This window comes from Callithrix jacchus, chromosome 11 (assembly GCF_049354715.1).
Source record: "Callithrix jacchus isolate 240 chromosome 11, calJac240_pri, whole genome shotgun sequence".
Taxonomy (NCBI): Eukaryota; Metazoa; Chordata; class Mammalia; order Primates; family Cebidae; genus Callithrix; species Callithrix jacchus.
Window position 1 is genome coordinate 23556349 of NC_133512.1, and position 60948 is coordinate 23617296.

The 60948-nt window shown below is 41.6% G+C and overlaps 1 long non-coding RNA gene and 1 pseudogene across 1 annotated transcript; one reads left to right on the forward strand and one right to left on the reverse strand.

Annotated features, from left to right (window-relative positions):
- Nucleotides 1–45654: 45654 nt before the first annotated feature.
- LOC118143853 (ADP-ribosylation factor-like protein 5A pseudogene) lies at nucleotides 45655–46428 on the reverse strand (annotated as a pseudogene).
- Nucleotides 46429–46578: 150 nt separating this feature from the next.
- LOC144578253 (uncharacterized) lies at nucleotides 46579–59981 on the forward strand. Its single transcript, XR_013523695.1, has 4 exons — nucleotides 46579–46645; nucleotides 47677–47967; nucleotides 58883–59062; nucleotides 59723–59981. It is a non-coding gene; the product is annotated as an uncharacterized LOC144578253 (long non-coding RNA).
- Nucleotides 59982–60948: the final 967 nt, after the last annotated feature.

A 60948-nucleotide genomic window follows, 5' to 3' on the forward strand; every position in this document is an offset into this window, starting at 1 on the left:
TCACCGCCATGCCCGCCTGCTCCCTGGGTTGACACCTCAGACACCCACATCTCCATTCCTGGCCACCTTTCAAGTCCCAGCCCAAAAACTCAGCTGCCTTCCAAAATGTTTTCTGAGTGTCCCCCTGACTCCTCAAGTATCCACATGACCATTCCTGTCCTCATCAACTCTCTGCCCCCAGAAGTCCTCATGCCATGTTCTTGGTCCCTGGGTCCAACAGGCCGTGTTCATATCCCAGTTCTGCCATGTGCAGTTATAAATTTGGGAAAACTGCATACCTTCTCTGTGTCTCAGTTTCTTCATCTGTCAAATGGGGGTAAGTCTTCACAGGTGTGTGATGAGGGTTAAGGGTGGAATAGACACATGAGTACTTTAGCATAAGGTCTGCCTGATGCATAAGGATTCCCTCCGCAGATTAAAATGTTAAATTTAAATAAACCATATATATATATTCTCCTTGTTTCCTGTATTTCTGCTCTGGGGGTTCATGCCATTCCTTACATCTGTATAGTAAACCTGCCTGACTCACTTGGAGCTTGCCAGACTAGGGTGCTGCTCTATGTGATCAAGGGAACCCCACCCAGAACAGGCATCCTTTCTTTGTCCATCCCACACTCAGGCCAAACAGGACTTGGCTCTTCCTCAGCCTTGTGCCTTCAGTCCATGCTCCTGCCCATGCCAGCAATGGCACAGAGCTTCCCACCTCTCCTCTCAGCCTCCTCCAGCATCAGTCCCTCACTTTGCAGAATGCTCATTCTCCACCTCTCTGAAGTTCTCTCCAGTCCACCTAGCCAAAGAAACTTCTGGCCACTCGGAAGTGCCTCGGCTGCCCATTCATGCCCCTCCTATGGAGGGTCTAATCCAGGCTCCATCATTTAGCAGTTCCAGCCCCGGCAAAGCCCTCAGCCCCTCTCAAAGAAAACTTTTGAGAGATCGGAAGCACATGCCAGAAAATGTACACAATGACTGAAAACCTCAAAGTGTTCTTCACACTGAAGGCCCTTCCCAAGAATCTGTAATGAGCAAACTGCAATTTGAAGATAAACACATAGGCTCTTCATTCTGTGTCACTCTGCCTGCTTTACAATCCTCTGGGAGCTCTGAAGAGTGAGAAATTCCAGAGGTCCCCACAGACCTGCCAGTCACAGTCTCCAAGTGTACCCGATGGGCTGGTGGAGCCAGCGTCCCAAAGGAATTCTGGCAGCACCATCACTCTCTCTGCCTCTTAGAGCATTCAGCTCTAAGACTTAGAAAACAAGTCTCTCCAAGTCTGCCCATAACTTTGCATTTTAAATGTTCTCTGGGCCATAATACAAATGGCCAGTAGGATGGAGCACAGCAGAACACAACAGGAGAAAACACAATGCAGTCATGTAGATTTTATTTGACCAGCTAGAGTGCTCAGAGAAATTGTCAGACCACACTAAAAGGAATGGAGTCATCTTTACACAAGTCCCTTCACACTCTCTGAAAAGCCACGGTGAAGAGGGATGTAAATTATGGCATCTTTGGCTAATTTTACATGACACAGACACAAATGATTTTATTTTTTCCTAATTGTGGGAAATAATGAAATCTTCTCTCCCTCCTTCTATCTGTGTCCTCTATCCAAAGGTTCTGCTAATTAAAAACATTTGGTGGGAAAATAATACTAGGACATTGTTCTTATGAAAAAAATCTAATCTGCTTGAGTTTAATTCTAATACGCAGAGAAGAATATGAACCTGTTATGTATGATGGCACAATGACAAAATGAGTTAATTACCATCTCATCCTAAGATGAATCTACTTGCCATAGAAACAGGAGCCATTATTTCACACAAAATAATGACCTAGATATAAAGTAATGACTGCAAGTGGAGGAAGCCAATGACACAGCTTCATCTTAACCTAACTGAATGGCAATTAACAACTGTCACCACTACATATATATAAACAGGGCCAAAGCTACTCATTAAATATTTGCAATGAACAAAAAAAAACACAAATGGTTTTTAGAATTCTTCTTCCTGGGAAGCACCTGTGGTCTTCTACCTAGTGTTATGACAGAAAAATTTACATGTGTAGAATTCAGCCATCACTTGGAATAGCCACAGGCCCTGGAGAGGTTCCCGGAGTTGTCCTCTGCTCTTTGCACACACAGGTGGTATTTTTGCTAGAAATCGGCCAGCAACAGAGAAGAGGAGCAGGGGGAAGGGGATCCAAACCCATTATTTTGTCCCACTTCTTGTTGTCATGGCAACTGGACTAGAAACTAAAGCCACAGCTGGCAACAACAGTGAGAAATGCTGGGGCTTTCCAAGTCCAGCCCTGTCCACTGACAGACAACATGGGGCAAATAGTGGGGCACCCTCAACACACCTGGTTCCTCCAAGGTGGGAATGAGTATAAGCCACATTTCTATTTAGAAAGCAGAGATTGGACTCTGGGATAGACATCTGGAGATGCTCCAGGTCAGAAATCTCACCACTGCCCTAGTGTGCAGGCTGCCCAGTCTGTGTTATTTAAAAACCACATGCATGACAGGAGCAGGATATGGTGGGCTTTAAAGCATATTATTTTCAAAGCGTTAGGAACAGGATTCTCATACTGTAAGTCTTCACTTAATGGTGTCAATAGGTTCTTGGAAACAGACTTTGAGTGAAATAACAACAAAACCAATTTTTTTCTCAAGGTTAAAGCTAAACAACACTGAATGACATTGAGGACCTGCTGCATGTTGTTTCACTGAAAGTTGGTTTTCAAGAACCTATTGACAGTGTTTAGTAAAGGACTTGTTATGCAAATATAGAATGAGCAGGTGTCATTTACTTAAGAAATTAATGAATCATTAGATACTGATGTGTAGACACACACATATAATCAGTGGGGAAAAAAGAATGCTGGTATAAAAGTTAAAATAAAAACTGGCTAACGTCCTTCAGGACATAAAAACCCTAACTTTGAGGGTATTTTCCTTTGGACAGATGAACCTCTCCACTTGGGTACTACCGAAACAACACCCCAGGAGCCCGCAAATTGAACTGTTTCCTGAAGAAATGAGATAGGACCACTGCAATTGGTCAGTCACAAAATGATCTAATTTGATTAAAACAAAGGCACTGACTTGTATCAACTCATATGTTTTCTTTTCTTTTCTTTCTTTGTTTCTTTTTTTTTGAGATGGAGTTTCACTCTTGTTACCCAGGCTGGAGTGCAATGGTGAAATCTCAGCTCACCACAACCTCTGCCTCCTGGGTTCAGGCAATTCTCCTGCCTCAGCCTCCTGAGTAGCTGGGATTACAGGCACACATCACATGCCCAGCTAATTTTTTGTATTTTTAGTAGAGATGGGGTTTCACCATGTGGACCAGGATGGTCTTGATCTCTTGATCTTGTGATCCACCCGCCTTGGCCTCCCAAAGTGCTGGGATTACAGGCATGAGCCACCATGCCCGGCCTCTTTCTTTTTTAAAGAGACAGGGTCTCACTCTATCACTCAGGTTGGAGTGCAGGGGTACAATCAGAGTTCACTGCGGTCTCAAACTCCTCGGCTCAAGCAATTCTCCCACCTCAGCCTCTTGAGTAGCTAGGACAATAGTCAAGTAGCACCATGCTCGGCTTTTTTTAAAGACTTTTTTTTTTTGCAGAAACGGGAGTCTTGCTATGTTGCCCAGTCTAATCTTGAACTCCTGGGCTCAAGCAATCCTCTTGCCTCAGCCTCCCAAAGTGTTGGGATTACATGCTGAGCCACCATGCCCAGCTTCAAATCACACATTTTTAAAGAGCATATTTGATAGAGTGGGCACCTCATGCCTTCCTTTTACTCACTTATCCCTCAAATATCCCGAGCATCTCAGTCTTAATTACAAAACCATTTCTAAAATGATTTTTTTCTTGGCATTCAGATCATAGGGTAAATTCCACCTCTAGGACATTCCTATAGAAGTGGATTATTTGCAGCAATCCAAAGATGGCTCTATTCTATAGAAAGCAACAGAAGTTATTAAAACACTTGTATTCTCAGGCTTACATGTACGTAAAGAAAAGCTACTTTCCCCCCATTTCTTATATAAAAATCTGAATTCTACCAGAGTAGAAAGAGACTCTTACATCCTAATACAATTTCCAGACATGCTGACCTCACAGATCATCTGGCTCCTGGTCTGTGGACCTTAGATCTATCACACAGGAGCAGCTACTCCCAGAGCCCCTGGAGCCTGAAAACTTAATATATGTTGAAGGGAGGGTGGCAGGAAGGAAACAAATCTTCTTTAAAGGGACAACCTAATCATTTCACTATTCTATAGAATTCCACTCAATGGCTTCCCACCACTTTTACAGCCCAGTCCCAGCTTTTTCTGGCCCCTTTTCCCAACCCTCACTCTCCCTCTGATGTCCTTTTGATTCCCCTCACTCCCTCCTGCCTCAGGCCCTAAGGTCCACTGTTCCCTGTTTGGAGGGCTCCCCAACCTGCCCAAGCACAGCCGCATCCCCAAAGATACCCCTTCATCCTTCCCATCTCAGCTCCAGGTACCTGCCCGATCCCCTCGCTCCTCAGCCTCGGCCACTTCCCGCTGGTAACACTCACTAGTTTGGCTTTTTTGATCTCTGTATCCAAGCTCTTAGTACTAGCTCTGGCCCAAAGATGACAGCTGACAATATTTATTAATGAATTCCCTAATTGGCTGATTGAACCTCAAATCACAATCACCTGTATGGGGTGGGAAATTGTCAGTTACTAGGGAACACTTGGGTAAGAAAGAACAAGATAAGCATTAAGCAATGAATTCAGCCCCAGTTTGGGCCTAGAACTGTCTTTCTGCAGTAAATGTCATATTAAAACTCAAGTATACCCTACAGTTAGGCACCAAACCTCATATGGCATGAAGAAAGGTTCAAACCCAGACACATTCCTGGGCAGATGTGAATTCCCTGCAACTAGGCAGTTTTCCCTGGTATGACTGCATGCCAGTGACCACAGGACTCTGGCACACTCCCACACTAGGAAGGGAAGGGGGTTCACAGCAATGAAGACCCATAGATAAGAGGAAGGGGGGATTTGGGAAGTCACATGACCTTAAGGGTTTGAAAGGAGCTGCAGCATGGGCCTGCAGGTCTGTCAGCTGTTCACCCCATTCCAGCTTGAAAAGACAGGACCCAGGGTCCTACATGCCTGTGGAGGAGGGGCTAGCCACCTGTTCCACAGTTAGCTCTGGATGGGCTTCTCCCCTGGTGGGCTGCCAAAGGTTTAGGGCACAGCTCTTGCATGGCCTCTTGAGTGTGGCTGATCTGCCCTAAGCTAGCTCCCTGCCTGTTCAGTCAGGTGAATGCTCACAAACCTGTTCAATGGTATTCCGACAACAGTGTGCACCTTCTTAATGAACTCTGGGGGGAGTTTCTGGTCTGTCAGGTGTTCTAAGAAGGAACAATAATCTAATGCCAAGATGTAGCCTTCATTGTGAAGATCCGTTTTCTGAGATCTGAAGAGAGAGAAAAGCGTGTACACACACAGATTATTTTGCATAATTTTGAAACAGAGTCTTGCTCTTATCGCCCAGGTTGGAATGTAATGATGTGATCTCAGTTCACTGCAACCTCTGCCTCCCAGGTTCAAGCAATTCTCTTGCCTCAGCCTCCTGAACAGCTAGGATTACAGGCGCCCACTACCATGCCTGGATAATTTTTGCATTTTTAGTAGAGGTGGGGTTTCACCATGTTGGACAGGCTGGTCTTGAACTCCTGACCTCAGGTGATCCACCCGCCTTGGCCTCCCAAAGTGCTGGAATTACACGTGTGAGCCAATGTGCCTGGCCATCATATTTTTTAAAAAAGAATCACTGAGTCTTTAATGAAGCCCCAAATTCTTTCTTGAAACTATTGCCAAAAAGCCACGGATGAAAAGCAGTTTATGGAAACAACTCAAGTAATACATACAGATCTACATCACAGAAAGACCTCCAAGATGTAGCTTCGTGTAAAACACATCATTATACAATGATGGGTTGGTACAATATAGCTTATATGTCACACACACACACACACACACACACACACCAGAATGTACATCTCCCATTGGTTTATATCTACCAGGGCACAGAAAAAGAACTAGCAAGATATACACCAAACCAATAATAGCAGGTACCCCTGGAGAATGGGGAGGGCTTATGTGGGAACTGGAGCTGGGTGGTGATGGTAGGGGTGTGGGGTGGTGATCAAAAGTTACTTTAGCCATAATCTCTAATTATTTTCATTTTTAAATGAAAAAGGATATATTCCTATATCACTTAGAAAATTAAAAATTAATTTTTTAAAGACTTTAAAAGGGTTCAGCTGCTTCAGAGGGCAATCTGGTGAAATCTATCAAAATTAAAGATGCATTGAAGAAAGACTACCAATCAACTAAAAGAAATTCTGAGAAAACAGCGTGGGTGTACAGGGCTGTCTGAGGTGAAGGCCTGCAGTCTTGCTGTCAATGGAGAAGCTTCCCAGCACACTCTGCCATCTCTGCACACCAGGGTTGCTTTCCAAAGCACCACCACATAGACATCCCTGTGAAACAGCACTGCTCAAAACTGTGCCCATTTAGGAGAGCCAGAGCAAGTGGTCACTAGGAGGAAATTCCACCACCTCACAGCCATTCACAAGCAGGGCTCCTGTATGACACAAGAGTGGAAGCCATGTGGTTGTCAGAAATGGAAGGGGATTCCTTGGCCCAGCCAGGCATAAGGCAACAACAGTGGTCCTACAGCTCCTGGGTGGCTGCTGGTATTGGGGAGTGGGAATTAGAGACCAAGGGTCCCACCTCCTTGTCCAGGGCTCATGAACACAGCTAATCTGCACTGGTGGAGGAGGGAGCAGAGCCTTCCTGGCTCCCTTATGAGGCTGTTCTACTAAGAGGGGCCCCAAACACCCCGGTGAGAGCAGGACAGTCCAGAAAATCCGTAAAGCAGCATTTCCACACTGAACTCCTGAGATACATGCATCTCACCCGTTTCCAATGGTATATTTGCTGTAATGCTTTTAAATGAATTTCTAAGATTCTTAAATAGCATTAAAAGCAATTTATGCTACCATTAACCATCTGTATATTATTTACATTAAATTTAAAAGTGAAAAAAATTAAAGAGGATTTGGTTTTCCCCAGGTGGGCAACTGTGATTTGGTAAGCAGACTTCAATAGCTTATTTATATTTTATGTTTCCTTCTGACATACCCTTCCAATGGTAGGATACTGTGGTGCACACATTCAAAATGTAAAAGAATACACTGATTTCCACCTGGAACAAACTAATTCCAAAAGAATAAACCAATCCTGAACCCTAACCTTTTTGCCTTAATACTTGGTCAGAGACTAGACTCATGTTCTCATTTCTTCCCCAAACAAAAGTTATATTAAGAGGAACTAAGGCAAGATGATTCCAGAACTTTAAAAAAAAAAAAAAAGACTTGGTCAAAACACACTGCCATACGTTGTCATTGAGGTCTCAAACAACAAAAATCAGGATGAGGGAGGGCAGTTCTAAAATCTAAAATCCAGCTGCTCTGTTACTTGGAAACTAATGTCAGACTACATGAGGTTATTTAGAAATACCCATTGAGATTTCAAATGATAGGCTAAAAAACTGTAATAATTTAAAATAAGTCAACGCTGTAGCCATTAAGCACAACATTAATAGGATGAACAAAAGGAAGACAAGTCTGACTGTAAGCAACTCAGAGCCCAGATCGATTCTGGGGAATGATCTTTGGCACAGGATCTAGTAAGTACCATCTCTGGTTCTAGAACAAGAAGTTCTATAACAAGAAAGGAAGCTCTGGTTCATTTTACCAAATATTTAACTCAGTTATATCTGAACTGGAAGGAGCATAAAAGATCAAGAAAAATAGGCATTACAAATTTTTTAGATGAACCACGGAAAATTACATCTCAGCCTGTGGTTTCTTGGAAAAGCAAATCTAATGCATATTGGGGGAATACATGAGCAAATAATAGGCATTTCCCTGCCTTTGGGAATTAGCTCCTCAATTTGAAATGAAAGGATTATAACACTGAAGAATGGCTGAAAGGGAGAGGATTGGAGAAGGATCCCTAAACCCCTTGAAGAGAGATGCTGGCTGCTGAGCCTTGAAGTCAGAACTCAGCAATGGTGCAGCAGTGGCCTCATAGACGAAGAGCTGAAGGCAGAAGGCACAGTCACACAGAAACTCTCTCCTTGCCACTAACACTGTGAAAAGCAGCATTAAATCCACTAGCAAAGCCCTATAGGGCTGCCAGAGGGAGTTTCCGGACTTCTCAAGCACCGGAGGAGGGGTGTGAGGTGCTGGTCAGGGGGACCATGGTTGCTGTGGCAAACACACCCTAAGATGACTCCCCAATAATACCCACCTCCTGGTGTTCACAGTATTGTGTAATCCAGCCCCTTGAGTGGCAGCAGGGCCTGTGACTTGTGCCTACTCAATAAACCATGGTAAAGGTGATGGATGTCACTCCTTGGATGACATTATGTGATATGACTCCCTGTGAGCTAGAGACTCACTTATTGGCTTTGAAGAAAGCTGTCAAGAAGAAGGAGAGAGCCACATGGCAAGGAACTATGGGTAGCCCCTGGCCAACAGCTATAAGAAAACAGAGATCCCAGTCCTACAACTCCGATTAGATGAATCCTGCCAACAAACTGAGGGAGGTTGGAAGTAAGCTTTTCCTCAGCTGAGCCTCTGATGCGACTGCAGCCCGAACCAACATTGATATTATAGCCTAATAAAATCCTGAAGCAAAGAACCCTGATAAGCTACAGAAACTGTATGATAAATACATATTGTTTTGAACCATGAAATTTGTTATAATTTATTACAGGGCAGAGAAAACTAATACAAAACAAAAACAAAAATAAACCTAATACAGTTCCTGAGGAGAAAGACATGGCAGTCTCATGCTCAGAACAGGCCACTCACTGGTGACCAAGCCTAGGCCCAAACCCACAAAATCCAGCCAGACATCGGAGAGCAGCCTCCATCAGGTGAGGAGTGTCTGTGTCCCTGAGGGCAAGGACCACCCTGAGAGACACAAGTGGACATGTCCCAGAAGTGACCTCCAGGGGCCATGGCCTGGTTGTCCAAGCTACCACAGGACAAAGGAATAAATATTCCGCTATCAATCTAGTTTCTATAGAAGAAGTATTAACCTGAAACTCCCAGCTAAGCAGGCATTGCTGGCTTCCTGTGGGGGAAGGGAAATACCAGCTATGCTCCCCAAAGGGCCATGTCATCGTATCCTCCTGGAAAAGAATATGGGAAACCACCAAACTTCCCCTGGACAGAAGTCCAGATGGCTTCCACTTTTGGAAAGAATAGTGAGATCTAGGTTGAAATAGTAAGAAACGAAAACACAGAATGCATTTCTGGAGATGCTTGCAGAGTTAACTATCAGCAAAAGCCCCCCAGCCTCCTTTATCTGGAAATTAACACCAAGCACTCTCCAAATAAATAAAGGCTCTCTGAGAAAAGCATGGCTAATAATAAAATATGCTTCTCCACACTCTCCATCCCCAACTTGGTAAATTCCAATAGATTTATTAGTTAGAGGCTGCTGGTGTTAGAGCTAACTAGAGGTGGGTCATAGGCCAGCTGTGAGTCTTTGTATTTCCATGCAAACAGGTTGTGGGATGTGGAAGGGGGAAAGTGGATGAAGATGACTCCAAGGATCTTCACCCTAGCAACTAGGAGAATGGATAAATTTGCCAGAACTATGATGGGGAAGGGTTGGGTGGTGCAGGCTTAGGTGGAAAGATAAATAATTCAAGTTTCAGATATGTTGAATATGACATATCCAGAACATCCAAGTTGAGATGTCTGGTAGACAGTTGAGTATATACTTGAATATATATATATACTCAAGTCTGGACTTCTGGAGAGACAGTTGTGTTCACACACACACACACATATTCAAGTCTGGACTTCAAAAGAGGCAGCTAGAGATATAAATTTGGGAGTCATCAGCCTCCAGGTATTATTTAAAGCATGAGGCTAGATGAGATCTCCATTAATGTAGAAAGAGAAGAGTTAAGAATTTAATTTGGGGACCCTGCACCATGAAGAGGGTGGGGACAAAAGAGGAGAAAGCAGCCAAGAGCTAAAGAAAGAATAACCAGGGAAGAAGGAAGAAAACCTAGAGAACATATCTGTTTCCCTGGAAGTCAAATCAAGGGAGCAAGTCAAGGAGAAGGGTATGAGACACCCTGTCAATTTCTTCAGTTAACAAACTTATAATCTCCTCTTCAATTTACTTATCCTCTTGAAATCCCAAGAGGAAAACTGTATTTAATCCACCCTATGCAAATAGGTGTAAAGAAATCTGTAATCAGTTTATATTATATGATTATCTGGCAGATAAAGAAATATAAATTTGGCAGATTGTCATATCTAAATGTTGATTTGGGTTCAAAATAGTTTGACTCTTGAAAAAAATCATCCTTATGTGGTATCTGTGGTGATTTCCCCTTTATTGTTTTTTATTGCATCTATTTGGTTATTTTCTCTTTTCTTTTTTATCAGTCTGGCTTGTGGTCTGTCTATTATGTTGATCTTTTCAAAAAACCAGCTCTGAGTTCAATGATTTTTTGAAGGGTTTTTCGTGTTTCTATATCCTTCAGTTCTGCTCTGATCTTAGTTATTTCTTGTCTTCTGCTAGGTTTTGAGTTTTTTTGATCTTGCTCCTCTAGCTCTTTCAATTTTGACGTTAGGGTGTCAATTTTGGATCTCTCCACTCTTCTCATGTGGGCACTTATTGCTATATATTTTCCTCTAGAGACTGCTTTAAATGTGTCCCAGAGATTCTGGTATGTTGTGTCTTCGTTCTCGTTGGTTTCAAAGAACTTCATTATTTCTGCCTTCATTTCATTGTTTATCCAGTTAACATTCAAGAGCCAGTTGTTCAGTTTCCATGAAGCTGTGCGGTTCTGAGTTCGTTTCTGAATTCTGAGTTCTAACTTGATTGCAGTATGGTCTGAGAGACTGTTTGTTATGATTTCAGTTGTTTTTCATTTGCTGAGGAGTGATTTACTTCCAATTATGTGGTCAATTTTAGAGTAGGTGTGATGTGGTGCTGAGAAGAATGTATATTCAGTGGATTTGGGGTGGAGAGTTCTGTAAATGTCTATCAGGTCTGCTTGCTCCAGGTCTGAGTTCAAGCCCTGGATATCCTTGTTGATTTTCTGCCTGGTTGATCTGTCTAATATTGACAGTGGAGTGTTAAAGTCTCCCACTATTATTGTGTGTGAGTCTAAGTCTGTTTGTAAGTCATTAAGAACTTGCCTTATATATATGGGTGCTCCTGTATTGGGTCCATATATATTTAGAATTGTTCGCTCTTCTTGTTGTATCAATCCTCTGACCATTATGTACTATCCTTCTTTGTCTCTTTTGATCTTTGTTACTTTAAAGTCTATTTTATCAGATGTGACACTTGCAACTCCTACTTTTTTTTTTTTGCTCTCCATTTGCTTGGTAAATCTTCCTCTGGATACAGCACACTGATGGATTTTGGCTTTTTATCCAATTTGCCAGTCTGTGTCTTTTGATTGGTGCATTTCACCCATTTACATTTAGGGTTAATATTTTTATGTGTGAATTTGATACTGCCATTTTGATGCTAGCTGACTGTTTTTCTCATTAGCTGATGCCGATTTTTCATTTTGTTGATTCTCTTTAGCATTTGGTGTGTTTTAAGAATGGCTGGTACTGGTTGTTCCTTTCTATGTGTAGTGCCTCTTTCAGGAGCTCTTGTAAAGCAGGCCTGGTGGTGACAAAATCTCTGAGTACTTGCTTGTTCGCAAAGGATTTAATTTTTCCTTCACTTATGAAGCTCAGTTTGGCTGGATATGAAATTCTGGGTTGAAAGTTCTTTTCTTTAAGGATATTGAATATTGGCCCCCACTCTCTTCTGGCTTGTAGGGTTTTTGCCAAGAGATCTGCTGTGAGTCTGATGGGCTTCCCTTTGTGGGTTACCCGACCTTTCTCTCTGGCTGCCCTTAGCATTTTCTCCTTCATTTCAACCCTAGTGAATCTGACGATTATGTGCCTTGGGGTTGCTTTACTTGCGGAATATTTTTGTGGTGTTCTCTGTATTTCCTGGACTTGAATATTGGCCTGCCTTGCTAGGTTGGGGAAATTTTCCTGGATAATATCTTGAAGAGTATTTTCCAGCTTGGATTCTTTCTCTTCATCACATTCAGGTGCACCTATCAAACGTAGATTATGTCTCATCACATAGTTTCATATTTCTTGGAGACTTTGTTCATTCCTTTTTGTGCTTTCTTCTCTAATCTTGGCTTCTCATTTTATTTCATTGAGTTGATCTTCAACTTCTGATATCCTTTCTTCTGCTTGGTCAATTTGGCTGTTGAAACTTGTGCATGATTCACAAAGTTCTCGTGTTGTGTTTTTCAGCTCCATTCATTCATATTCCTCTCTAAGTTGTCCATTATTGTTATCATTTCCTCAAATCTTTTTTCAAGGTTCTTAGTTTCCTTGCATTGAGTTAGAATGTGTTCTTTTAGGAGGAGGACTCAAGATGGCGCTGTGAGAACAACCCAGGATTGAAGCTCTCGCTGGACGCACAGAGAGGGTGAGTCAGGGAAGCATTTCCAGAGGAATCTTAGTTGCCCACAGAACAGGGAAATTCCCAGATATAAAAGAGACGCGGGACACCAGGCAGAGGTCTCCGCTGGCGTAGTCGGCAGCCGGTGCGGCTCCGGCCCATGCCGGAGCACAGAGGCGCTCCACAGTGCTCCATACAAAAGTGCACTTTTACAGGTGCCCTGTTGAACCGGCAAACTAAGACCCGAGAAAGCTGAACTTGAGAATGAACGGGTCTTGAACTGTGACCCAGCCCAGGAAATCCCAGGGACTCAGCGTTTGGGGGAGTGCAGTGCGACAAACAAAACGGTGATTCCAAACGCTCCTGGTGAAAACGTTTTTTTAAAGCGCAGCTCTGCGGGGGAGGGGCGTCAGCTGATGCAGCCTGCCATTGCCGAGGCAACCAGGTACAATAGAGACACTCCACCGCAGGGCGTAGCCCGTGGCAACAGGGCGGAGACCACAGCAGAAGGGCAGAGCCTGCAGCAAAAGGGTGAACCTCACACCAGCAGGGCGGAGCCTCGGCAGGCAAAAAGTGACTAGACTGCCTCCTAGCTGGGCAGGAAAGTGAGGCTGACACTCACAAGGAAAGCCCCAACCACCCCAGACAGAGCATCTGAAGAAAAAAGGGGGTTTTCTTACGAGTTAGGTTGCAGCAGAATTAAACATAGCAGCCTAGCAGCCCTGAATGACCAACAGAGCTCACAGCTCAGCACTTGGGCTCCTACAAAGTACAGACTGTTTCCTCAAGCAACTCCCTGACCCCTCTATATCCATAAGACTGACATTTGGCAGACATCATCCTGAAACAAAGATAGCAGAAAAAGAAACTGGTAGCATCCCTCACGGTTCCGCAGCCGCTACAGGTGCACCCCAGACAAGCAGGGCCTGGAGTGGACCTCAGCAGTCGTACAGCGAAGGGGCTAGACTGGTAGAAGGAAAACAAAGTAACAGAAATACTCCATCATCAACAATCTGGGTGTCCACTCAGAGATCCAATCAAAAAGTCAGCAACTACACAGACGACAGGTGGAAAAATCCACAAAGATGGGAAGAAACCAGCGAAAAAAGGAGGAAAACACCCGAAACCAGAACACCTCACCACCTAGAAAGGACCAAAACTCCTCACCAGCAAGGGAACAAAGCTGGACGGAGAATGACTGTGATGAAATGACGGAATTAGACTTCAGAAGGTGGATAATGAGAAACTTTTGTGAGCTAAAAGAACATGTTTTAAATCAATGCAAAGAAACTAAGAACCTTGAAAAAAGATTTGAGGAAATGATAACAAGAATGGATACCTTAGAGAGGAATATGAATGAATTAAAGGAGCTGAAAAACACAATACGAGAACTTCGTGAAACATGCACAAGTTTCAATAGCCGAATTGACCAAGCAGAAGAAAGAATATCAGAAGTCGAGGATCCTACAAACGACACGAACTCATCATTTCTGATTGCTGCATAATATTCCATGGTGTATATGTGCCACATTTTTCCAATCCAGTCTATTATCAATGGGCATTTGGGTTGATTCCAGGTCTTTGCTATTGTAAACAGTGCTGCAATGAACATTCGTGTACATGTGTCCTTATAGTAGAACGATTTATAGTCTTTTGGATATATACCCAGTAATGGGATTGCTGGGTCAAATGGAATTTCTATTTCTAAGGCCTTGAGGAATCGCCACACTGTCTTCCACAATGGATGAATCTGGAAAACATCATCCTCAGCAAACTGACACAAGAACAGAAAATGAAACACCGCATATTCTCACTCATAGGTGGGTGATGAAAAATGAGAACACATGGACACAGAAAGGGGAGTACTAAACACTGGGGTCTATTGGGGGGAAAAGGGGAGGGCCAGTGGGAGGGGGAGGTGGGGAGGGATAGCCTGGGGAGAAATGCCAAATGTGGGTGAAGGGGAGAAGAAAAGCAAAGCACACTGCCATGTGTGTACCTACGCAACTGTCTTGCATGCTCTGCTCATGTACCCCAAAACCTATAATCCAATAAAAAATTTAAAAAAAAAAAAAGAAGTCGAGGATCAACTCAATGAAATAAAATGAGAAACCAAGATCAGAGAAAAAATCGCAAAAAGGAATGAACAAAGTCTCCGAGAAATGTGGGACTATGTGAAGAGACCTAACCTACGTTTGATAGGCATACAAGAATGTGATGAAGAGAATGAATCCAAGCTGGAAAATACTTTTCAGGACATTATCCAAGAAAATATCCCCCACCTAGCAAGACAGGCCAACACTCTATTGCAGGAAATACAGAGAACACCACAGAGATATTCCAAAAGAAGAGCAACCCCAAGGCACATAATCGTCAAATTAACAAGGTTGAAATAAAGGAGAAAATACTAAGAACAGCCAGAGAGAAAGGTCAAGTCACCCACAAAGGGAAGCCCATCAGACTCACAGCAGATCTCTTGGCAGAAACTCTACAAGCCAGAAAAGAGTGAGGGCCAATATTCAACATCCTTAAAGAAAAGAACTTTCAACCCAGAATTTCATATCCAGCCAAACTGAGCTTCCGAAGTGAAGGAAAAATAAAATCCTTTGCGAACAAGCAAGTATTCAGAGATTTTGTCACCACCAGCCCTGCTTTACAAGAGCTCCTGAAAAGGGCACTACACATAGAAAGGAACAACCAGTACCAGCCATTCCAAAATCACACTAAATGCTAAAGAGCATCAACATAATGAAGAATCTACAACAACTAACAGGCAAAACAGCCAGCTAGCAACAAAATGGCAGTGTCAAATTCACACATAACAATATTAACCCTAAATGTAAATGGACTAAGTGCACCAATCAAAAGACACAGACTGGCAAATTGGATAAAAAGCCAAAACCCATCAGTGTGCTGTATCCAGAAAACCCATCTCACATGCAAGGATACACAAAGACTCAAAATAAAGGGATGGAGAAAGATTTACCAAGCAAATGGAGAGCAAAAAAAAGCAGGAGTTGCAATTCTCATCTCTGATAAAATAGACTTTAAAGCAACAAAGATCAAAAGAGACAAGGAAGGCCATTACATAATGGTAAAAGGACCTATACAACAAGAAGAGCTAACGATCCTAAACATATATGGACCCAATACAGGAGCACCCAGATACATAAGGCAAGTTCTTAACGACTTACAAAGAGACTTAGACTCCCACACAATAATAGTGGGAGACTTTAACACTCCACTGTCAATATTAGACAGATCAACCAGGCAGAAAATCAACAAGGATATCCAGGGCTTGAACTCAGACCTGGAGCAAGCAAACCTGATAGACATTTACAGAACTCTCCACCCCAAATCCACAGAACATACATTCTTCTCAGCACCACATCACACCTACTCTAAAATTGACCACACAATTGGAAGTAAAGCACTGCTCAGCAAATGCAAAACAACCGAAATCATAACAAACAGCCTCTCAGACCATAGTGCAATCAAGTTAGAACTCAGAATTCAGAAACCGACCCAGAACCGCAAAGCTTCATGGAAAATGAACAACTGGCTCCTGAATGCTGACTGGATAAACAACGAAATGAAGGCAGAAATAAAGAAGTTCTTCGAAACCAATGAGAACGAAGACACAACATGCCAGAATCTCTGGGCCACATTTAAAGCAGTCTCTAGAGGAAAGTATATAGCAATAAGTGCCCATATGAGGAGAATGGAGAGATCCAAAATTGGCACTCTATCATCAAAATTGAAAGAGCTAGAGGAGCAAGATCAAAAAAACTCAAAACCCAGCAGAAGAGAAGAAATAACTAAGATCAGAGCTGAACTGAAGGAGATTGAGACAAGAAAAACCCTCCAAAACATCAATAAATCCAAGAGCTGGTTTTTTGAAAAGATCAACAAAATAAACAGACCGCTAGCCAGACTGATTAAAAATGAAAGAGAGAACTACCAAATAGATGCAATAAAAAATGATAAAGGGGAAATCACCACAGATTCCACAGAAATTCAAACCATCATCAGAGAATATTACAAACAACTCTATGCACATAAACTAGTAAACCTGGAAAAAATGGATAAATTCCTGGACTCCTGTGCCCTCCAAGCCTAAACCAGGAGGAAGCTGAAACTATGAATAGACCAATAACAAGGGCAGAAGTTGAGGCAGGAATTAAGAGCCTACCACACAAAAAAAGCCCAGGTCCAGACAAGTTCACAGCCGAATTCTACCAGACACACAAGGAGGAGCTGGTACCATTTCTTCTGAAACTATTCCAAATAATCTAAAAAGAAGGAATCCTACCCAAATCATTCTACGAGACCAATATCATCCTGATACCAAAACCTGGCAGAGACCCAACAAGAAAAGAAAACTTCAGGCCAATATCCATGATGAACATAGATGCAAAAATCTTCAATAAAATATTGGCAAGCCGATTGCAACAGCAAATCAAAAAACTTATTCATCATGATCAAGTAGGATTCATCCCGGGGATGCAAGGCTGGTTCAACATACGCAAGCCTATCAACGTAATTCACCACATAAACAGAACCAAAAACAAAAACCACATGATTATCTCAATTGATGCAGAGAAGGCATTTGACAAAATTCAACAGCCCTTTATGCTAAAAACCCTCAATAAACTCGGTATCGATGGAACGTATCTCAAAGTAATAAAAGCTATTTATGACAAACCAACAGCCAGTATCATACTGAATGGGCAAAAACTGGAAGCATTCCCTTTGAAATCCGGCACTAGAGAAGGATGCCCTCTGTCACCACTCCTATTCAATATAGTACTGGAAATTCTAGCCAGAGCAATCAGGCAAGAAAAAGAAATAAATGGTATTCAAATAGAAAAGGTGGAAGCCAAATTGTCTCTATTTGCAGACGACATGATAGTATACCTAGAAGACCCCATCGCCTCAGCCCAAAAACTCCTGAAACTGATAAGCAACTTCAGCAAAGTCTCAGGATATAAAATCAATGTGAAAAAATCACAAGCTTTCCTCTACACCAATAACAGATTTAAAGAGAGCCAAGTCAAGAACGAACTGTCATTCACAATTGCTACAAAAAGAATAAAATACCTTGGAATACAACTCACAAGGAATGTAAGGGACCTCTTCAGGGAAAACTATAAACCACTGCTCAACGAAATCATAGAGGACACAAGCAGATGGAGAAACATTCCATGTTCATGGTTAGGAAGAATTAATATCATGAAAACGGCTATACTGCCCAAAGCTATCCCCATCAAGCTACCATTGACTTTCTTCACAGAACTGGAAAAAACCACCATGAACTTCATATGGAACCAAAAGAGAGCCCGCATAGCCAAGTCAATTCTAAGCAAAAAGAACACAGCAGGGGGCATCACACTACTGGATTTCGAACTATACTATAAGGCTACAGTAATCAAAACAGCATGGTACTGGTACCAAAACAGAGATATAGACCAATGGAACAGAACAGAGGCATCAGAGGCAACACAACATAGCTACAACCATACAATCTTTGATAAACCTGACAAAAACAAGGAATGGGTAAAGGATTCCCTGTTCAACAAATGGTTCTGCGAAAACTGGCTAGCCATGTGCAGAAAGCAGAAACTGGACCCCTTCCTGACACCTTACACTAAAATTAACTCCAGATGGATTAAAGACTTAAACATAAGACCCGGCACCATTAAAACCCTAGAAGGAAATCTAGGCAAATCCATCCAGGACATAGGAGTAGTCAAGGACTTCATGAACAAAACACCAAAAGCATTGGCAACAAAAGCCAAAATAGACAAATGGGACCTAATGAAACTCCACAGCTTCTGCACAGCAAAAGAAACAGTCTCTAGTGTGAATTGGCAATCAACAGAATGGGAAAAAAGGTTTGCAGTTTACCCATCTGACAAAAGGCTGATATCCAGAATTTACAAAGAACTCAAACAGATTTACAGGAAAAAAACAAACAAGCCCATTCAAAAGTGGACAAGGATATGAACAGACACTTTATGAAAGAAGACATATATGAAGCCAACAATCATATGAAAAAATGCTCATCGTCACTGGTCATCAGAGAGATGCAAATCAAAACCACATTGAGATACCATCTCATGCCAGTTAGAATGGCGATCATTAAAAAATATGGAGACAACAGATGCTGGAGAGGATGTGGAGAAAAAGGAACACTTTTACACTGTTGGTGGGAGTGTAAATTAGTCCAACCATTGTGGAAGACGGTGTGGCGATTCCTCAAGGCCTTAGAAATAGAAATTCCATTTGACCCAGCAATCCCATTACTGGGTATATATTTAAAGGACTATAAATCGTTCTACTACAAGGACACATGCACACGAATGTTCATTGCAACACTGTTTACAATAGCAAAGACCGGGAATCAACCCAAATGCCCATCGATGATAGACTGGATTGGGAAAATGGAATATTATGCAACAATCAGTAATGATGAGTTCGTGTCATTTGTAGGGACATGGATGAATCTGGAGAAGATCATCCTCAGCAAACTGACACAAGAACAGAAAATGAAACACCGCATATTCTCACTCATAGGCGGGTGATGAAAAGTGAGAACACATGGACACAGACGGGGAGTGCTAAGCACTGGGGTCTATAGGGGGGAAAGGGGAGGGCCAGTGGGAGGGGGAGGTGGGGAGGGATTGCCAGGGGAGAAATACCAAATATGGGTGAAGGGGAGAAAGGAAACAAAACGCACTGCCATGTGTGTACCTATGCAACTGTATTGCATGCTCTGCACATGTACCCCAAAACCTAAAATGCAATAAAAAAAAAAGAATGTGTTCTTTTAGCTCACGGAAGTTTCTCATTACTCACCTTCTGAAGTCTGATTCTGTCATTTCATCACACTCATTCTCCGTCCAGCTTTGGTCCCTTGTAGGAGGCGAGGTGTTTTGGTTTCGGGTGTTTTCCTTTTGTTTGCGCTGGTTTCTTCCCATCTTTGTGGATTTATGCACCTGGCATCTGAGTAGTTGCTGATTTTCTGATTGGGTCTTTGAGTGGATGTCCAGATTGTTGATGAGGAAGTATTTCTGTTTCTTAGTTTTCTTTCCAACAGTCTGGCCCCTCTGCTGTAGGACTACTGAGGTCCACTCCAGGCCCTGCTTGCCTGCGGTACACCTGTAGCAGCTGTGGAACTGTGCCCTCACAGGATGAGGGTTGCTACTTATTTCTTTTTCTGCTATCTTTGTCCCTGAATGATGCCCGCCAAATGTCACTCTCATCAGTTCTTTGTGACATTACTCTTTGGATATACGGGGTCAGGGATCTGCTTGAGGAGACTGTCTGTACTTTATACTTGAGTACTTTATGAGAGCTCACGTTCTGAGCTTTGAGCTCCATTGTTCATTCAGGGCTGCTAGGCACGTACGTTTAAGTCTGCTGCAGCAGAACTCATAAGTCCCCTTTTTTTCCTCAGGTTCTCTGTCCTGGGGAGTTAGGGCTTTATTTATGAGTATCCATTGCACTGTCCTGCCCAGCAAGGAGACAGTCTAATCACTGCTTGCCTGTAGTGGCTATGCTGAGCTGCCTTGGGCTCTGCCCCGTTGCTGTGGACTTTACCCTGCTGTCATGGGCTCTGCCCTGTTGCTGTGGGCTCCACCCTGCTGCCATGTGTAATTCCTTGTAGTCCCATTTATATGGGTGTGGTTAGAGCTGCCGTGGTGATGATGGCCTGCCTCTGTAGTGACGGATTCTCCGCAATGGCAGGCTGTGTCAGCAATGGCAGTGTACCTTCATAGGGGTAGAGTGCCTCATTAATGGCGGTCGCCCCTCCCCCTCTGAGCTGCACCATCCTGGGTTCAGCTGTGCTTGCTGTGAAACTCTCAACCCCCAGCATTTCCAATTGCTGTTTTGTTTGTTTTTGTAGGGGTGGGACCTGCCGAGCCTGATACCTGGCTCCCTGCCTCAGAGCACCCCCCCTTTTTTTTTAATTGAACAGTTGACTCTCTTTCAGGTGTTCCAGTCGCCTGCTGAAAGGGTGCCAGGATCTGTATTATTTTCCATGCAGCGACCCACTGCGTGGGCTGGAATCACTTTGCTGCCCAGGAATCTCCTGGCCTGGCTTTCTGTTTAAGTTCCATTTAATCAGATGAATGTGCTTATCTGCCTTCTGAAATCTCCAATTGCCAGTTTAACAGGGCAATTAAACCAGTGTACTTTTAACGGAGTGCCGCTGCACTGCGACCCCGGCCCAAACAGCCGGGCTGGCAGCCCATGTGGCTCCTACACCTGGGAATCTCCTTGTCTTTGGGCAATAAAGATCCGTCTGGAAATGCGGCGACCACTCACAGTCTGCGGATTTACTGGGAGCTGCAATCCTGAGTTGATCCTACAGCACCATCTTCCCTGGATATGGAAAAAAATTATCTTGCTGCTGGGTAATTTTTCAGAAACAGCCTGGGGAAAAATTAATTAAAAAGCGCTCTGACCCATCTCACATCTTGAGACCCCCGCCTTACACACAGCACTGGAGGGTTGAGAGGCTCTATCTCACCATTCCGATGGAATTTTCTGAAAGAAGTGAGAATAAAAGGGTACTATTGGCAGAGACATGATTTCCTGAAAATTCAGAATGAATAGGACAAAACAAACTCAAATCCTTAGAGTACAGAACATAGTTTTAACAATGTACATACACAGAGTGGTTCTGGTTGCTGGAGGCAACAGAGAAGCAACTAAGACATCTGAGCCCTGTTAAGTTTTAAAAAGCCATCACGAGATGGCAACTAAATGCGGTGTAGTACCCTGGATTGGATCCTGGAACTGAAAAAGGACATGAATAGAAAAATGGTAAAATCCAAATAAAATCTACAGTTTAATTAATAGTGAAGTACCAATGTTAATTTCTTAGTTTGACAAATATCATATGGTATTAATAGACCATAGAGGTTAAGAATAACAATGAGGGAACTAGTTAGGAAGTTACCGCATGTAATCTAGAGGAGAGGGGGTGGTTTCAACCAGGGAGGTAGACTAGAAGTAATAGGGTAGCAGATGTATTTTGTAGGAGGTATCAGTAGGATTTGTTGTTGAACTGGCTTTGGTGAGAGAGTAAAAGGAATTAAGAATGAGCCAAGGTTTTTGGCCTGAGCCCCTGGAAGAATGGAGTTGCCATTAGTTGGTGTTTGTGGGGTGTCTATGGGAAGAGCAGGTTTGGGAGGAAATATCAGGAGCTCAGTCTTGGACATGTTGCTTCTGAAAAGATGATTAGACATTCAAGTGGAGATGTTGAGTAAGCATATTCCAGCCTGAGCAAAAAATAAAAATAAATAAATAAATAAAGTCAGGAGGCATCAGAATTGAGTTGGTATTTAAAGCCATGGGACTGGCTGAGAATACCAAGGGAGTGAGTGCATTAGAGGAGAGGTCAAGGACTGAGTCCTGGGGCACTGCCATGTCTGGGGACTGGGGAGATGGGAAAGAGGCAGCAATGCTAACAGTGAAAGAGCAGCCAGGGAGACAGAGGAAAATCAGGAGAGTGATGCCCTGGAAGACAAATGTCATCAGTGTTCAGGGGACATGATAAATCATGGCAGACATTTCTGAGAGGACCATTAAGGGGAGCATGGAGAACTGATTGTTGGAGTGAACTGAAGTGGAAGCCCACTTTGAAGGCTTTGACAAGAGCTGGAATGGTAGGGGAAGAGCTGGACTGGAGTGACTGTAAGAAAGTAAAAGGAGTGTAATGGAGGGAGCCTATTTAAACATTCTTTTGAGGAGGGTTATTCTAAAGAAGAGCAGAGACAGGATTTGGCTGGAGGATACAGGTCAAGAAATGGTCTTTGTTTTTTGCTTATTTTTTTAAGATGGGAGAAATAACAGCATATTTTTATGCAGATGGGAATTATCCAAAAGATATTGAAGAACCAATGGTGCAAGACTGAGAGGGGAGAAATCTTGGCAGAGTGTCCAAGCAGGTTAGAGTAGATTATAGATACCGGGTCAAGTCAAAATGGAGGAGTTGGCTTTGCCTGGAGGCACCAACAATTCATTCATATGTAGGAGAAAAGTAGAGAATATGGAGTTACATACAGGTAGGTGGATTGAAGTGGTGGGAGCATGGAGAAATTCCCTTCTGAGAGCTTCTATTTCCTCAGTGAAATAGGGAGAAAGGTCATCCTTGCAGAATGAGGATGAGGTTGGGAGGAGACAATGGGATTTAAGCAGAGACAGATCCTAAGTGATGTGGGTAGAGGCATTTCTCTAAGGCCTCTGGCATTAGTTCCAGTGAGAGAACTCTTCCATACTCACTGATGCTGCAAAATGCTAGGTGGCCCTATCCCTCCTTCAAGCCTTCTTGGTCAGGTTTGTGTTAATTTTTAGGTATAAGTTTTGTCTGAAACTCACTTGTCCGTCACCCCAAATGATTTCAGGCTGTGGAAGCTATCAGAACTGTCATGATATTTTTAGAAATTGACTTCATATAAAGTAAAAAGAAAAAAATGTTTTGCTCTGACCCAAGCTGAACTTCAAAATATTCCAAATCCGTGCAGCATCACATGGTTGAATTGCACCGTCACATCATTAATTAGGGAGTCCATTCTGGCCTGAAAGAGGAATTACTTGTTTCTTTCATTTTAGACAAATGTGCTATACTTTACATTTCTCTCTGGCAAAAACGACTTTGGTTTATCTCACCAGGCATCTAATGCATGAGTTATTTTGTGTTTTTTCAATTGTAAGTGTTCCTTTGAATCACTACCTTGTAAACACCAGTCAAGAGTCTTCGATTTGGGTTTTAAGAATAATTTGTATAACTACCATCAGAATCAAGTAGCCAACAAGTATCTGTGAGGCAATTATGATGTACTCGCCTGGGAATCATAATGTGTGGTGATAGCATACTTGGCGTTAACAAAGTGCTGATGAAGACAGGATGGGATGGCTCCTCAGGCTCAGCTCCATTATAATAAGCACACTGAGGACTGAGGGAGTGGAGACAAGATTAGAGTGTAAAGGTAACTTTGACTGTTGACATTTTATCACTGTAAGCACTAAGTGAACACTTAATTCATTAAGATCTGTGTGTCTCATTTTCCAAGGCTGACTGGTACCATGGACATTTTTGAGTAGCTGCTTTAACACTGATGTTCATGCAGCTCACCATATTTAGTAATTTTTGACATATAAACACATAGAGAAAACAGCAACGTTCCCTTACCACTGCTGCCCACAGGAACTGCCCTGTGTAGTTTATGCCTTCCAAACCCCTGGTACCCCAGAAATAATGTTCTAAATGGTGACGAGTTTCTATTGTCCTGTAAAACCTTTGGTACATGGGTCCTTTTAGATAGTTGAGAGTTTCAGAACAAAGAGAGAACAAACATCTTTTCTTTTCTTTCTCTCTTTCTCTTTCTTTCTTTTTCTTTTCTCTCTTACGCTCTCCATTTCTCTCTTTCTCTCTCTCCTTCCTTTCTTCCTTCTCTTTCTTTTTCTTTCTCTCTCTCTCCCCCTTTCTCTTTCTTTTTTTCCTTTCTCTCTCTCCCTTTTTTCTTTATTTTTGTCTTGCTTTCTTTTTCTCTCTCTCTTTCTTTCTGACAGGGTATCACTCTGTTGCCCATGCTGGAGTGCAATGGCATAATCTCAGCTCACTGCAGCCTCAACCTCCTGGGCTCAAGTGATCCTCCCACCTCAGCCTCCCAAGTAACTGGAACTACAGGCATGTGTCCCCATGCCCAGCTAATCAAACATCTTTAATACGTACTTTGCACAAGGTGCTTTTGCCTGTTTTGTCCCATTTAATTCTCAAAATAGCCCTGTCACATTGGTTTTTACCCCCACATTTATGTGATAAGAAGACTTAGGTAGTAAGAGGTTATGTAATTTGGCTGAGATAAAGCAACTACAAAATCACAAAGCTTGGATTCAAATTCAATTCTTGGTATGTGACAGAAAAAAACAAAAATATTTTTAAAAGAGAAAATCATTTTTAATTTCCATGCTTCCTCCTAAGGAGGATGGATCCAAAGGGAATGTGTCCTTTGCTCAACAGAGATGACAGGTGGGAGAAGGTAAACTGGAGACTTTATATTGCTCAGCAGAATACTAAGGGGGATATAGAGATTCAGGAGCAATGTCAGCTGGGAACCTGCAGTGCTGGAGGGGTGACACTGTGGGAGGGTGGAGGGATGGCCAGCTGGCAGGTGAGGAGGTGGCTGGGGACAGAGATGCCTGATGGAGATTCAGGGAAGAGCAAAGTGCTGTGCTCTGCGTGAGGCTTATGCTCTCCTCCATTCCCTAACTCCCTCCTGAAATTGCCAGCAAAACCCTTTCTTTTCCTAGTGCTCTGTGTTTGCTTTGAGGGTAATGGAATAATGTTGGTACACTTACTCAAGTTTGGCTGGCCAGAGCAAAGGCTGACCACAAGGGTTTTGTGAGCATCTTCAAAGCCCATTCTTTTTCAAATATCCACCTCATGAATATTTGCTGAGTTATTTTTGTGTGCCAGGTATTGTTCTAGGGCACCAGAAATATGTCAGTAAACAAGAATGAAACCTCTGCCTTTATGTAGTTTATAGTTGGGGGAGACTGACAAGAAGAAAACAAAAAGAAATGTTATCAAGAAAAGTACAATGGAGAATTATTTTAAAAGTGTTGGAGTAGAATCTCCTTAAATAACTTGGACAGGTATCTTCTTTTCAGAGACAGATAACTGAACTGAGAATTAGTGGTTGCAAACATTTAAGAGTTTTTTATTGATTAATTACAAGGTACAACGTCGAGTTCTAGATATTGTAGCAGGTGAATTGAACATAGGTCCTCAAGGACCATATGGTTAATACGGGAGATGTGACAGGTTTCTTAGTAATTTTAGAAGTGATGAGTTACCTATAATGCCATGAAGCTTCCAATGCATTTGGCAGAGGTGTTCTTCTTTAGGACCCTGAAATTGGCCCAGAGTGGGAAGAAAGCACAGGAAGGGCCCCACTCTGCCCCCTGTTTGCTATATCCCTACCTGCCTAATGTTTCACCTTTTCTTTCCCCAACTAAATGCATGTGTCTCCATATTCCTCAGTTTACCAGGCTGTCTCTCTGCTCATGCCTGGTCTTTTTTCTGGTAGTCCTCATTAAGGCAGGAAAGTACAATGGTTAGGTCCATCATTTCTCAGCTCTGTCACTTGTAGCTGGACCACTTTGGGTAAGTTACCAAATCTCAGCTGTGGTTTCATTATCTATTAAACTGCAGATATAATTATACCTGCTTCATGAAGTTCTTGTGAAGATCAAATGAATTAATTTATATAAAGTAACTAGAAGAGTGCCTGGCATATGGCAAATTTTGAGCTAGAGTTAGCTATTATTAACATTATTCTGGTGTTTTTTATTATTATTAACATTATTCTGGTGTTGTTCATTATTATTATATGGACTGACCTCACTCACTAGTACCTTAAGACAACTTGGCTGAAAATCTACCTCTTGACTCTCAATCACACAGGAAGGCTACCAGTATTGAGCCTTTGGTATTTCAGATTTGGGATTACAAAAAAGAGGTTTAACTCTACTTGTGACATATGAAAACACTAATGAAGTGGTATTTGAGATGAATCTTGGAGATGGGGGGATGCAGACATTTGGTGGGGGAGAGGAGTGGAAAGCCATTTTGTCAGAGAGAATACCATGAGCAAAAGGACAGAAGCTGGACATTTGGGGCCAGCACTGAAATACTGTTTGGTTTGATTTGTCTCAACATTGAATGCATGAGGTTAACACCAAGAGACAAGTGGAAACATAGTAGGTTAGTTGACAAATTGTGGAGGCACGTCAGTGTTAAGGTTATTGGTGTTAGACCTTGTAGGCAGATTGAAAACTATTAGGATTTTTAAGGATCCAGATTTGTTCTCTGCTATAAAGTAGGTGTATGGGTATAAGGGCTTTTTACCTCCATGTTAAATGACCCAAAGCCTCTGTAATTTTCTGAATTCTTCAATTATTTTTTTCTTACTAGTCTTATCTATCCATTAGATGTGTCACAGGGATTGGGCAATGAATTAATCACATATTCCAAATTCATATTTTCTCAATAAGAAGAGGCAAAGAAAACCCAGATAGAAATTTTCCATCATAAAAATATAAACTTAGAGCTGTAGATGAAATTTTAAATAACATTTAATTCATGACTATAACTACTTACACAGGTTTAGAATTATAGTGTATAATTTATATTAATTTATAAATATTAGTATATTATTTATATATTCTATTATTTTTGCTTTTCTTTATGCACATTTTATCAATTTCATCAAACTAATCACAGGCATTTTCAACAGCAATGTCTCTGTTATTATTTAACTGTATTTTTGAATAGTCAAAACATTTTTTGATCATTTTCCATAGCACATCTTTGCATCTAAGTAAGTTGTTTGATAAAAGTACTTCTTGCATCTGTGTGCAATAAAATTTTATCACAACTATAATCATCCCAACTATGTGTCCATTAGTATAAAGTAGGAACAGTTTTGATTTTTCATTTATCCTATAGCTAGTGATCCATGAGCTCCACAGCATAACTATATATTATATTGCTTTTGTAATTGTTAAATAATTTTTTACTTTGTACAAAATGTTGACACAAGAATGTCAAGTGGAAAAGGCAGAATACGTAACTATTGAATATATTCTATATGTCCTCAACCATGAAATATAATATCAAATCAAATCATTTTGCTTTTAAAAGTGACCTTTAAAAACTCATATATAATGGCCAGCCATTGCTATTGTGAGATTATTTCCCCAAAAGTAATTATTATGTTTGTGTTAAATTTATTTGCTTTTGCTTTTTACCGATTTCATGAGATGTTTTCTGTAAGCACTCAAACTTAGCCTAGATAGCAGTTGTTTTAGGTGAATATAACTTCCCCCAAATGGTACACTGTTGTTCAAAATAAGGTAAATGAAAGGGAACCTCGAGATATTGGAGACTTTGTAAGGATTTACACATCAGATAACTTTTTCTTTCCTAAGGGACTTCTTTTGGTGGGGGATACCTTACCTTATATTTAGATATATATGGCCTCTTCTCTTTCATTGATAGTGCCTGGTCTTGTGATACCTTTGTTCACAGATCTTCTGTGACTTTTAATCTTCTCTAAGTGGATATGATTTTGCTTAAAAGATACTCCTTCAGGTTGCAGAATATATTTTAAAACTATGCTGTAGTAGAGTTAAACAAGAAATGTAAAGTCCCTAGCACAGTCCTCCCAAGCAGCATCCGGTCTCAGTTTTTAATGTCTCTTCTCTGGAGCTTCCCTGACACTGTGACTTAGTTCCCTTCTATGCTGTCAGCATCCAGGCCTCATCCCCTCAGACCCTCATCAAAGCCTCATAGGCACTGATTTGCCTGTCCATCTTTCTAACTAAATATGCAACATCCTTAGGGCAGGCACTCTGTCTTGGTCTGAGAGGGGAACAATCAAAGAAGAGAGACATGTACTCATTTGACAAGGAATCATTCCAATGTCTTAGAGAGTTGGTGGAAATTTCAAATGATGCCATACATAGACTTTAACGTTTGTTGATTCTAACTATATACATACATTCAGATAGTTCCCATCTGTTGTCTAAATGTATGGGTGGCCAAATCTCATATGTGAGGTGATGAAGGAAGGACAAGCAATGTCTATAGTTTAAATGTGGAGGCTTTTCTGAAAAAAAAAATCCAGGCTCTGTCTGTTTATATCATATGGCTTTGGTTTTGTGATAGTACCAGGCCACACCCCTGTCTTTACAGGATATATGCAGGTTCAGCAGGTTTATAGACTGGTAGTCTGCTTTGGTTTTGTTTTATCTGAATTAGACCTGTGCCTGCTGTCTTTTAAGGTTATCTTCCATAGGTGTATTTTTAGGTTGTTTAGCTGGTGAATACTTTTTCCAGGAAATCTGGTGTCTGTGGGTTTTAGGCTATTGATTTAGCTAACTTTAGCCATTGTCAAATAGCTCACATTTTCTAAACAGGCAAGCACCCACACGTGCACATATATACCTATGGATATTCATTTTGCCAATGTTTTTGTTGCATCTATTTCGTATTTTGTTGGTTGTTTTGTTTTTTGTTTTTTTATTTGAGATAGAGTCTCACTCTGTTTGTCACCCAGTTTGGAGTACAGTGGCTCAATCATGGCTCACTGCAACCTGAAACCCCTGGGCTCAAGTGATCATCCTGCCTGAGCCTCCCAAGTTGTGTCAGTTAATTTTTTAAAGTATTATTTTTGGAGAGACAGGGTCTCACTAAGTTTCTCAGGCTGATCTCAAACTATTGACCACAGGCAATGCCCACCCCACCCCTGGCCTCCCAAAACATTGAGACTGCAAGTGTGAGCCACCACACCCAGTCCTATTCCATATTTTGTAATGGTCTTGGTCACAGTATATATACAGCATTCTGCCAAGCACACTATTCAGTCATACCTAGTGACTGGTAGGGCACCAAATATACCACAGACATTAATCTTCATTGCTTTCTCTCATATTTGTGTTGCTCTCTGCCAGGAATATCAATGCCTCCTACCTCAAGGCAATGAGAGACATCTTTGAGTAAAGATGTGAGCTAGCAAATTATTACAGGCCCAGAGTGATATGGTTTGGATCTGTGTCCCCACCCAAATCTCATGTTGAACTGTAATCCCCAGTGTTGGAGTCAGGGCCTATTGGGAGGTGATTGGATCATGGGGCAGACTCTCCTCTTGCTATTCTTGTGATAGTGAGTTCTCACAAGATCTGGTTGCTTAAAGGTGTGTACCGGCTGGGCTCATTCGCTCATGCCTGTGATCCCAGCAGTTTGGGAGGCCAAGGCCAGCAGACCACTTGAGGTCAGGAGTTCAAGACCAGCCTAGCCAATATAGTGAAACCCTGTCTCTACTAAAAATATAATAATGAGCTGGGTGTGGTGGTGCATGCCTGTAATCCCAGCTACTCAGAAAGCTGAGGCAGAAGAGTCACTTGAATCTGGAAGCACAGGTTGCAATGAGTAGAGATGGTGCTACTATACTCCATTCTGGGTGACAGAGTGAGATTTTATCTCAATGATAATAATAATAAATAAAAGTGTGTAGCACCTCCTTGTCCACTGTCTTCTTCCTGCTCTGGTCACTTAAGACATGCCTTGCTTCCTCTTCACCTTCCACCATGATTGTAATTTTCTCTTTGGTCATGCTTCCAGTACACCCTGTGGAACCATGAGCCAATAAAACCTCTTTTCTTTATAAACTACCCAGTCTCAGGTAGCTCTTTATAGCAATATGAGAATGGACTAACACAGAAAATTGGTGCCAAGAAGTGGGACATTGCTATAAAGATAACTGAAAATGTGGAAGCAACTTTGAAACAGGGTAACAGGCAAACATTGGAAGAGTCTGGAGGGCTTGGAAGAAGGCAAGGAGATGAAGGAGAGTTTGGAACTTCCTAGAGACTTATTAAATTGGTGTGAGCAAAATACTGATAGTGATATGGTCAATGAAGTCCAGGCCAAGGGGGTCTCAGATAAAGATGAGGAACTTATTAGGAACTGGAGCAAAAGTCACTTTTGTTATACATTAGCAAAGAGATTAAAGGCATTATGCCCTGCCCTGGGGATGTGTGGAACTTTGAACTTGAGAGTGATGATTTAGGGTATCTGGAGGAAGAAATTTTTAAGCAGTAAAACATTCAAGATGTAGCCTGGCTGTTTCTAACAGCATATGGTCATAGGCATTAGCAAAGATATTATTCGAAACTGTAATTTATATTTAAAAGGGAAGCAAAGTATAAAAGCTTAGAAAATTTGTAACCTGACCATGTGGTAGAAAAGAAAAACCCATTTTGTGGAGAGGACTTCAAGCCAGCTGCAATAATTTGCACAGGTAATGATGAGTCTAATGTTAGTAGCCAAGACAATAGGAAAATGCCTTGAAGGCATTTCAGAGACCATGGTGGAAGCCACTCGCATTACAAGCCTGGAGGCCTACGAGAGAAGAATGGTTTCATGGGCTGGGCCCAGGGCCCTGTTGCCCTGCACAACCCACCCCGATGGGCCTGCAGCCCTGGCTCAGCCCCCTCTGACCCTTCAGCCCTTGGCTTCCCCATTGCAGGTGGGCATGCCACCCACGACTCTGCCCATCAGGACACTGCTCCCTGTGTCCCAGCCCCTCCAGCTCCAGCCATGGCTAAAAGGGCCCCAGATAGGTCTCAGGCTGCTGCTCCAGAGTGTACAAGCCATAAGCCTTGGCAGCTCCATGTTGTGTTAAGCCTGCAAGTGCATAGAGGAAAAGAGTTAAGACTTGGGAGCTTCTGCCTAGATTTCAGAGGATATATGGGCATGGAAGGATGTCCAGACAGAAGTCTGCAGCAGGGGTGAAGCCCTCATGGAGAGCCTCTACTAGGGCAAGGTGGAGGGGAAAGCAGGATTGGAGCCCCCACAGAGTCCCCACTGGGGTGCTAATGAGAAGAGGGCCACCATCCTCCAGGCTTCATGTACCTGGAAAAGCTGCAGGCACCAGCCCATGAAAGCAGCTGAGAGGGGCTGTATTCTTGCAGAGTTAAAAAGGCAGAGATGTCCAAGGCCTTGGAAGCCCACCCCTTGCTGATGGGTGGGCTGGATATGAGGCATGGGGTCAAAGGAAATTATTTTAGAGCTTTAAGATCTAATGACTGCCCTCCTGGGTTTCAGACTTGCATGGGGCCTATGGAACCTTTGTTTTGCATGATTTCTCCTTTTTGGAATGGGTGTATTTACCCAACGCCTATACTTTCATTGTATTTTGGAAGTAACCAACTTGTTTTTGATTTACAGGCTCATAGGTGGAAGGGATTTCCCTTGTCTCAGATGAGACTTTGGAATGTGGACTTTTGAGTTAATGCTGAAATGAGTTAAGACTCAGGAGACTGTAAAAAGGGATGATTGTATTTTGCAATGTGAGAAGGACATGAGATTTGAGAGGGGACAAGAGTGGAATGATATGGTTTGAATTTGTGTCCCTGCCCAAATCTCATGTCAAGTCATAATCCCCAATGTTGGAGGAAGGGCCTGGTGGGAGGTAATTGGATCATGGGGGTGGATTTTCCCTTTGCTGTTCTCATGATAGTGAGTGAGTTCTCATGAGATCTGGCTGTTTAAAAGTATGTAGCACCTCCTGCTTTGCTCTCTTCCCCCTGATTTAGCCTCATAAGATGAGCCTGCTTCCCCCTCACCTTCTATCAATATTGTAAGTTTCCTGAAGCTTCCTCAGTCATGCTTCCTGTGTAGCCTGTGAAACCGTGAGCCAATAAAACCTCTTTTCTTTATAAACTACTCAGTCTAAGTTTTTTATAACAATGTAAGAATAAACTAATACACAGAGTTATCAGCATTAGAGCATGATGCAACAGAGTGTGGACTCTGGAAGCAGATGCCTGGTTTGGATCTGGTTCTACTCTTTACCAGCTATATGATCTGGAACAAGATTGTTATTCTCTCTGCCTTCATTCTCTCACCTGTTAAATGAGTATATAATAATTCCTAACTTATAGTAATTCTGTGAGGAATAATGAGTTAAAATAAGTAAAGTGCTTAGAATAGTGCCTCACAGAGTTACTGTCATTATAGGTATTAGTTATTATCATTTTACTCATGTATTTTTTATTTTACTTTAGAAGGAATCTTGCTCTTTTGGCCAGGCTGGAGTGCACTAACATGATATTGGCTCACTGTAACCTCTGCCTCCTGGGCTCAAGCAATTCTCCTGCCCCAGCTTCCCAAGTAGCTGGGATTACAGGTATGCACCACCATATCCAGCTAATTTTTTGTATTTTTAGTAGAGATGGGGTTTCACTTTCCTAGCCAAGCTGGTCTTGAACCCCTGACCTCAAGTTATCCACCTGCCTTGGTCTCCCAAAGTGCTGGGATTACAGGCATGAGCCACTGTGCCTGGCCTTATTCATTTTTGTATTGAGGTAAAATAGTATCTATTATTATTATATACACTATTGGCTTTGGTTACAGGGACTGACTGGAAAGGACCGACTACCATGATCAGCCCAAATAGAGGTTGGTTTTTGATTGGTACTTGCACTTTCTCCATTTGCAAAGGTTGCCAGAGGAAAGACCCAAGGGTCTGCCAATCTTCTGTCTAGAACAGGAATCATGGGGATGCCCATCCTCCTGGTCGTTTATGTAATCAGTCTCTCTCCCAGGCATCCTGGCAACCATCCTTTGACCCTTCCTAGAGATTTCCTGCCACAGTGCAGCTCATTCCATCTGTCCCTCATTCTCACAATGGTTGGTCCATGTTCTCATTATATCATCCCTGGACTACTGAAGAAACCTTTCCACCCTCTACCTCCAGGCCCTCATCCACTCAGAGTGACCTTTCTAAAACACAAGTCTCATTATGTCTCCTCTCTACTGAAAACCTTCTCAGGCTCCCAATTGCCTGCACAACCATGTGGGAAGACATTGTTTCACTTTGAGAACCTCCTACAAGGTGACATAGAAGCTCATTTCTCCATATTCTTTTTCCTCTCACCTTCTACTCCAGCTGAACTGAAACAATGCCTACATTTCTTACTTCATGTTTTTATTCAAGCTATTTCCTTTTCCATCTTACCTTTCCTGCTGCATTGATCTGTCGAATTTCCAATTTTAAAACTGAAGGAGAGATACTACTTTTTAAAATGAGAACTATTTTTTAAGAGCTGCACCCCTTCTGATCCCATTATCCGTCCAGTCAGAATTTTTCTTCTGCTCTCATATTCCCATAGTCACTCGTATCTCTATGATGATGCTTAGCACAGACTGTCTCATGATATTTGTGTTTACTTATTTCAAAATTGCCTTTATATGGCTAACAAAAGTTATATGGTAATATTTGTCAAAATTTGTTAAACTATACATTTAAGATGAATTCCTTTAATTGCATGCAAATCATGCCTCAATAAAATTGGTTTTAAAAGAAAAACTACAGCAAAACCATAGCAAAATAAAAATAAACAGATGGGAAAATTGAGATGAAGGAAAATAAGGGTAGGAAAGTAAAATAAATTCATAGGTAAGCTTGTATTAAAAAATGCATGCCATACATTTCTGTGGGCTAAAAATCTACTTCAGAGCTTCCCAGCTGCCAAAGGAAATACAGAATTATGACCAGAGAAAATAGAGAGTTTCCTAGTTCTGAAACCTGAACAAAATCTCTCTCATGAGCCCTTATGAAAAGAACACTGTGATACAAGGGATAGCTTTCTCTACAATAGCCCTGTGGTAAACCCCATAGGGAATTGTAGGTTGTTTCTCATAATATCTCTCAGTTCAAGTTGCTGGCAGGACATTGAAGTACAACTAAGAAAACAGTTCCATGAAGGACTAAAATATTACAGTCCAGGTGCACAGCTTTCTAATGATTTCTCTGGATTAGAAAGAAAAATTCAAACTAGCTATAGAAATGGGTGGTCTGCTTATCTTTCAAGAAATTCCTTGACTTAATATGACTATATCATGAATGTATCTTTTGTTACTATTTGAAAGAGTTCATGGCTATAGTCTGTGACCAAATCCTGGAGCACAATGACTTACCAATTAAGGACACATCTTTGTTTTTGAAGCTCTGTTGTTAGGTGCATACATATTTAGGATTGTTATGTCTTCTTCATGACTTGACTTTGTCTTTATATGTCTCTCTTTATTCTTGATAATATTCCTTGTTCTGAAGACCACTTTCCCTGAAATTAATATAACTATTCAAGCTTTCTTTTAGTTAGAATTTGCATGTGTATCTTTCTCCAACCTTTCACTTTTAACCTATCTACGTCTTTATATTAAAGGTGGGGTTCATGACTAAGCATGATGGCTCATGGCTGTAATATCAACCCTTCAGGAGGCTGAGGTAGGAGGATTGCTTGAGCCCAGGAGTTCAAGACCAGCTGGGAAACACAGGGAAACTTCATCTCTACAAACAATGAATGATTAGCTGGGCATGATGGCTCATGCCTATGGTCCAAGCTGCTGGAAAGGCTGAGGCAGGAGGATTGCTTTAGCCCAGGAGGCTGAGGCTACAGTAAGCCGTGATCATGCCACTGCATTCTAACCTGGGTAACAGAGTGAGATAGTCTTACATAAATTAAAATGAAGTTCCTGAAGATGGTATAAAATTGGATCTTTTAAAACATCTAATGTTACACTATCTGCTATATATCTGTTGTTTCTTTCTTTCTTTTTTCTTTCTTTTTGAGACAGAGTGTCACTCTATCATCCAGGCTGGAGTGCAGTAGTGTGATCTCAGTTCACTGCAACCTCTGCCACCCAGGTTCAAGCCATATTTCTGCCTCAGCCTCCCAAGAAGCTGGGATTACAGGTACGTGCCACAACATCTGGCTAATTTTTGTATTTTTAATAGGGATGGGGTTTCACTATGTTGGCCAGGCTGGTCTCAAACTCCTGACCTCAAGCAATCTGCCTGTCTTGGCCCCCCAAAGTGCCGGGATTAGAGGCTTAAAACCACCACTCCCAGCCAGTATCTGCTTTTTAACTGGTGTATTTAGACCATCCATATTTTAAATGATTATTGATATTTGGATTAAAACTTGCTACCTTGCTCAATAATTTCTATTTGTTCTAGTTTTTCTTGGTTTCCCTTTTCTATTTCTGTCTTCTCTAGGTTTAACTGAAATTTTTTATGATAATTCTATTTTTTATCTTTTCTGTTTTTAAAGACAATCTCACTCTTGTCACCCAGGCTGGAGTGCAGTGACTTGATCTTGGCTCACTGCAACTGCTACCTTCTGGGTTCAAGAGATTCTTCTGCCTCAGCCTCCAGAGTAGCTGGGATTACAGGTGTGTGCCACCACACCGGGCTAATTTTTTGTTTTTTAGACAGAGTCTCCCTCTGTCACCTAGGCTGGAGTGCAGTAACATAATCTTGGTTCATTGCAACCTCCACCTCCCAGGTTCAAGTGAGTTTCCTGGCTCAGCCGCTTGAGTAGCTGGGATTACAGGATCCCATACCATGCCCAGCAAATTTTTTTGTATTTTTAGTAGAGATGGGGCTTCGCCATGTTGACCAGGCTAGTCTTGAACTCCTGACCTCAGGTGATTCTCCCACCTTGGCCTCCCAAAGTGCTGGGATTACAGGTATGAGCCACCACACCTGGCCTATTTTAACCTTTTAAAAATTGACTTAGTATGTTATAAATTGTGTTTCAATTTTAGCAATTTCTGTTGACCTATCTTCAGGGGTACTTACTTACTGATTCTTCGATCAACTATGTCAAGTCTACTGCTGAACCCACTGATAAAATTCTTTACCTCTGTTTCTGTGTTTTTGATTTCTAGTATTTTCTTTTTTTTTTTTTTTGAGACGAAGTTTGGCTCTTGTTATGCAGGCTGGAGTGCAATGGCACAATCTCGGCTCACCACGACCTCTGCCTCCTGGGTTCAGGCAATTCTCCTGCCTCAGCCTCCTGAGTAGCTGGGATTATAGGCATGCACCACCGTGCACAGCTAATTTTTTGTATTTTTAGTAGAGACAGGGTTTCACCATGTTGACCAGGATGGTCTCGATCTCTTAACCTCATGATCCACCCGCCTCGGCCTCCCAAAATGCTGGGATTACAGGCATGAGCCACTGCGCCCAGCTGATTTCTAGTATTTTAATTGGATTCTTTCTTATAGTTTTCAACTGCCTAATGAAATTACCTATCTGATCCCTGTTGCTTTTTCATTAGAGTTTTTAACATGTAAATTAGAGTTATCTTGAATTCCTAATCTGATAGCTCCAACACCTATGTCCATTATGAATATGGTTTTAGTGATTTTCTTCAGACTTTGTTTTTCTTTGCCTTATTGTTGCCTTGTACTTGTTGTTCAAACTAGACATGTTGTATAGGACAGTAGATAATGAGGGGAATATTTCTTATTCTTGAAATGAATCCACTTTTCCTTTTGGTAGATCTTTAGTGTAGAGAGTTTATGTTAATGTAGTCAGAAGTTGGACCGGGTTTGAAGTCTATGTTGCTGTTACCCTTAGTGCACCAAAGTCTTCCAATTTCTTTAATAGTAACTTGTATTTATGGTGTAGACTAATTTAAAAGAAGACTTTTGTCCATGTCTGTTCCCTGAGTGACTTCTCTCATTTCTGCTTAGATTTGAGTCTCCCTTTGCACTGCTCTGGAGACAGAAATGCCTTTCACCACTCTCCCAGTTGCATTCCAGTGATGTTTTTACTTAATGCTTGACAGCATGGAGGTGGTAGGTATGGGAAGCGTCCCTTCTCTGATGTTCTGATTAAGCCTTGGTTGTAGGCAGTCACTGTCAATCTGGAACTCAGGGTTGTGGCTCTCTCAGGTGTTCTCATCCTTCTCCAGATGTAATGCTGCATTCAGTATGAATTTCTGCCTCTTTACCACAGATAGAGCATTCCTTCTCCTCTCTATTCCCTTATCCCAGCTTCAATTAATTTGCATCAATGCCTTTAAACTAAAGCTATATTGTGCTTCCTGCTGAATATTTCATTCCTTGGGGAAGAGAGTGGAGATGGGGTTCCAGTATTTGCTGTTCTCCAGCCAGCACCACGAGGGGAGCTTTCTCCTTGATCTTCCCTGGAAGCCCTTGGTGGGGTTCCTGAAGAAAAAATCCACAAGGAGAACCTTGTTTTTGACAGCTAACTGAGCAGAGCTGGACTCTTCTCAAGAAAGTTAAAGCTCTCAAACAGTTCTCATGCCCAAGGAGATGGGCACTCTACCTCTGCATGAAGAGGGTGCTGGAGCCCCTGTAGATAGGGCTATAATATTTAATGGAAAACAGGCTTGTCTTCACTCTACCTACCACATAGATGCATCTTCAAGATCACAAAGTTCTATAGGGGAAATGGTGGATTCCAGGTTTGAATTTCATGGGACAGCAAAATTAAAATAAAAAATAATTGGGAGTATCAACATTAGCGTCTCAACATTTTAGTTTTCAAACCAAAAAGCACTCACCTGTCATCATATCATGTCAATATAAAAGGACATACCCACACACTAAAGTACAAAGGGTATACTCCTGAAATAGTGAACAGTCCTTTGCTTGAAATAAATTTAGCCCTCAATAAAGTGAACTTAATTTTTTTCACTCCTCATCATAGATCAATAGATGCTTAGTTATGGACCAGCACAAGTCCTCAGCCAGCACTCATGAACCACTGCTGTAGAGCTTGGCTGTTTTTTCACGTAGCTCTATTTTCTATGTTTTTGTTGTAACCTCCTGGAAAGGAGAATCATGTCATATTCTACATCTGTTTCTGCAATTTGGCCCTCAGATGTGGCCCACTTAACAGGTTCTCAGTTATTAAGATTAATAATGAATAATATTAATTATTAATACCATTAATTTACTATATCAATACATTAATATTAATGGCACACATAAGTTGCTCTCATAAATGTTAGCTGAATGGAACTGGATGCCAAAATAGCATGACCTCGTCAGCACTCCTTAGGTCTTCTCCTAGTACCCACTTAGGCCTACCTGGGAAAGATGGGAATTTAATTTTTAACGTTTCATCTTAATAGCATTTAGTGAGTGACCACTTTGAGTGAGGTAAGATGTGGTAAGAGATGAAATTTCTTTTCAAATGTGGTAAGAGATGAAAAACATACATAAGACAAGAGTTTTGCCCTTAAGTGGTTTATAATTATCTACACAGCACAGGTGTTTCTAACACCAGAGTGTGATCAGGACCCTAATTATGAACACAGAGTTCCATGAGAACAGAGGAGAAAGTGTTTACGTGCCCATTTACTCATGAGCACTCTGAGAGACTTTGTTCTGGACTTAGGTGGAGGAAGGAGAACAAACATGGACTCTTCTTTCAATGGATAGTGGTCAAGAAGTAATGCCACCAAGGTGTAAGAAAATAATAAAGGGATTGGAAAGAGCATGGTGGTCAAGGAATTCCGAAAGGGAGCGGCTACTTTTTCCAGGGGCTAGAGGAGGCTGAAGGTGGTGGGAGAATTAATGCTGACTTGGGGAAATCCAAGAAGGTTTCATAGAGACAGTGGCATTTGAGTTGTCTTTGAAGTGTAGAACTCGGATATATGTGTGTGGAAGAGAGGAATTTGCCCACAAGAAACAGCTTGGGCAAAGGCATAGAGGAGGGAAAGCAAGGATCAGGCTCAGGAAACAGAAAGCGCTGGAGAGTAAGTGGAGAGTAGAGTGTGGAGTTGGGGGATGGTGGAGTAGAAGGTGTGGCTGGAGAGGCTGGCCAGAGCTATACTGTGGCTGGCACAGAGCAGGCACTCAAAAAGTATTTGTCAAATGATTGGATAAATAAAGGGAAGCAATGGCCGTGGGTTGTTACTATTTATTTACTTATTTTAATAGCTAATGGTGAAGAATTCTGAATAGGGAGGTAGTAAGATCATATTATGATGTCAGCTCTGTGGAGGACAAAGGAGAGACAAAGCCAATGGGAGTGGGGGCATGAATAGGAAGCTGTGGTGATTGTCCTAAGAGGTCTCCCTGCCCCAGTCCTGAAAGGCCTGATTCTCTGCCTCCATGGAAAGCCAGGCTGGAATGCTTCCCTCTTTTGAAACATTTATGGATCAGTGAATGTCAACACTTGAGCTAAATGCAGAGTGTGTTTAGACACACACTAGGAACATCAACACACATCCTATTTCTAGGGAGGGGACTAAATTCTCCCAATTGCATTTCTGCCAGGGTCAGTCTGACTACAAGTGAGCATCTCGGGAAGTGACACTCAGTATGGCTGTCAGCCCTGAAGACTGTCCAAGCCTCTGAAAGTCCTAAGCTTGATGGTTCTCATTCTGGCTTCCTAGAGGAAAGATGGAAAACTATCTGATGCTCCTCTCTTAGCACTCCTCATCTACTTGGTATTGACATCAATAAACAATGAAATCACAGGATACAGATTAAGTAAATCTATTTTCCTTGCATGTGGTATGACACAGTTTGAAAATAAAAACAAATCACATGCACTGAAAGCAAAACGAATGTAAATTAAGATCTGGAGAAATCTGTCAGCATCTGAGCATTCATTTTGCTTTCATCTCCCCTTTAAATTAAACTAACACCATTTTCTGAAGCTCAGATGTGAATCATAGCCCCTTCTGGAAATGAATGATTATGACTGACCTAGTTTAAGCAGATGATCCCCCATAAGTGGGGAGAGAACAGCTCTTCTCCACAGGGTAGAAGGCACTGAAGCCAGCAGCCTCTTGGGGACAGATGGCCTGGTCTGGAATTGCACAGGTGAGGTGCCCAGAGCCAGGGGCATGCAAGCAGATTCCTGAAGTCTATCTTTCCTTTGGATGAACCATCACTTTTGTGCTTCTGTATCCAATCCCTGAATTATTGCATAAAAGTTACGTAAAATAACATATAAAATGTATTTAGCAATACATAATGATTGCTCAATACAAGGTAGCACTTCTTAATTATCAATAAAGAATAAAGTTCAACTGGCCAGGTGTGGTGGCTCACGCCTTTAATCCCAGCACTTTGGGAGTCCAAGGCAGGCAAATCGCTTAAGGTCAGGAGTTCCAGACCAGCCCGGCTAACATGGTGAAACCCCATCTCTACTAAAAATACAAAAATTAGCTGGGCATGGTGGTGCATGCCAGCAGTCCCAGCTACTCTGGAGGCTTAGCCAGGAGAACCACTTGAACCTAGGAAGTGGAGGTTGCAGTGAGCCAAGATGATACTACTGCACTCCAACTCATGCAACAGAGTGAGGCTCTGTCTCAATAAATAGAAATAAAAATAAAGTTCAGCCATCTTAACAGAAGTGGCAGAAGCTTTAGAATAAGTGCAGACCCTTGTCATGAACACTTGTTTTTCCTTGGTGACTCCATGGAATTTCATGAATATTCTGAGGCTTTTCCCCTAGTGGTTATTAAAAAAGTCAATAGTCCCATCAGCCTGGTGCTGCCCCATGACAGTCAGACCCTGTTAGATTTCTGCCTATTCTCTCTCCATGGGGTCATAGAAAGGAAAAAGTAGAAGTTTCTGGTGGTGTATGAAGCCCTATATAAAGGACCCTTTTGCAATCAGGCCCCCCAGATAGGATCTTACGTTTCTGACCACATAGGGAATACTGACTTTTAAAGAGCCAGACATTTTATTTGGCAATGTTGCCGTACCTTTTCCTGTTAAAGTACCAGGAAATGACAACTTGAGGAGCACACTGGGGTGAATGGAGAAGTTACTCTCAGCTGGAGGGAACGGCCTGGGCCTCCCTTACCACCTAGCGCTGACTGCCTCAGTAACGCAGCTCACTTGGCCCCATTCCGAGGGCTCTCTGACCCAACCGCTTGTTTGTAGAGTCTGTCGGCTGCAGGGGTGAGACATCTGGGCCTGGACTTGATGGCCTCCCAGGGGGAGTGGGCCCCTCCCATGTGGAGCCCAGAAGATGAAAGACACTTGGCCCCTCCAATTCACAAGAAGAATCCATGGAGAATCTCTCACCTCCAGGGCCTGTGATATTAACCTTTGATATTTGCTCCTGACCCAATTTCCAGGATGACCTGCACACATGGCATCAAAGCTGAATTCCTTTTGATGTCATAAAGTATCTTATCTCGGTAACAACATGCCTTGAAGCCCAGTTGTCCAGCTTAGTCACCTTCCAGGATCACACTTGTGGATTTTGCTTTCCAAAATCTTTTTGGAAATTATGTAGCCATAAAAGAAAAGAGAGAGGGCATTTTTGCTCTTTTGTTTGCACAAGTAAAACGTTTGAAGAAGTCGAGGAACCAAGCAATTTTGTAGTAGGTTCTGAACTTTAATTTCACTGAACACTGGGATCTATTATATTTTGAGGAACAGGAAGAACCTGGGAGCCACACAGTGGCTCACATAGTTAATTGTTAAATTTCTGTACTTGGAGGCTGAGGTTTGTTCTGTCTCACTCTTCCCGGCTCTGTCTTCGTATCTAGCTTTCACTCCCTCGCTCAGTCTCTACTGTTTGGCTTTGCTCTTCTCTCCTTTGTCTTTTCCCGTCACTTCCTGTGGTGTGGAGTCTATTTCTCTGTAGTCATTGCTTCCATTTCCACCTTCTCGGTTTCTTTTCTGTGTCTCTGTTTTTTGGTCTGATGGATATTCTCTGCTTCTACTTTTTTTCACTAGCCAATTCTGGGCAGCACAGATCCTTGAGAGGCATGCCCTTGTTTCTGGAATCCTTACTTGTTTCAAACACCCTCCTGAAGCAGCCCCCTGTTTTCCATGAGAGTAGACATAGGTCACCTTTTGTTTGTTTTATGCTGCTCCCTGAAAAGAGGAGAAAATATGGCCGAGTATGGGGGCTCATGCCTATAATCTTAGCACTTTGGGAGGCTGAGGCAGAAGCATCACTTGAGCTCAGGAGTTTGAGACCAGCCTGGGTAATGTGTTGAGTCCTATCTCTACAAAAAGTTAAAAAAAAATTAGCTGGCCATGATGGTGCATACATGTAGTCCCAGCTACTCAGGAGGCTGAGGCAGAAGGATTGCTTGAGCTTAGGAGATGGAGGCTGCAGTGAGCCATGATTGCAGCACTGCACTCCAGCCTGGATGACAGAGCGAGACACTGTCTCAAAACAAACAAATACAAAAAAGAAGAGAAGGTACTTGGGAAGCACAGCAGCTTCCTCTCTTCTTACCTGCTAGCCAGCAGCAGACCCAGCAGAGCTCAGAACACCCCAGAGTTTCAGGCCCTTCAAATTCCTTTAAAAAATTGTTTTTTAAGGGAAGTTTTAGTTTTACAGAAAAATTGAGAGAAGATACAGAGATTTCCCATAGATTCCCACCTTCACACATGCACAGCCTTGCCCATTATCAACATCCCCCACCAGAGGGTTGCATCAGTTACAGCTCATGGAGCTGCATCCACACATCACCCAGAGGCATGGTTCACACCAGCGCTCACTCAGGGTGTTGTGCATCCTGTGGGTTTGGACAGTGTCTATTGATTGACATGTAACCACCTCCACAGTGTCACAGAGTAGATCCACTGGCTCAACCATCTTCTGTGCTCTGCCTGTTCATCCTTCCCTCCCCTCAACCCCTAGCAACCACTGATCTTTTTAGAGTGTCCACAGTTTTGCCTTTTACAAAATGTCCAATTGTTGGACTCATGCTAAATAGCCTTTTTCAGATCAGCTTATTTCACTTAGTAATCAACTTCTGGGATGAAGAGCTTTAGAAACTGTGTCTAATGCTCTAGGTGGCTGAAAGTATCAATCAAAGTCAGTCTCTCCATTTCTACCACCCCTGCCCTTGGCCATTTTTTTTATTCCTGTGGAGGGTGTAGGGAAATCCATCCTCAAATATTTGTCTAGGTCATTTGTTTGTTTTTCCTGAGTAAAATCACACGGGGCACTGTGGTCAGGCACCATGCATTCACTTACTCATTGGTTCCTCATGTATTTACCACACCCTCCTCAGCATGCTCCACCTTCCCTGAGGCACTGGGGCTACAGTGGGAGAGCACAATCTACCTGGCAGGAGCTGTCCAGCCTGCCCCTGGCCAAGGGACAAAAGTTCAGGCAGGGGCTTGGCTTTTTACAGCATCAGTATTACTGGGTGCCCACCAGCCTCCCCTTGTTCTAATTGTCCTGCCAATGCTTGAGTTGCAAGAGGCATGCATATTTTTCTGGGGATTTTATTTCATTCCCCTAGAATCGATGGATCCCAACCAGTCCTTACCCTCAACTCTGCCTCTTCCTCTTCCTCATTCCTCATGCTTCAGCACACCTGATATGGAGAGCAGCCCCAGGCTGGCTGGGCCCCAGGGCATCCACAGAGTTTTTCAGTTTCCTTTTAGGGTGAAGTGGAGAAGTGGACCGGAAGTTCACAGTTACCGAGTTTCTGCTGTCTGTCAGACACTCTGCAGCATATGTAAGAGAGATAATGTCATCCTCGCATGAATGAAGCTAAATGGAAACCCAGAAAAGGGCAGACATTTAGCACATTTAGCACATCATGCACACGCGCACACACATCGTGGAAGTTGGTAGTAGTGGTAGAAGGTACTAGGAGGGGATAAACAGAGCAGTGGAAACCAACCCAGGCTCTTTTTCTCCACCTTGGGTCCCGGAGGGAGGAGCACGTTGCCACCCCTCTCCTGCTTCTGATCCTGCTGCAGCCATGTGTTGGGAATGCAGGAGGCATTAAGGCAAAGAGGTACTTTTTCCTCTCCTCGGCAGGTCCTCTGTTCTCTTTAGCATGGCCTGGTAGTCTTCAGAGCCAGACTTCTTGAGTGCTAATCCCAGCTTTTCTGTTTGCTAGTGGTGTTTCCTTGGGAAGTTTATTTAAACTGTCTGTTTTTCAGTTTCCTCTTTTGCAAGGGGGATAATAAGAAAAGTACCATCCTCATTCCTAGAATAGATGAATTTATTTATAAAGACAGAAAGTAACATGGTGGTTGCCAGGGACCAGGGGGAGGTTTGTGTGTAATGGGGAGTTGGTGTTTAATGCATATGGAGTTTCAGTTTGAGAAGATGCAAAAGTGCTGGAAATGAAGACAGTTATGGCTACTCAACAGTGGGAATGTACTTAATGCCACCCAGCTGTTTGCTTAACAACAGTTTAAATGTTGAAATATTTACCACAATTGAAAAAAGGAATCCCTTCCTCAAAGGGTTTGGGGAGATGAGAATGAGATTATGTATTTTAAGCACATAAGACTGAGCCTGGCCCATATTAAATGCTTCACAAATGTGAGCTCTTATATGCTCCAACCTTCATCTTTTCCAGAGAAATCCTGGAAACCAGGAGCAGAGCTATGTAGCACACACCTGTCACTGGCTCAGAGTTGCTGTGAGAAGGGGTCTCACAGCCAGCACCTGGAAGTGTTCCTTCAATTTCAAGATTTTTATTCAAATAAAGTACAAATTGTGACAGAAACCCTGTGTTATCTAGGCTGTGTTATCAAATAAAGTACATTTTTTTTTGGCATTTCTTGAGTATACACTAAGCTAACATAAAGGGTGTTTTGGGTCAAGTTACTTCATAGTACAAATAATACACTGTATCAAGGAATTTTTAAGCCAAATTCTTAAGATCATTCAAAAAACACTTGCATTTTATAACTGTCAAACAATACCATTTATGTAATAGAAGATACAACAAAATTTAGAAATAAAAAAAATCTCACACTATATTTCAAGTACCAAAATAAGAAATTATCAATGTTGCTCAGAAACACACCCAACTTTTACTCTGAAATTCATTTTAACCTCTTGACATACAATATAATATTGAAAAATAATATAGCTAAATTGTTTAACAGTATTTATAGAGTGTTACTTTCCCGGGTAGACATGTGTCACACAACACAACCATTTTCAATTAATGCTGAGAATTCATTTGATCATTTTAATCATAATTTATGATTCACTGATTAATGAATAATTTATTCAGTAATTTAGATGCCATAAGAACCACTGAAAGGAATAATCTGATAGTTGCTCATGGTACAATCCTGCCCATTAGTAATACTAAGCCAAGAATCTGATAGCTATTCGACTCTGCTGAATTACATGTTTCCACGTGTGTGATTTTAGTCAACAAAAAATGAATACACAACGTCATGCTTTTTCCTTCTCCTTTTTTTAACAAGCAGCTCATTGATTTGGGAGGTTGATTAGTACAATACAGAGAACACAGGGAGAAAGTATAAAATGGCACTTAACACCAATGCCAATATTTATCTCATTATGGTTATAAGGATATTATTAAGTGTTATTTGTGTTTGTTTAGAACATAAATCAAAGCCATTAACTTGAACTTGAAGTAGATACATGAAACACACACAACCTTAAGTGAAATACTTTTTATAAGTAATGTTACATTTTAAAATATTGGAAACTGAGTATCTGTGATTTGTATTTTGACTTAATGGAACAAGAAGAAAACAACATTCAACTAGGGAGGGTTATACTGATAATAAAGCTCCTAAAATTCAAAATGTCTTCCTCTCCCTTTGTACTTACCGCAGGCTACACAACGTCCTGAGAGGATTCATTATGAGAAAAATGTCAATCACAGATTTAAAACTTACGCTGGAAAAAACCAAGAAGAAAGCAAATTGGAAGTTGAGACTTCATCTTTGTTTTCAAACAAGTAGTCTTAATTTTTCTTCTTATAGAAAAAGTTTAAATCAGTTTATTATAAATATATCTAAACCATTAATTTTTGCAGCTTTCAGGTAAAGTCCAGCACTTCATTTATACAAAGTCTATGAGAAGAAATCAGTAGAAATAATCTAATCTTAAGTCGTGACATCAACCATTCAAGTTCTTGGCACAATCCCTCGCCAGTTAGAGCACAACATACCTGGATATGCCACTGGTGATCTTTAATAGAAGTTAGCTTCAAAAAATGGGAGATTTCTGCTACAGTCATGCATTCTTTAACATCTTGCTTATTAGCGAAAATCAGCAATCCAGCATTTCTTAGGTCCTGATGTGCTAACATTTTTTAGCGTTCTTCTCTAGTTACAGAAATCCTCTCTCTGTCTGTACTGTTCACAACTATTACAAACTCTGTGTTAGTATAATAAGTGTTCCAGGAAGAACGAAGAGATTCTTGGCCACCAATATCCCACATTAGGAAACGTGTATTATTAATCACTATCTCTTCTACGTTACTTCCTATTGTAGGAGATGTGTGTACAACTTCATTCACAGAAAATTGGTAAAGGAAGGTAGTTTTTCCCACATTATCCAGCCCAACAATGATAACTTTGTGCTCCTGGTGATTGAACAGTCTCCATATTCTGGTGAAGAGAATTCCCATTCTCGGGCAGTGGACCCCCTTCCAGACACCTGGGCCGCCTAGCCTCCCCTGGCTCAGGCTGAGGGGGAGGAGAGAGACGCGCTGGAGTCTCCGCCTCTGCTGCTGCTGCTGCCGCGCTGGCCGCGGACCCGCTTCCAGGGAACCGGAGGGAGGCCGAAGGCCAGGCCGCCCTGCCTCGCGCAAGGCCCCGCCGCTGTCACCGCGGCACTCACCTGGCTCGCGGACATCGCCTCCGCGTTGTATGCGATGAGCCTCGCGGGCCACCATCGTCCCCCAGCTCCTCTCGGGCAGCAGCGGTCTATATGTGTATATATTTAAAATTGTGTGTGTGTGTGTGTGTGTCTGTGTGTGTGTGTGTGTGTGTGTGTGTTCTCCTGGTAGAGATGGGGTTTCATCATGTTGGATAGACTGGTCTCAAATTCCTGGACTCAAGTGGTCTGCCCACCTTGGCCTCCCAAAGTGCTGGGATTACAAGAATGAGCCACTATGCCTGGCCATCTGATTTTAAAATCAGATGTTCATTCTGGACCTTCTCAACTCTCTGAGCTCCCCTGAGCTGATATTGGCTTTGGCTGGGTGCTCACTGGCTTTGGAGAACTTTTCAGGGCCAAGCAGGTTCCTTGTCATCAGCCTGCCTACATAATGCCTCAAGATAACAGCTGGCTACTTTGGTTTTACTGAGAAAATTAAATAAGGGCCTGAGTTGACATTACTGAGTGATAGAGGAACCAGATTTTAATGATCTGCCTCTCTGACCAAGGCTTTGGGCAGGATAGAAAGATGAAGATAACTTAATTTGAATAGCGATAATAATACATATTTACTGAATATAGTGGGCAGAATAATGGCTCGCCAAGGATGACCAGGTCCTAATCTTCAGAATTTGTGGATATGTTTGGTGACATGGCAAAAGGGAATTAAGGTTGTGGATGGAATTAAGTTTGCTAGTCATCTGACTTTAAAATAAGGAGATTATCCTGGATCATCCAAATGGGCCCAATGTAATCAGAGGGGTCCTTAAAAGTGAAAGATGGAGGCAGAAGGATCAGAGTCAGATGTCTGGACCAGGAGTATTCATACTACTTGGGAGCTTGTTAGAATCTCAGGCCCCACTCCAAACCTGCTCAATCAGACTTTGCACTGGAGCAGAAGCCCAGGAGATTTGAGAGGCACTGGTGTAGGTCTGGGCACCTCTGATGCAGAGCAGCTACTCCAAACCCTGACCGTTGATTGTCCTGTAAGAATGTGGGCCATTGTCATCAAGTCTAATTTTTCAAGAGAAACTGAAAAATTGGGGTTTTTAATGTGAACTATCTTAATTTTTTACTACTTTGTAGGAGGAGACCAAAGTTTGCCTGTGGACCACCAGTTTGCAACCTTTCCTCTGGACTTCTTTCTACCACCCTACAAGAGTTGGGACACTGGTTGTGGCTCAAACACAGATGAGAAAAGTGATATTGAGCAAGTTCTTCTGTGTGGAACTCCAACTCCTTCATGAGCAAAACGAGAGTGGATAATGATACCCATTGTTCCATCCTACACAAATGTTGAGGAAAGCAGGTTTAACGTATCTTCTCAAACTCAACATTTGAACAACTTTTAGAGGGAAGAAGTTGAACAACTCCCAGGTATCCAATTAAATCATTTTTATTCGTCAGTGAAATGAGCATCAAGATCACTTTATGCTTATACTATTATGGATTTCTAAAACTAGAAATTGCAAATTAAGAAAATACAAATTAAGCCACAAAGTAGATACCATTTAATTAACTATTATCCTTTAATGTGACAAATGCTGCTGTTTTGATGCAATCATATCAATGCCCAGGGTGGGCATGCCCAAGGCTCTGAGTGCAGTGGCTCATGATTTTTTGGGTTATGGGAACCCAGGCCATGGGAGTCATGCAGGTGTCTCAGTTCTCACATCACTCCCTCTCTTTACATCACTGTGATTCTATTCGTAGAGGAGGCTATGACATCATTTGGTGCTCTCATGTCACAAATATGTGTCTGAGATGCAATGTCTACCTTTGTACTGTTGACTAAAGAAAAAAATAAGCTTTTAAAGAATTGAAGTTTTATTGAGAAGTCTTACTGAGGACTGCAGCCCAGGAAGTCCTTCTTAGAGGTTCTGTTAGACTTCCCCGGGATAGTGTTTTAGCTCCTAGTTTATAGACAAGCTGTGGATGTTCAGTGCATGCAAAACCACAGCACATTTGCTCATAGGTTACATTAAAGCAGAGTCCCAACAAGGTATGTATAATCAATAACATCTGATTATTGATTATGACAGCATAATTACTAGCCCTGCCAGTTGTTAAGTGAAGAAAAAGGCAAGGACTAAGGTCATTCATCTTTTCAGGAATACAGTGACCCAGGCAAGAGATGTTGGGGTCATGTGCTCTCTACTGTTTTGTCTTCAGAGAGCATCTTTCCAGAGAGCTGTATGTCATCCCCATAGTTAGCCACTTGTGACATTTTGTTGGCAGGCAGAAATGAGCAAGTATGGCTTCTTACGTTAGCTACCTTGTCTCACAGTACCATAGAATCCCTCGGAGTCAACCCATCATAAACCCAACTCACTGCTTCTGTGGATTAAACTTTTTTTTAGATTCTGTGAGTTAGACTTTTTTTTTTTGAGACAGAGTTCTCTCTTGTTACCCAGGCTGGAGTGCAATGGTGCAATCTTGGCTCACCGCAACCTCTGCCTCCTGGGTTCAGGCAATTCTCTTCCCTCAGCCTCCTGAGTAGCTGGGATTACAGGCATGCACCACCATGCCCAGCTAATTTTTTGTATTTTTAGTAGAGATGGGATTTCACCATGTTGACCAGGATGGTCTCGATCTCTTGACCTCGTGATCCACCCACCTCCGCCTCCCAAAGTGCTGGGATTACAGGTGGCGTGAGCCACCACACCCGGCCCTAGAATTTTTTTTATATTCTGAGTGAGATCATGCAGTATTTGCCTTTCTGTACCTTGTTTATTTATGTTTATTCACTTTGTTTATTCACTTTGCATAAAGTCCTTTAGGTTCACCCATGTCCCAAATGACAGCATTTCCTTTTTCTTTAAAGGCTAAATAGTATTCCTTTGTATGCAAACACCACACTTTCTTTATCCATTCATCTGCTGATGGAAACTTGGGTTGATTTCACATCTTGACTATTATGAATAATGCTGCAGTGGACATGGGTATGAGGATACCTCTTTAAGATACTGATTTTATTTCCTTTGAATATATACCCAGAGGTAGGATTGATTGCCAGATCATATGGTAGTTCTAGTTTTACTTTTTGGGAAACCTCCATACTATTTTTCATAGTGGCTGTACTAATTTACATCCACTAACAACATGCAAGTGTCACTTTCTCCACATCTTCACCAACACTTGTTATCTTTTCTTTTTGAAAACAGCCCTTCTAACAGGTGTGAAATGATACCTATTGTGATTTGGATTTGCATTGCTCTGATTTTAGTGATGCTGAGCATTTTTTCATGTACCTCTTGGCCATTTGTTTGTCATTTTTTGAGAAATATGTATTCAGCCTTTTGCCCATTCTTTAATCTATATGTTGTCTTGCTATTGAGTTGCTTTCATATTTTGGATACAACCCCTGATCAGATGTATGGTTCGCAAATATTTTCTCCCATTCTATGGCTTATCTTGTCACTTTGTTGATTGTTTCCTTTCCTCTGCAAAGACTTTTTAGTTTGATAAATCCCATTTGTACATTTTTGCTTTTGTAGCCTGTGCTTTTGAAGTCCTAGCTGAAAAAATTATTGCCCAGCCTGATATCAGGAAAGTTTTCCTTGAGTTTTCTTGTAGTACTTTTATAGTGTCAAGTCTCATGTTTAAGTCTTTGATACACATTGAGTTGATTTTGTATATGGTTTGAGATAAAGGTCCAATTTCACTCTTCTACATATGGATATCCAGTTTTTCTCAGTACTATTTATCCAAAAGACCGTCCTTTCCCCATTATGTGTTTTTTGCACCTTTGTTGATGATCAACTGACCATAAATAAGTGGATTTATTTCTGGGTTCTCTATTTTATTCTATTGGTTTATTGGTTTATATGTATACACACACACACACATATATATATATATATAAATAAAATTGGTATATAACATATATATTCAATTGGTATATTTTATATATGTATACATACACAGACCAATGTCATATAAATTTTTTTTAAATTTTTTATTGCATTTTAGGTTTTGGGGTACATGTGCAGAACATGCAAGACAGTTGCATAGGTACACACATGGCAGTGTGTTTTGCTTCCTTTCTCCCCTTCACCCACATTTGGCATTTCTCCCCAGGCTATCCCTACCCAGCTCCCCCCACCACACTGGCTTCCCCCTTTTCCCCCCAATAGACCCCAGTGTTTAGTACTCCCCTCCCTGTGTCCATGTGTTCTCATTTTTCATCACCCACCTATGAGTGAGAATATGCGGTATTTCATTTTCTGTTCTTGTGTCAGTTTGCTGAGAATGATGTTCTCCAGATTTATCCATGTCCCTACAAATGACACATACTCATCATTTGTGATTGCTGCATAATATTCCATGGTGTATATATGCCACATTTTCCCAATCCAGTCTATCATGGATGGGTATTTGGGTTGCTTCCAGGTCTTTGCTATTGTAAACAGTGCTGCAGTGAACATTCGTGTGCATGTGTCCTTATACTAGAACGATTTATAGTCCTTTGGTTATATACCCAGTAATGGGATTGCTGGGTCAAATGGAATTTCTATTTCTAAGGCCTTGAGGAATCGCCACACTGTCTTCCACAATGGTTGGACTAATGTACACTCCCACCAACAGTGTAAAAGTGTTCCTTTTTCTCCACATCCTCTCCAGCATCTGTTGTGTTCAGATGTTTTAATGATCACCATTCTAACTGGCGTGACATGGTATCTCAATATGGTTTTGATTTGCATCTCTCTAATGACCAGTGATGGTGAGCATTTTCTCATATTATTGTTGGCCTCATATATGTCTTCTTTTGTAAAGTGTCTGTTCATATCCTTTGCCCAATTTTGAATGAGCTTGTTTGTTTTTTTCCTGTAAATCTGTTTGATTTCTTTGCAAATTCTGGATATCAGCCCTTTGTCGGATGGGTAAACTGCAAAAAATTTTTCCCATTCTGTTGGTTGCCTATTCACTCTAATGACTGTTTCTTTTGCCGTGCAGAAGCTGTGGACTTTGATTAGGTCCCATTTGTCTATTTTGGCTTTTGTTGCCAATGCTTTGGTGTTTTGGTCATGAAGTCCTTGCCTACTCCTATGTCCTGGATAGTTCTGCCTAGATTTCCTTCTAGGGTTTTTATGGTGCCAGGTCTTATGTTTAAGTCTTTAATCCATCTGGAGTTAATTTTAGTGTAAGGTGTCAAGAAGGGGTCCGGTTTCTGCTTTCTGCACATGGCTAGCCAGTTTTCCCAACACCATTTATTAAACAGGGAATCCTTTTACCATTGCTTGTTTTTATCACATTTAACAAAGACTGTATGGTTTTAGATATGTTGTCTTGCCTCTGATGCCTCTGTTTTGTTCCATTGGTCTATATCTCTGTTTTGGTACCAGTACCATGCTGTTTTGATTACTGTAGCCTTGTAGTATAGTTTGAAATCCGGTAGTGTGATGCCCCCTGCTGTGTTCTTTTCGCTTAGAATTGACTTGGCTATGCGGGCTCTCTTTTGGTTCCATATGAAGTTCATGGTGGTTTTTTCCAGTTCTGTGAAGAAAGTCAATGGTAGCTTGATGGGGATAGCATTGATTCTGTAAATTATTTTGGGCAGTATAGCCATTTTCACGATATTGATTCTTCCTAACCATGAACATGGAATGTTTCTCCATCTGTTTGTGTCCTCTCTGATTTCGTTGAGCAATGGTTTGTAGTTTTCATTGAAGAGGCCCCTTACGTTCCTTATGAGTTGTATTCCTAGGTATTACATTTGTTTTGCAGCAATTGTGAACAGCCCTTCGTTCTTGATTTGGCTTTCTATAAGTCTGTTATTGATGTAGAGAAATGCTTGTGATTTTTGCACATTGATTTTATATCCTGAGACTTTGCTGAAGTTGCTTATCAGTTTCAGGAGTGTTTGGGCTGAGGCGATGGGGTCTTCTAGGTATACTATCATGTCGTCTGCAAATAGAGACAATTTGGCTTCCACCTTTGCTATTTGAATGCCCTTTATTTCTTTTTCTTGCCCAATTGCTCTGGCTAGAACTTCCAGTACTATAGTGAATAGGAGTGGTGAAAGAGGGCATTCTTGTCTAGTGCCGGATTTCAAAGGGAATGCTTCCAGTTTTTGCCCATTCAGTATGATATTGGCTGTTGGTTTGTCATAAATCGCTTTTATTACTTTGAGATAGGTTCCATCTATACCAAGTGTATTGAGGGTTTTTTGCATAAATGGTGTTGAATTTTGTCAAATGCCTTCTCTGCGTCAATTGAGATAATCATGTGGTTTTTGTTTTTGGTTCTGTTTATGTGGTGAATTACGTTGATAGACTTGCGTATGTTGAACCAGCCTTGCATCCCCGGGATGAATCCTACTTGATCATGATGGATAAGTTTTTTGATTTGTTGTTACATTTGGCTTGCCAATATTTTATTGATGATTTTTGCATCTATTTTCATCATGGATATTGGCCTGAAGTTCTCTTTTCTTGTTGGGTCCCTGCCGGGTTTTGGTATCAGGATGATGTTGGTCTCCTAAAATGATTTGGGAAGTATTCCCTCTTTTTGGATTATTTGGAATAGTTTTAGAAGGAATGGTACCAGCTCCCCTTTGTGTGTCTGGTAGAATTTGGCTGTGAACCCGTCTGGAACTGGGCTTTTTTTGTGTGGTAGGCTCTTAATTGCTGCCTCAACTTCAGACCTTGTTATTGGTCTATTCATAGTTTCAGCTTCCTCCTGGTTTAGCCTTGGGAGGACACAAGAGTCCAGGAATTTATCCATTTCGTCTGAGTTTACTAGTGTATGTGCATAGAGTTGTTAGTAATATTCTCTGATGATGGTTTGAATTTCTGTGGAATCTGTGGTGATTTCCCCTTTATCATTTTTTATTGCATCTATTTGGTTGTTCTCTCTTTTCTCTTTAATCAATCTGGCTAGTGGTCTATTTTGTTGATCTTTTCAAAAAACCAGCTCTTGGATTTATTGATTTTTGAAGGTTTTTTTGTGTCTCAATCTCCTTCAGTTCAGCTCTGATCTTAGTAATTTCTTGTCTTCTGCTGGGTTTTGAGTTTTTTTGATCTTGCTCCTCTAGCTCTTTCAATTTTGATGATAGGGTGTCAGTTTTGGATCTCTCCATTCTCCTCATATGGGCACTTATTGCTATATATTTTCCTCTAGAGACGCTTTAAATGTGGCCCAGAGATTCTGGCATGTTGTGTCTTCGTTCTCATTGGTTTCAAAGAACTTCTTTATTTCTGCCTTCATTTCATTGTTTATCCAGTCAACATTCAAGAGCCAGTTGTTCAGTTTCCATGAAGCTGTGCGCGTCTGAGTTGGTTTCTGAATTCTGAGTTCTAACTTGATTGCACTATGGTCTGAGAGACTGTTTGTTATGATTTCAGTTGTTTTGCGTTTGCTGAGGAGTGATTTACTTCCAATTATGTGGTCAATTTTAGAGTAGGTGTGATGTGGTGCTGAGAAGAATGTATATTCTGTGGATTTGGGGTGGAGAGTTCTGTATATGTCTATCACATTTGCTTGTTCCAGGTCTGAGTTCAAGCCCTGGATATGCTTGTTGATTTTCTGTCTGGTTGATCTGTCTAATACTGACAGTGGAGTGTTAAAGTGTCCCACTATTATTGTGCTGGAGTCTAAGTCTCTTTGTCAGTCATTAGGAACTTCCCTTATGTATCTGTTTGCTCCTGTATTGGGTCCATATATGTTTAGGACCGTTAGTTCTTATTGTTGTATCGATCCTTTTACCATTATGTAATGACCTTCTTTGTCTTTTTTGATCTTTGTTGCTTTAAAGTCTATTTTATCATGGATGAGAATTGCAACTCCTGCTTTTTTTTTTGCTCTCCATTTCCTTGGTAAATCTTCCTCCATCCCTTTATTTTGAGCCTTTGTGTATCCTTGCATGTGAGATGGGTTTCCTGGATACAGCACACTGATGGATTTTGGTTTTTTATCCAATTTGCCAGTCTGTGTCTTTTGATGGGTGTATTTAGCCCATTTACATTTAGGGTTAATATTGTTATGTGTGAATTTGATACTGCCATTTTGATGCTAGCTAGCTGTTTTGTCCGTTAGTTGATGTAGATTCTTCATTATGTTGATGCTCTTTAGCATTTAGTGTGATTTTGGAATGGCTGGTACTGTTTGTTTCTTTCTATGTGTAGTGCCTCTTTCAGGAGCTTTTCTAAAGCAGGCCTGGTGGTCACAAACTCTCTGAGTACTTGCTTGTTCGCAAAGGATTTTATTTTTCCTTCAGTTATGAAGCTCAGTTTGGCTGGATATGAAATTCTTGGTTGAAAGTTTTTTTCTTTAAGCATGTTGAATATTGGCCCCCACTCTCTTCTGGCTTGTAGAGTTTCTGCCGAGAGATCTGCTGTGAGTCTGAGGGGCTTCCCTTTGTGGGTTACCCGACCTTTCACTCTGGCTGCCCTTAGTATTTTCTCTTTTATTTCAAAACTGGTGAAGAGCCTTGGGGTTGCTCTTCTTGCAGAATATCTTTGTGGTGTTCTCTGTATTTCCTGTATTTGAGTGTTGCCCTGCCTTTCTCGGTGGGGGAAATTTTTCTGGATAATATCCTGAAGAGTATTTTCCAGCTTAGATTCATTCTCTTCGTCACATTCCGGTACACCTATCAAACGTAGGTTAGGTCTCTTCTCATAGTCTCACATTTCTTGGAGACCTTGTTCATTCCTTTTTGCGCTTTTTTCTCTAATCTTGGTTTCTCATTATATTTCATTGAGTTGATCTTCAACTTCTGATATTCTTTCTTCTGCTTTGTCAATTCAGCTGTTGAAACTAGTGCACGCTTCGCGAAGTTCTCGTGTTGTGTTTTTCAGCTCCTTCAATTCATTCATATTTCTCTCTCAGTTATCCATTCTTGTTATCATTTCCTCGAATCTTTTTTCAAGGTTCTTAGTTTCTTTGCATTGATTTAAAACATGTTCTTTTAGCTCACGGAAGTTCCTCATTACCCACCTTCTGAAGTCTAATTTCATCATTTTTTCAGTCATTCTCCGTCCAGCTTTGTTCCCTTGCTGGTGAGCAGTTTTGGTCCTTTCTAGAAGGCGAGGTGTTCTGGTTTCGGGTGTTTTCCTTTTTTGTGTGTGTGTGCTGGTTTCTACCCATTTTTGTGGATTTATCCATCTGTCGTCTGAGTAGTTGCTGACTTTTCGATTGGGTCTCTGAGTGGACGCCCGGATTGTTGATGATGAATTATTTCTGTTACTTGGTTTTCCTTCTACCAGTCTAGCCCCTCCACTGTATGACTGCTGAGGTCAACTCCAGGCCCTGTTTGTCTGGGGTGCACCTATAGCAGCTGCGGAACAGTGAGGGATGCTACCAGTTTCTTTTTCTGCTATCTTTGTCCCAGAATGATGCCTGCCAAATGTCAGTCTTTTGGATGTACAGGGGTCAGGGAGCTGCTTGAGGAGACAGTCTGTACTTTATAGGAGCTCAAGTGCTGAGCTGTGAGCTCTGTTGTTCATTCAGGGCTGTTAGGCTGCTACGTTTAATTCTGCTGCAGCAGAACTCATAAAAAAAACTTTTTCTCAGATGCTCTGTCTTGTAGGGGTTGGGGCTTACTTTATGAATGACCGTTGTGCTGCCCTGCCCAGCTAGGAGGCAGTCTAGTCACTATTTGCCTGCCGAGGCTCTGCCCTGCTGGTGTGAGATCCACCCTCTTGCTGCAGGCTCTGCCCTGCTGCTTCGGTCTCTGCCCTGCTGCCATGGGCTATGCCCTGTGGCAGAGTCTTTTTGTTGTGGTGGGTTGCCTTGGTAATGGCAGGCTGCATCAGCAATGGGAGTGTATCTCTGTTGGGGCTGATTGCCTCGGTAATGGCAGATGCCCCTCCCCCACCGAGCTGCACCATCCTGGGTTCAGCTCTGCCCGCAGTGAAACTCTCCACCCGGAGCGTTGGGAATCGCTGTCTTGTTTGTCCCACTGTGCTGGCCCAAATGCCATTTTCCTGGAATCTCCTGGCCTGGCTCACTGTCCAAGTCCCGTTCAATCAAATGGACATGCCAATCAGCCCTCCCAAGTCTCAGATTGCCAGTTCAACAGGGCACCCGGACCAGTGCGCTTTGTGCGGAGTGCTGTGGAGTGCCAATGTGCTACAGCGCAGGCCACCGGCTGCACCAGCCAAAACCGCTGCGCTGGCGTCCCACGTCTGTCCTATACCTGTGAATTTATTCGTTCTGTGGGCAACAAAGATCCGTCTGGAAATGTGGCCCTGATTTACCCTTCATGCATTCACCAAGAGCTTCAATCTTGGGTTGTTCTCACCGCACCATCTTGAGTCTGTCTCCCGGTATATACATATTATATACCAATTATATATACAATTTCTGTGCTAATATATATTATATATAAAATATATTTATTATATATAATATGTTATATATCAATATATAATATTAAATACATATATATACTAGCACAGAAATTATATGTATATAAATTATATATAATAATATATGTTATATATACTAGCACAGAAATATAGATGTTATATTCCAATTATGTATATATATAAATTTCTGTGCTAGGGCCATATCATCTTGATTACTATAGCTTTGTAGGATATTTTGAAGTCATGTAGTATAACGCTTACAGCTTTGTTCTTGCTCAAGATTGCTTTGGCTGTTCAGGGTCCTTTGTGGATCCATATACATTTTGAAATTGTTTCTTTTTACATCTTCAAAAGCACCTTTGTAATTTTGATGGAGACTGTGTTCAATCTGTAGGTTGCTTTGGGTAGTCAGGACATTTTTACAACAATAATTCTTAAATCCATGAATATAAAACATATTTTTACTTATTTGTGTCTTAAATTTCTTCCATTGGGGTTTTATAGTTTTCAGTATATAGATCTTTTACATCCTTGGTTAAATTTATTCCTATGATTTTTTTGGTTGCTATTATAGGTGTGATTGCTTTTAAAATTTATTTTCCAAATAGTTCATTGTTAGTATACAGACATGCTACTGATTTTTGTAGGTAAGTTTATTTTGTATTTGCAATTTTACCGAATTTGTTTGTTAGTGATCATAGCCTTTTGGTGAATCCTTAGAGTTTTCTCTATGTAAGATTATGTCATTTGCAAATAGAAACAATATGCCTTTTATTTCTTTTTCTTGTGTAATTCTTCTGGTTATGACTTTCAGTAGTATAAGAAAAAAGTCATAAGAGTGGGCATCTTTGTCTTATTCCTGATCTTGGAGGAAAAGCTTTTAATGAAAACGGTGAGCTTGTCATATATAGCCTTTACTGTGTTGACATGCATTCCTTTTATACCTAATTTATTGAGTTTTTATTATGAGAAAATGTTAAATTTTGCCTAATGCTTTCTCTGTGTCTATTGAGATGATCAGTATATGACATGAGATAATTTCATTCTTCTGAATGTGGATTTCCAGTTTTCCCAACATAATTTATTGCAATAACCATAATTGTTATGGTGCAGATAAAATTCAGGGATAAATGTGGAAATGTTTTGAAGACTGTAAATGGTTGTCCAGATATCAGTACTCTGTTATGTCAGGACGCTGGTTAAGAACTGCAATGAGCTTAAAGTATTTTCTCTTTCTGAAATTTTCCTATAAAAGGGAGCAAAAAAAAAGCTAAAGCCATATATCATGGTAGGAAAATTTTGGTATAGCCAAGTGGTGGGATAGGGATATTTTAGATTGGGCATTAAAGGGCTCTTGTAATCATTCAAACTAATTGGAAGAAAAAGAGAGAGATTCTTAGGCTATAAATTTGGTTTCTGACATTGAAAAGGCTTATTTGATCAATAGCCTCTCCTTCTAAATGAAATAGCATTTGCCAATTTGGATTCTGAGTTATTTGCTTGCCAAGTAGAAGGGAATGTTAGTGTTGTAGTCATCCATTTTCACTAAGCATTTCTTGCATAAAAACCAAGTCCCTAAGTAACTTGCATGCCCTGACCCTTTGAACATAGAATCATTGTTGCCAGTTGCCCCGTCATTCCAGGAGTGTCTTTAAAGAGAGATGAAAATGCTTGTAAAAAGTTTAGTCATTTCATTGTTGCATCTTTTTATTTATTTGACTCAAATGTTCATAATATAAATTCACTCTGTAAGCTTTACCCTTCTTCTTGGCACACAGCAGTGGAAGTCTCTTATCTAGAACTTGGGGAGGTTCTCTATGCTCTGGTGCAAGCAAGCGGCTGCTGTCTATGTCAGAGCCACCTACCCTGCTCTGGCCTGGCTCCTCCTGCCTTTGCTTCCCTGCTCATCTCTCTAGCTTGACATCTTAACAATGACTCCCCTGGGCCTTGACTCCAGTTTTTATGTTTATCAACTAACATAGGTTCAGAAAGCGGTGTTTTAAGGAAGCTGGAGGCAGCATGAGTGAAGGGACAGAACTTTGTACCTTCTCTGGACTAAATGACATCTTCAGGATTTTACCCAATCCAGGTGAAGAATTTAGCCAATTGCTTGCAGTGATTGCAGCAGAAGCGTACAGCAGACACCCAGCTATTAAATGAAGGTGAGTTCTTTGTCACTTGACAGAAAGAGAACACAATAGTAAATGTACATTCCAGCAAAGAGCTAAAACCCATTTTCTGTGCTAATGGAGGTCATAAGAAAGAGAATTTTAATTGACTATAACATGCTACAAATGGTTATTCTGAAATAATGGCTTATAAATTTCACTAACACTGTGTGCCAAGGAGCAGAAACCTGTAAACACCATTGATTAGGGTCACCTTCTATTATTTTTTGCGGGGGGGTTAGTTGTCCACAAATTGTATAATGTGCACTTGTTTATTCTTTACTAATTCATTCATTTATTCAGTAGTTATTAGCATTTATTAACTCTAAGGCACTGTGCAAATTCTACAATTATGAACGTGAATGACAGTCCAAAAAAAGAAAGAACAAGAAAAACAGTGGTTGCCATAATGTGAGGAAGGGTGAGGAAGAGTTTAAGTTTTGAGTTTTAGGTGACCTGATGCCTTTTTTCAAATCAGGCAAACGTTCCTCTAAGAAACACTAGCATTGAACAGATTTTTCTGAAAGTTTGACTATTGAGTATTAAGGAAATTCAGAATAAAATACTTGAGAGAAAAATTGAATAGTTTCCTTTCTATACTCAGGGAAATTACAAACTAACCATCTTTCTCTATTTTTCTCTCTTCCTGGGCAGGTGGTCTGGACCAGCCTCTATTTTGGAGGAGATGTTCATTTTACTTTTCTTTCACTCTCAAACCTTCTGCTTCTGCCTGGAAGTGTTGCTCTGACTTCCTTCCTATTGGATTAGAATCTGAAATTGTAGTTCAGCCTAATAAGAACATATATATATGTAACATATATATACATATAAATAATATGACATATACATAAGATATTAATATAATTATAATACAAATATGACATATTTATATTCTGATATTTTAAAAATATGAGCATATATAAATATTTATATATATAAAATGAGCATATATTTTTTTTCATTTATATATATATAACTTAAAAGTTAAAAACAGGAGGGGGGCGGACTCCAGATGGCGCTGTGAGAACAACCCAGGATTGGAGATCTCGTTGTGTCTGCGGAGAGGTGAGTCTGAGCTGCATTTCCAGACTGATCTTTGTTGCCCATGGAACGGGGAAATTCCCAAGTGTAGAGGAGACGTGGGACACCAGGCAGAACCTCCGCCTGGCGAAGCCAGCAGCCGGGGTGGCGGCAGCTGGCCCTACCCAGCGCTCCCCACAGGGCGTGCTTGTCCAGGTGCCCCGTTGAACCGGCAACCAGAGACGTGAGAGGGCTGGACTTGAGACTGAGCTAGACTTGGAAAGTGGGCCAGTCCAGGGGATTGCAGGGACAGAGTGTTAGGGGTGGCCCAGTGGAATGAACAAAACCGTGATTACAAACAAGCCCCGTGCACACAGCCCGAGATGCTCTGAGGGGGAGGGGCATCCACCATTACCGAGGCAACCCGCCCCAACTGAGATACACGCCCACTGCTGACGCAGCCTGCCATTGCCGAGGCAACCCGTCCCTACTGAGATACACACCCACTGCTGAGGCAGCCTGCCGTTGCTGAGGCAACCCGCTACAACAGAGAGATTCCACCACAGGGCGTGGCGGAGAACACAGCAGAGCCTGCAGGAACAGGGCGAATCACAAAACAGCAGGGCGGAGACTCGGCAGGCAAACAGTGGCTAGTCTGCGTCCTAGATGGGCAGGACCTCAACGGACATCCAAAAATAAAGCCCAAACCCCTCAACACAGAGCATTTCAGAAAAAAAAAGGGTTTCTTTAACGAGCTCTGTTGCAGCAGAATCAAACATAGCAGCCTAACAGCCCTGAATGAACAACAGAGCTCACAGCTCAGCAATTAAGCCCCTATAAAGTACAAACTGTATCCTCGA